At 39.1% G+C, this 72089-nt stretch overlaps 2 protein-coding genes, 1 long non-coding RNA gene, 1 other non-coding gene and 1 pseudogene across 4 annotated transcripts; 2 read left to right on the top strand and 3 right to left on the bottom strand.

The window, feature by feature from the left end:
- Positions 1–27768: 27768 nt before the first annotated feature.
- Positions 27769–36880, bottom strand: LOC130461721 (uncharacterized). Its single transcript, XM_056829902.1, has 8 exons — positions 36838–36880; positions 30556–30563; positions 29955–30443; positions 29625–29846; positions 29439–29516; positions 29085–29165; positions 27874–28017; positions 27769–27804 (listed from the first exon to the last, which is right to left on the bottom strand). The coding sequence occupies exons 1-8, from the start codon at positions 36878–36880 to the stop codon at positions 27769–27771; spliced, it is 1101 nt and encodes a 366-aa protein (XP_056685880.1).
- Positions 36881–39389: 2509 nt separating this feature from the next.
- On the bottom strand, positions 39390–47210 carry LOC130461720 (uncharacterized; the record flags this gene model as incomplete). Its single annotated transcript, XM_056829901.1, has 3 exons — positions 46170–47210; positions 40755–41054; positions 39390–40661 (listed from the first exon to the last, which is right to left on the bottom strand). Coding segments are annotated over exons 1-3 (2613 nt in total), but the record flags the coding sequence as incomplete, so codon positions are not given.
- On the top strand, positions 42979–43085 carry LOC130462342 (small nucleolar RNA R71). Its single transcript, XR_008922438.1, has one exon. It is a non-coding gene; the product is annotated as a small nucleolar RNA R71 (small nucleolar RNA).
- A 3118-nt stretch (positions 47211–50328) lies between the features above and the next one.
- LOC130462186 (uncharacterized) lies at positions 50329–50428 on the top strand (annotated as a pseudogene).
- A 2136-nt stretch (positions 50429–52564) lies between these two features.
- On the bottom strand, positions 52565–54123 carry LOC130462070 (uncharacterized). Its single transcript, XR_008922202.1, has 3 exons — positions 53973–54123; positions 53752–53852; positions 52565–53072 (listed from the first exon to the last, which is right to left on the bottom strand). It is a non-coding gene; the product is annotated as an uncharacterized lncRNA (long non-coding RNA).
- Between the last annotated feature and the right edge of the window lie 17966 nt (positions 54124–72089).

Raw genomic sequence — 72089 nt, 5'->3', positions numbered from 1 at the left:
TCATGTTGCCAAGTCTTAAGTTTTGAATCTAAGTCCAACCTAAACTTTTCACAAGTCCGATTCGTACAAAACAAAATTTTCTTCATTCACTCCAGTCAGAACAGAATTTCCTTTACTCCAGTCAAAACAAAGTCAAACCGCAATTTATTGGATCAAATTTTACAAGTCCACCTCTCAATATATACCCTAAAGATTAAGTTAAACATCAATTAAAAAAATAGATCCATTAAGGATACAAGGTGGTTAATTTATTAGGTTTTATTCATAGCCCAAGTCGAAACTCTCAATTGACACTTATTTTAGACTAGCTAAGTTGTGGCTTCAGTAACACAACAAGACAGTGTTGCCTAATTCATTCACATATATCGTACTTCGTGCATGACTACCTGTACATCAAAACTACTATTTAGACACTACATTCAATGAGCAATGAGAAAAAATAGAAGTATAAACCTTCAGGAGCCAAATAAATGCGCAGAATTTCATCATAGGGAGATAGAGTTTGACGGAGTTTCAAAGGGTCCATTTTAGGGGAATCCTGCTCGAAGAACACACACCCCTTTTATCTCCTTTTCAGCTTCCTTCATCAAACTCTAAAACCAAATCAGATTGCATTGTAACACCCTAATAATTCCTTGCTTTTTATAAAACATTTTTCGACTTAAAACTCAGGAATTACCAAGATATTACCGCCACCGTGATAACAGCTAAGGCTATTTACCAGAATTACGCAGCGGAATTAACTAACTTTCAAAACATATTAAATTAAATAGTTAATGGTAATTAAAACAAGTTGGAACCGTTGAGGCCCAAACTAAAACAAACCGTTTGAAATCCATTAACTGAAAATAGCAGTAGTCATGACTATAAATAAAAATAGAGTTTAAGTATTACGGAAGAATAAACTCTCAACTCGAATCCCATGACAACTTCTCCCGCAAGTTATCTCTACAAACCTGATTTATTAAAATTCTACTCCCCAACAACGCAAATGCATTTGATGGATCATCATAGGGTCATTAAGGCGAAGGCCATGACCAGAAGACATGAAGCACGAAATCAGCAAAAGCTGAGTACGAACAAGCTAGAATAACATTCTATCCTAACATGCTTCACTCGACAAATTAAATAATCAACATGGAAAAGCCATATAATAAACAAGTAAACATGGAGACAAGACTCGACACGTGACACGACCCTTGACTCACAGTTTAATAAAAAGTAGCTTCGAACGGGTAAAGTAAAGTATCCTCAAAAGGAAAGAAAGGGTGATGGGAGCCAACCATACACCAAAATAAGTCGGGCTACTACCGACAGTAGGGCCATACCGACAGGAATTCCAATGCACAACGGCATAAAAGAGAATGAAACAACGTCTTGTATCATTCTAGGAGTACAAGTTTTCCGGCAAGACTCCCCCCATTGTTCATACTCAAGGTATATACGTTCCAAGAGTTTTGAAGCTCTTTGGGTTACATTTTACGTTAATTAGTATATTATGTTCAAGGCGACTCAAGACACAATCATACAACGAATGAACAATTAAACAATTCAACAATGACACTTCATTATTTTACTTCGTTTAGGACTTGTGATCAAACATGGACTCAAGTGAAATTACTCCCATTGTTCCTTCTCAAAAACACTGTTTGAGATAACCCGACATTGCCTATTAACAAGCGGGGTGTGCCCTTAGCACGAATTGTCCTTAATTCAATTCACATAGACTCTCGAACATATTCTACCCCTTTGGTAGAATATATATTGCTCACTGGCAATATTCGACTGGCTCAATAATTATGCTAGACATCCTGTACTATAGCATAACAATAATAACAACTTGCATGCGCACTACTCATACATGCAAATCACTTGAACAACATGCTTAACATAATTCAACGATTATAAAGTCCATAACATGATAGTTCAACATAATCTATAAAGCATAATTCAATTCATAACATGCTCGTTCACATAAATTCAATAATAATAATAACATGCTTGTCTACACATCAAACATGAATCCATAATAACATATTCATTCTCAATCATCAAACATGAATTCCCAACATATAATTCACATGATTCACATTCAATATACTTCACAAAGTCCTCAAGGGATGGGTGGTCACCCTAGTCATGTACGTACCTGGAATACCTAAGTACGGGGGCCACTGTGCGAATCACGACTCACTAGAAAATCAACTCCTATAAAACAAAATAAGAGAACTAAATTATTATCCATGTTTACTAAATTTCCAGCAACTATTTAAGAAACTAAAATCCTTAGTTTAATTAAAATTCATTCATTAATTGGTAATTTAATAGTCTCAAATAGTCAACTCTGAAGGAAATAATGCCCTTGGTCCAAGTATGCATTCTATGTTAAGTCTAATAAATGCGGTTCAGTATTAATTAACAAGTTAATAATTCAGTGAGATCAAGTGAGCTGAATGCCTAGCTAGAGGCCGCTTCAGTTCAAGTGGAATTAATGATATTAATCCACAGCTTACTCTTGACTGAACCCGTAGGGTCACACAAATAGTACGTAAACGGATCAAGTATTTAATGGCATTAAATACGCCATCTATGGATATTCGGAATCGACGGATCTTGGTTTCAGTGGGAGCTGAGATCGTCACAGGCAAGAAATGAATACTCCGGAAACGATGATATTGCCGAAAACGGAAATATGGATCGTATCGGAAATATAAATATTATCCAAGTCATAGATTTTGCCGGAAACGGAAACATGGTACGTATCGGAAAATATTATCGGAAATGGAAATATTGCCGGAATCGGAAATATTGCCGGAAACGGAAATATTGTCAGAATCGGAAATATTATCGGAATCGGAAAATAATTCCGGAAACGGAAATATTAAATATTTTTCGAAACGGAAATTAATTCCGGAATCGGAAATATTAAATGTTGTTCGTATCGGAAATGAATTCCGGAATCGGGAATTTAATCGGAAGCGTATCGTACGAATTAGCATCGGACGAGGCCCGCTAGACGAAGGCCCAGCACGAAGCCAGGCCATCGCCCAGTGAGCCGCACGCAGCAACGCACGCCTCGACCAGGCCCAGCGCAAGGCCAGGCCCAGCCAAGGCCGCGCGCGCGCGCAGCACCGCACATGGGCTGTGCGCTTGTCGTGGGCCGCAAGGCCTGCGCGGGTGCACGGCTTGTACGATGCGTGTGCGGGAAATCCTAATTCTATTAGGATTCGTGCGAAGATTAAAGTCCTAATCCTATTAGATTTGCTTTGTTATTTAGAGTCCTAATAAAGTTCTAAATTAACAAATCCACATCCTAGTAGGATTACAATTCCTTTTCCATACCTCTATAAATAAGGGCCTAGGGTCATTATTTGTATACACAATTCAAGTATTCAAAGTGATTTTTGAGAGCGAAAATTCAGTCATACAATTGCCTACAATAGCCGAAAATTCTAAGTACCTTAAGGGCGATCCTAGTTGGTCAAGCTTAAGGCGGATCCGGACGTGCTGTGGACTATCTACGGAGGGACGACATTTGGAGTCCTAAAGACTTGTTCTTGTTCGGTTCGGGCGCAGCTAGGGAAGGCACGCAACAAAGTGTATGCATCTAAACTATGCTAAATGATTATGTGTAAATAATATGCTTTCCTGGCTTTATGGTTTTTCCGCATGATTTATGTATTGTCATATGTATCATAACCTAACAGTGGTATCAGAGCCTCTTATTATTTTCATAATCTAAATTGCATGAACATGGTTAAATACTACAAATTTGCAAGAATTAAAAGGGGTGATTAATTTTCGTAATTGTTAATTAATTGCAAATTGCGTTTATTTAATTATACGTACGCAGTTTTTCGGCAGTTTCTTCGTTACTCATTCAAATCGAGTGATTTTTGTGTCAATTCCGCATGTAAAAGGCTTTCTAAAATTTTGACAAATATAGTACTTTACGGCCGAACCTTGAATTCTCAAATTCGAAGCCTAACTATGACTTTTCGGAGGTTTTAGTTTTTCGAATGCAAAATTTCGTAAATTTAAGATGTTAAATTAAATATTTGCGATTCTTGTTGATAAATCTTGAATTTTTGATTGACCTACTGTATATGTTTAACAAGTTTGAATGCCTAGCCTTGTTAATTATGCAATCTAATTTGTAATTATGATTAATTTGTTGCAAATTGGAATAATTTAGAATTAATTTGATTTTCATAATTAGTTATAATTTAATTAGAAACCTATGATTAAAAACCACCATAAAAATTATAAATTTATGTTAAATTTTAAATTTTTATGACCTAGCCTTGAATCCATGTTAATCGGAAATCAATTAAATAATAAATTTTCGATTTTTCGCCCTAAAATTATGAAATTAATATTATTTATTAATTTGTCATTAATTTTGAATATAAATTTTTAATTTTTATGCGATTCGCTCATATAACTTGCACGCACAAAGCAATGGACGCTACGTGTTACCCTTAAGGGGTGTTGTATAGTGCGGGCATGCGACGACGAGCAAGGGAGCTCGTCGCCCATGCGGTACGTATGCAGCTAGCAAGGGCATGGTGCACGAGCACAAGGCAGCAGCCCTGCCTTGTGTCGTGGGCTGTTTGCTATGGGCGCATGGGCAAGGGCGAAAGCAAGGCACGAGCAGTCGCGTGTGGGCAGCAAGCGAGCTGCGCCACAGCGCGCACTGCCTCGCGCAAGCGTGCGGAGCCTCGTGAGCAGCGAGCGCAAGCTCGCGTGCCATGAGCGCTACGCCCAGCGTCGATCGCTCGCGCGCAGCGAGCACCTGCTCGCATGCCGTTGCCTCGTGCGATGAGCGCAAGCTCGCGTGCGAGAAAGGCAGGCGCGCAGCGAGCGATGGCTCGCATGGATCGAGCGCTGGCAAGTGAGCGCAGCGAGCGATGGCTCGCATGAATCGAGCGCTTGGGCGCGCAGCGAGCGATGGCTCGCGTGCATCGAGCGCTGGCGCGCGCAGCGAGCACCAGCTCGCGTGTTCGATTGATGCCTTGCGATGGTGAGCAGCAGCGATGCGCAAAGCGCATGGGCTGCGCGCACATGGCCAGCGATGGCTGTGTGCGTGTGGCCCATGGGCGTGTGTTGCGTGGGGTTGTTGCGTTGCGATTAGATCGTTTTGAAATTTTAATTTGAAATTTTCAGTTTACGTAATTTTAATTAATTTTAAAATTAATAATTTAAATTATTTTCTTTGATTTTAATTTTGAATATTGTAATTATAATAAATTTATTTATTCTAATTATTTTACTAAAATTAAAATCATGAATAAATTTAAATACGACTGAAATTAAATTAAATTTATGGATTCAATTATAAATTTATATGAGCTTTAAATTTTAATTAAATTTGTATGTTTCCGGTTAGACTAGAAATACATTTTTATGTTTAAAATTAGTAAAGCATATGAATTTATTGGTTTAAGTGGGAGCCCTTTTAGTCATAAACTCTTGATTAGGTCTACAAATCCTTAAGGTTAAAACAACTTGATTAGAATTAATAAGGACTGAATAATTGGTAGATTATTGGTGCCCTTGATTAATTGCTGCAAATATTTACGTGATGCATAATGTGTTTTACTAACCAGCAATGTGGGCCATTCATGATAATGAATGGGTGAATGGTATATATTGTATATGTACTGTTTTGCAGGTTATGAAGTGACTAGTATGGCCCAAATAGGATAGAAAATATGGTCTGCGTACCATTAATTTGAATGTAATTGGTCTAAAGTACCAAAGTTGTTTTTCAATTCAAATATGGTCTGCGTACCATCAAATAGTTGTAATTAGTTTTATTATAGCTTATCCTATTTGAAGAAAATGGTGCCTCCCACGGAGATTTTCAAGACGGACTTTGAAGTTAAAGCTTCAAGATGAAGTCGGACCATACTAGATCACATTTATCTTATGCATGTTTTAAGTTATTTATTGCTTTTAAATATGTCTTAAAATGCATGAGATCAAAGCTTGATTATGTTGCATGATTAAGGATTTTAGTTCACTTAAAATCTAACCAACATAGTAAGAGCCTTAAGTTTCAAACTTAAAAATTGAGTTAAAAGGTGCCATACCAAAATATACACTTGCTTGGATATCCTTTACATCAATCTAGTAATAGTTTTCGCTCAGCGAGGTGTTACTTATTGGTCCTAAAGGGGCAAGGTACACAAATAATTGTGAGTACATGTTAGTTTTGGTGAGACTCAACGATATAAGTAAGGAGTCCTTTTATGTCGTGGCAAAATCGATAGGTTTACCTAATAAGTTCTTAGACGTGCCTATCAACCAAGAATAGTTTCTAGACTATTAGCAAAAGGTTTTTGCTTACCTAAGATGTTTTAGGATTGAGTCGACAAACTGTGCTTAATTCTTCAATGATTTTAGGGTCTTGGAATCATTTTATTCACACCTGCCGGAACAACAAATTCGAATAAAATGCTAATAACTTGTTTAAATTGCATAATTGCTTTTCAAGTTATTACTCATGATAAATGTTTAGACTTTGCATGCTTCAATGTATGTTTTAATTATTGTTTATAATTAAATATCTTGCACTGCAATAAATCCTTTTAGAAAGGTAACAGTAAATTTCCTCGATTCGTAGTGAATCCAAGAACGATTCACGGAAATGAGAGAAAATGAGAAATTTAAAATGTACATTTCTTATATCGACTTTTATGGTTGTTTTCGAATATCAAAATCGAATGGCAAACCAATTGGTGCTTGTGAATTCAAAATACAATGTAGTTGAGATCATAAAGCATTGAGTTTAAACGCTCAGCCTTACCAATGGTTAACAACCTAATATCTTTGTCCATTTATTTCTCGAATGAGTCTAGTCCCTAGACATTCGAATAGATTGATGCTTAGAGAACTTTAGAAGCTTCTGGTAAGATCATCTAGTTAAAACAGAATATTCAACATAAATAAAATGGTAAGAACTCTGTTGGAATGACATCGGACATGTCTAACAAAGTATAAAAGTCAACACTATAGAATTCAATTCTTAAGACTATAAGAAAGGGTACAAGAAATAGGAAAACAAGGAACAAATGAAAGGAATTTACGATTCCGTTTCTACCTATAAGTTTATGTTTAAAGAGAAGTGACCTAGCAATCAAACTTCCTTGGTATCATATACCGCTTGAGGTTCTTACTTCGGTAATAACTCAAACAATGGAAGCTAGGCTACACTAATGACCTACAAGTGGGAAATGAAGCATGGCAATGCTACATTAGCTGTAGGGTCATCTAGGTTGTTTTAAGTCCTTTCAAGGCTGGAACTAAATGGCTATTTTGTTCCATAATCAACATATCTAAATTTCTGCTTCAAACACAGAAAGACTCACATTCAGAAGAACAAAAACAATTCTTGTTTTTTTGTTTATTTGAATGAAATGGTCATTTACGGGTTGAGTCAATTTGCTTGATTAAAACAAACAACTCTTTAACAATAAAAACTTTACTAGGTTCAAATCAAACCCTTGATTTGAGTTCCACTAATCTTTGACATTGTTGCTTAGACCATGTCAACAAGTTAACATTCACAAGCTCTATTTTAATGGACTTTTGAAAGTTGGTTGATTTCTAGATCAACTTAAGACAAGCTAGTCTTACTTGTTGAAAGTAACAAAGAATATGAACTATTGTTAGAACGCCTAGACAATAGAGTTCAAAGCTAAAGAAAGATTTTATGACTTTATTATTTCACATGGATTTGAGTGAATATAGGTTTATTTACTCAAATGTGATATAAGTTGAATCTGTTTGGCTAGTTCAAAGATTCAGAAGTATAAAATCCACTTGGCAAGAAATCATAAAGATCTAGGTTAGATCATGTTGATGATTACTTGAGACCAAATATGATCATCAATGATTGTGTGTTGTAATTTCACAATTTAACTCCATAAGATATGGCATATCTACGTTGGAATGATCGAAGTCAATTAGTACTTGATTCGATCAATGAAGAATCATAAAGACTTTTCCTATAATTTCTAAAACAAAATGCTCAACTACCACCAAACTAAACCAAATTCGTCAAAGCTATTGAAAAGTAATTTTCAGAATAACTTTTCATAAAATATATCTAGAGAGTTGCAAAACTCAGTAGGAGCTTAGTGTTTGTCATTCGACAAACTAAGGCCCAAGTATAGATATATGTTTCATTGTGATTTATTCAAATGAGACACAAGGGTATTGTTTCTACCACGAATTTTTGAGAACATAATGTTTGTTTGCTCGAAATAATGTCCTTTTGGAGATTCGTTTCCAAAATGACAAGTGGGAGAAAATAGACCTCGAAAGTTTTCGAGGCGAACAACAAACATAAACGGACATTCCGGAGGCTTTTCGAAGTGCTTCAGAAAACCCGAACTTATTCTTTAAGGACTTTAGAAGTGGCTTTAAAGAATAGACATCTCTTAGAAGACTTTACAAGTGCTTCAAAGAGAATAGAATATTCAAAGGACTCTCAAAGTGCCTGTTGATATTCTATTGTTTGATGTTCTATACCCAAGTAGGCATAGAGTTCAAGTTACTGGAACTATGAGATTCTTCTATTAGATAGTAAAGAAACATAGAGCTCTGGTCAATGAAACTATGAGATTCTTCTATTAGATAGTGAAGAAACCTACAACTTGCAGTCAAACTATTATCATGTAGATTTATGAGTTTGTGACTTGTAAGAAAGCTATGACGAAACCTAGATTCCCTAAAATGGTTAGAGGCCATATATAGACTCAAATGTTTTAAATGGTTAGAGGCCATAAAACATACTCAATGTTTTGATGACAAAATTGAAATTTTGTTGATTTGCAAGAATAGGTTCACACCTATTGGTTGCAAGTTTGTTTTAAGGATAAAAACCATCAAACATGAAATTGTGTTCACACACAAAGCGAGATTAGTTGCTAAAGGTTACAAGCAAATTCATGGTGTGAATTGTGTTGAAACCTCACGCATAATCGTAATGCTCAAGTCTATAATTCAAGCAATGATTGCATATTGGTACATATAGCAATTGGATGACAAAACGTATTCCTCAATCAAATGTTGGAATAAACTATGTACATGGTATGTCATAGGATTTGTGGATCCAAATAATGCTTGAAATGAATGTTAGCTTATGAAATCTAAGTATAGATTTAAGCAAGCAATTGGGAATTGGAATTGTATTTTAGTGAAACTAATAAGTATTTTAGTTTCATAAAATGTACATGATTCTTATAGATATATAAGAAGTTTAGTGGGAGTACATAAAAACTTGATTGGTCCTATGTGTATCACACACATATCTCTCTATTGTAAAATAACATTCAAATGCTAATGACTTAGATTTGAGATTATTCATCAATGATGGACCATGGCGAAACTTAGTACATACTGGGTATTAAGATCTATTTACAAAGATCTTATGATATTGTTTTGGATTAAGTAATGGCATTTACTAAATCAAACACGAAAGTCTCCATTGGAGATATTCGACCCATGTGAATAAATCTTAGTAAAGGATGTTTGAACTATGTATAAGAATTTACTAAGTTAAACATCAAAGAGTCTAAATGAGATTCTTAACCTATATTATATGTCAAAGAATTTAGCTGAATTTAGTATCTACTGAAACTAGATAAGCTAAAGTTACATGAATAGAATTCAATTGGGAATTATTCTGCAAAAGAATTTATCATGTATGATATAATATGAGGATCGCCAAAAACGTATCGTAAGACTTTAGGCATAACGAACATATACCAATCTCTATTGATCTAAGTGAAGATCAACTAGATTGAGATCAAGAATACTTATGGTACTTGAAAAGGTACATAGGAATAGTTCTTGATTCAAGGAAATAAAGATATGCTAAATATTGATGCTACACGCATAAACACTGGCAAAGGATCAAGCAAGACCCTTTGGAGTTAACCATTGGTAAGGACGAGCTATAGAGCATCGTGTTTTGAAATGGCAACATGGATTGGAGACCATGAGTTGTTGCGTGGGATATTAAAATATTAATTTCTATGTTCTAAGATACAGCTGGAAAGTATTCCACATATCTGTGAACTGCTTGGATAAGTAATTCCAAACAAAGCATCACTAGCAACCTATACAGTTGAAGTAAAAGTAATTATTGCCTAAGAAGCAATAAAATAGAGTTGTTTATATGAGTTCTTCATTGAACTTGGGAAAATCACATGTCTGTTGACTTAATGGTTCTTCATTGCAAAATGCGTAGAACCACTAATGTAGCAAGAAAGACTAGATCACAAAATAAACATACTCAAAAGTTCTTATCATCATATCTCGAAGAACATTCGATGAAAAGGATGTTAAGATTGGCAAAGCGTGATAACTAAACCTATGCAACAAGTGAGAAGCAACACTCACGTTGTAGCACTGGAAATCAAGCATAGCTTTGAATTCCATGAACTGTTTTAAAGATGGGTTTGAGGCCCATGGTTGTAAAACAATGGGGTTGAACATTTATCATATATGAAATGTATTTTCATATTCCATTTAATCTTGGTTTAGTATTAAATGATGAGTCCCTTCAATTTGACGATATATTCAAGATAGACTGTCAGGACCAGTCCTGTGACTAAGAAATGTCTATCAAGTGAACTTGAATGTCAAAGGTTGAAAATGGTCCCTAGTCGGAGTTTTCTATAAAATTGGACGCATAGAAAACGTTAGACGATTAGAATGCAAGATGACTAGTAGTTCTGTTTCTTGAACTATGTGGACATGGCAATGTCATAATCATTTGCATAGATACTTACTTTGGGAAGACTAGTATCGGACAAGACCTATGAAACTTTACTGTAAGAGATGAAAATCTGTCATAAGTAAATTTCATTAAAATTATTAGACACTGAATCCTCAATACCTGAGTGATTTGAGATTACTTGTTTGAGAACTGGTTGCTTTGACGTTTTCCAACCGTCGCACCGTAAAAGGAGGCTATAAAGGCAACGCTCAGGTAATCACCTATCAAACGAAGTCTAATCTCAAGATCGCAAGATTGGGATTGTCCTCCCATAAATTGGGATGAGATGCTTAAAAGTTGTACAAGGCCACTCGGAGAGCTAGAAACTGTGAAATGCATGGCCGTGCTCGGATGAATCATAGGCTATGATTATCTGTTTATTTGATCAGTTGAACTCTGAAACCGAGAAACACCTCTGGACATAATAAGGATGACAATTCTTACCTTATGTTCAAGAGCAAGCATCAAGCGACAAAGGAATTAGGAAATGCACACTTGTCCCTAAGGACAAGTGGGAGACTGAAGGAAATAATGCCCTTGGTCCAAGTATGCATTCTATGTTAAGTCTAATAAATGCGGTTCAGTATTAATTAACAAGTTAATAATTCAGTGAGATCAAGTGAGCTGAATGCCTAGCTAGAGGCCGCTTCAGTTCAAGTGGAATTAATGATATTAATCCACAACTTACTCTTGACTGAACCCGTAGGGTCACACAAATAGTACGTAAACGGATCAAGTATTTAATGGCATTAAATACTCCATCTATGGATATTCGGAATCGACGGATCTTGGTTTCAGTGGGAGCTGAGATCGTCACAGGCAAGAAATGAATACTCCGGAAACGATGATATTGCCGGAAACGGAAATATGGATCGTATCGGAAATATAAATATTATCCAACTCGTAGATGTTGCCGGAAACGGAAACATGGTACGTATCGGAAAATATTATCGGAAATGGAAATATTGCCGGAATCGGAAATATTGCCGGAAACGGAAATATTGTCAGAATCGGAAATATTATCGGAATCGGAAAATAATTCCGGAAACGGAAATATTAAATATTTGTTCGAAACGGAAATTAATTCCGGAATCGGAAATATTAAATGTTGTTCGTATCGGAAATGAATTCCGGAATCGGGAATTTAATCGGAAGCGTATCGTACGAATTAGCATCGGACGAGGCCCGCTAGACGAAGGCCCAGCACGAAGCCAGACCATCGCCCAGCGAGCCGCACGCAGCAACGCACGCCTCGACCAGGCCCAGCGCAAGGCCAGGCCCAGCCAAGGGCGCGCGCGCGCGCAGCACCGCACATGGGCTGTGCTCTTGTCGTGGGCCGCAAGGCCTGCGCGGGTGCACGGCTTGTACGATGCGTGTGCGGGAAATCCTAATTCTATTAGGATTCGTGCGAAGATTAAAGTCCTAATCCTATTAGATTTGCTTTGTTATTTAGAGTCCTAATAAAGTTCTAAATTAACAAATCCACATCCTAGTAGGATTACAATTCCTTTTCCATACCTCTATAAATAAGGGCCTAGGGTCATTATTTGTATACACAATTCAAGTATTCAAAGTGATTTTTGAGAGCAAAAATTCAGTCATACAATTGCCTACAATAGCCGAAAATTCTAAGTACCTTAAGGGCGATCCTAGTTGGTTAAGCTTAAGGCGGATCCGGACGTGCTGTGGACTATCTACGGAGGGACGACATTTGGAGTCCTAAAGACTTGTTCTTGTTCGGTTCGGGCGCAGCTAGGGAAGGCACGCAACAAAGTGTATGCATCTAAACTATGCTAAATGATTATGTGTAAATAATATGCTTTCCTGGCTTTATGGTTCTTCCGCATGATTTATGTATTGTCATATGTATCATAACCTAACAAACTCAAGTCCTAGGATAAAAACATTGACTTTTTAGCTTTAAAACCCTTAAAAACCAACCTTTTAAAGCGTATAAACATTCTGAAAATTTAGATTGATTCCCATAATTTAAATTGTCATTAAATTATGTAAATCAATTGCTCAATCAATTTGAAACCAAAACCCTAGCAATAGTTTAATCCGAAAACATGTTTTGACTTCAAAAATCCACACTTTATAAACATATATAATCTGAAAATTATAATTTCAAACATCAAAACCAATTTCTTTGATTAAAACATACTACTAACCCAATACGGTGTTCATAACCGTTTTAATTAATCTAAACAATCCAATAATTAAACTAATCACAATAATTAAATCGATTTAAAACTGAAAATTAATATTTTTGAAACCAAAATTTGATTAAGCAATTGATCAACACACACACACACAACGATTAATTAATCGTGTGTGTGTGTGTGCCGACCAACACACACGACAACAACGATAATAGCAGCAGCGATGCAACGCACCACAGCAAGGGTGCGCACGCGCGCGAGGGGCGGGGCAGGCGACGAGGGCGCTGGGCACAGCAAGACACACGCACGCACACAGCGTGCGCGCAAGGGACAGGCGAGAGGCGCTGGGCACATGCGGGACACAGCGCGCGCGCACACAACACTGCTGTTGTGCTGCGACGCGGGACGAGTGGGCGAGCAGCAAGGCACCACCGCACAGCACGCAGGCACAATGTGCTACGCTGCGGCTGCGAGAAGGCGAGAGGGAGAGACGGGCGAGATTCCTTGCGCCGCAAGCAAGGGAGACGAAGGAGAGAGGCGTGAGGGTTGAGTGTGCCGCAAGGAGAGGGGAAGAGGAGAGAGAGAGATTTCTGAATTTTTGGTTGTGAGGGTTGACATGGGGTCTTATTTATAGGTTCCTCTCCTTTGTGGGCTAGGTTAGGGTACTTTTGAGTTGGGCTTGCTTTCGGGCTTAGTTCATTAATTCCCTTGCAAGCTTTGTTGGGTTTAATTAAAACAAAACGACCGGGCTTTAAGTTTATTAAATTCGTTTTTGAAATACGACCCAACAATTCCCGACTAAATAAATTCCTTGAATTTATTTAATAAAATACGGTTTTCAAAATAATTAATATTTAAATTAATTAAAAATAAACGCGCATTTAATTCTCATTAAATGAAATTAATTTGTAAAAATACAACGAAATGCTTTATAAATATAATAAAATATATTTATAATTATAGAAAAATACGAGGTATTACATGCATGACTACATAAAATTAACCAAATTAATCCACATTTACATAATTCCAAAAAATGTAGAACTACAGCATATTCCATGGTATCAATACAAGTAGAAAATTACAATTAGTTTAGTACATACCTTGAAGTTGCAAGAAAACAACGAAAGATAAATTGCCCTATAGAAATCAGAAATTAATTAACAAGAATTAAATTTCTAGTCCTAAATTGCCCTAAATTCAATCAAACAACAAATTAAACCTAAAATTTCTAACCAAAAACCCTAAGACATACGACCCGACAAGTAAAGAGTAATGAATTTTCTCCCAATAAAACCAGAAATTTTCATCCAAAAACCCTAACATTAAACGAATCCGCACCATACCTGTTGCTATAAACATACGATTTGATGACGAAGAACTAATTTGCAGCAAATGGTGACGCACTGGAAACCCGAGTTTTACTGCTTCGAGACGTGACGGCGGAATCTAGGAGTTTACCTCTTCTCGAGCTTGATTTTTCCGAGAAAATAGACAAATAGGGATAGGATGGTTAGAGGAGATTTCAAATCTAGGAGAGATGAAGAGAGGTTGATGTCTCAACAATGGAGATCTGGAGAGAGGAAGATGAGAGAGGAAGAGAGGGTAGGCAGAGAAATTGTGATGGAGAGGTTCCGCGTAAACCCAACGGAGTATCCTAGATTAGGAGCTATTCGTCGCAGGTTAACAAGGTGTGACGCAAATGAGAGGTACATTGCGTCGTAGATTAATTTATCTACGACGCAGATGACAAAAAATCCTTGTATTTGGTACATTTGCGTCATAGTTTATTAAAACAGTGACGCAAGTCATATTTTAAAAGTTAGATTAGTATTTTTGCTTCACACATTACAATGAGCAAGGCAATTTAATTTTGTCCTGCCATTTAATGAATTTTTTCGCAATTTTTCAATGCATGCAGTTGTTAGGTTATGATACATATGAATAAACATAAATCATGCGGAAAAACCATAAAGCCAGGAAACATATTATTAACACATAATCATTTAGCATAATTCAGATGCATACACTTTGTAGCGTGCCCTCCCTAGCTGCGCCCAAACCGAACAAGAACAAGTCATTAGGACTCTAAGTGTCGTCCCTCCGTAGATAGTCCACAGCACTTCCGGATCCGCCTTAAGCTTGACCAACTAGAATCGCCCTTAAGGTTCCTTAGATTTTCGGCTATTTGGGTGCAAGTGTTTGGCTGATTTTTGCTTAAAAATCTTACCTTGAATACTTCAATAATCGTCTGTTAAATATGTGACCCTAGGCCTATATTTATAGAGTTTATGGAAAGGAATTATAATCCTACTAGGATATGGATTTATTAATTAGAATCCTATTTAAACTCTAATTAATAAATTTAATCTATTAGGATTAGGATTTAATCATTGCACGAATTCCGATAGGATTAGGATTTAATCATTGCACGAATTCCGATAGGATTAGGAATTAATAATTGCACGAATTCCGATAGGATTAGGATTCGTTACGAACACGAGTGTCGCACGACCACGAGGGACACACGCACCCGCGCAGGCCTTGCGGCCCACACGAGTGGGCGCTGCCTCGCAGCCCACGAGCACACGCTCCAGCGCGCGCGCCTACGGCCTTGCTGGGCCTGGCCTTGCGCTGGGCCTGGCCTTGCACTGGGCCTGGCGAGGCTGAGGACTTCGTGTTGGGCGCTTGGCTTGCTGGGCGCGGGCCTGGCTTCGTGCTGGGCCTTCGTCTGGCAAGCCTCGTCCGATGCTAATTCGTACGATGCGCTTCCGATTAAATTCCCGGTTCCGGAATTCATTTCCGATACGACCAATATTTAATATTTCCGATTCCGGAATTAATTTCCGTTTCGAACAAATATTTAATATTTCCGTTTCCGGGATTATTTTCCGATTCCGATAATATTTCCGATTCTGACAAGATTTCCGTTTCCGGCAATATTTCCGATTCCGGCAATATTTCCATTTCCATTTCCATTAATATTTTCCGATACGTACCATGTTTCCGTTTCCGGCAAAATCTACGACTTGGATAATATTCATATTTCCGATACGATCCATATTTCCGTTTCCGGCAATATCATCGTTTCCGGAGTATTCATTTCTTGCTTATGACGATCTTAGCTCCCACTAAAACCAAGATCCGTCGATTTCGAATATCCATAGATGGAGTATTTAATGCCATTAAATACTTGATCCGTTTACGCACTATTTGTGTGACCCTACGGGTTCAGTCAAGAGTAATCTGTCGATTAATATCATTAATTCCACTTGAACTGAAGCGGCCTCTAGCTAGGCATTCATCTCACTTGATCTCACTGAATTATTAACTTGTCAATTAATACTGAATCGCATTTATTAGACTTAATATTAAATGCATACTTGGACGAAGGGCATTATTTCCTTCAGTCTCCCACTTGTCCTTAGGGACAAGTGTGCATTTCCTAATTCCTTTGTCGCTCGATGCTTGCTCTTGAACATAAGGTAAGAGTTGTCATCCTTATTATGTCCAGAGATGTTTCTTGGTTTCAGAGTTCAACTGATCAAATAAAACAGATAATCATAGCCTATGATTCATCTGAGCACGGCCATGCATTTTACAGTTTCTAGCTCTCCGAGTGGCCTTGTACAACTTTTAAGCATCTCATCCCGATTTATGGAAGGACAATCCCAATCTTGTGATCTTGAGATTAGACTTTGTTTGGTAGGTGATTACCTGAGCGTTGCCTTTATAGCCTCCTTTTACGGTGCGACGGTTGGTCAACGTCAAAGTAACCAGTTCTCAAACAAGTAATCTCAAATCACTCAGGTATTGAGGATTTAGTGTCTAATAATTTTAGTGAAATTTACTTATGACAGATTTTCATCTCTTACAGTAAAGTTTCATAGGTCTGTCGATACTAGTCTTCCCAAAGTAAATATCTATGAAAATGATTACGACATTGCCATGTCCACATAGTTCAAGAAACAGAACTACTAGTCATCTTGCATTCTAGTCGTCTAACGTTTTCTATGCGTCCATCTTTATAAAAAACTCCGACCAGGGACCATTTTAAACTTTTGACATTCAAGTTCACTTGATAGACATTTCTTAGTCACAGGACTGGTCTTGACAGTCTATCTTGAATATATCGTCAAATTGAAGGGACTCATCATTTAATACTAAACCAAAATTAAATGGAATATGAAAATACATTTCATATATGATAAATGTTCAACCCCAATGTTTTACAACCATGGGCCTCAAACCCATCTTTAAAACAGTTCGTGGAATTCAAAGCTACGCTTGATTTCCAGTGCCACAATGTGAGTGTTGTTTCTCACTTGTTGCATAGGTTTAGTTATCATGCTTTGCCAATCTTAATATCCTTTTCATCGAATGTTTTTCGAGATAGGATGATAAGATCTTTTGAGTTTGTTTATTATGTGATCTAGTCTTTCATACTACATTAGTGGTTCTACGCATTTTGCAATGAAGAACCATTAAGTCAACAGACATGTGATCTTCCCAAGTTCAATGAAGAACTCATTAATATAAACAACTCTGTTTTATTGCTTCTTAGGAAATAAGTACTTTTACTTTAACTGTTTAGGTTGCTAGTGATGCTTTGTTTGGATTTACTTATCCAAGCAGTTCATAGATATGCGGAAAACTTTCCAACTATATCTTAGAACATAGAAATTAATATTTAATTTCCCACGCAACAACCCATGGTCTCCAATCCATGTTGCCATTTCAAAACACGATGCTCTTTAGCTCGTCTTTGTCAATGGTTAACTCCTAAGGAACCTTGCTTGATCCTTTGCCAGTGTTTATGCGTGTAGCATCAATATTTAGCATATCTTTATTTCCTTGAATCAAGAACTATTCCTATGTACCTTTTCAAGTACCATAAGTTTTCCTTGATCTCAATCTAGTTGATCTTTACATAGATCAATAGAGATTGGTATATGTTCGTCATGCCTAAAGTCATACGATACGTTTTTGGCGATCATTATATTATATCATACATGATAAATTCTTTTGCAGAATAATTCCCAATTGAATTCTATTCATGTAACTTTAGCTCATCTAGTTTTAGTAGATACTAATTCCAGCTAAATTATTTGACATATAATATAGGTTAAGAATCTCATTTAGACTCTTTGATGTTTAACTTAGTAAATGCTTATACATAGTTCAAACATTCATTACTTAGATTTATTCATATGGATCGAATATCTCCAATGGAGTCTTTCGTGTTTAATTTAGTAAATGCCATTACTTAATCCAAAACAATATCATAAGATCTTTGTAAATAGATCTTAATACCCAGTATGTACTAAGTTTCGCCTTGGTCCATCATTGATGAATAATTTCAAACCTAACTTATTAGAATTTGAATGTTATTTCACAATAGAGAGATATGTGTGTGATACACATAGGACCAATTAAGTTTTATGTACTCTCACTAAACTTCTTATATATCTATAAGAATCATGTACGTTTTATGAAACTAAAATACTTATTAGCTTCACTAAAATACAATTCTAATTCCCAATTGCTTGCTTAAATCTGTACTTAGATTTCATAAGCTAGCATTCATTTCAAGCATTATTTGGATCCACAAATCCTATGACATGTTATGTACATAGTTTTCTTCCAACATTTGATTGAGGAGTACGTTTTGTCATCCAATTGCCATATGTACCAATATGCAATCATTGCTTGAATTATAGACTTAAGCATTACGATTTTGCATGAGGCTTCAACACAATCCATGCCGTGAATTTGCTTGTAACCTTTAGCAACTAATTTAGCTTTGTGTGTGAACACAATTCAATGTTTGCTGGTTTTTATCCTTAAAACAAACTTGCAACCAATAGGTGTGAAACTATTCTTGCAAATCAACAAATTTTCAATTTTGTCATCAAAACATTTAGTATGTTTTATGGCCTCTAACCATTTAAAACATTTGAGTCTATATATGGCCTCTAACCATTTTAGGGAATCTGGGTTTCGTCATAGCTTTCTTACAGGTCACAAACTCATTAATCTATATGATAATAATTTGATTGCAAGTTGTAGGTTTCTTCACTATCTAATAGAAGAATCTCATAGTTTCATTGACCTGATCTCTATGTTTCTTCACTATCTAATAGAAGAATCTCATAGTTTCAGTGACTTGAACTCTTATGCCTACTTGGGTATAGAACATCAAACAATAGAATATCAACAGCCACTTTAGAGTCCTTTGAATATTATGTTCTCCTTGAAGCACTTGTAAAGTATTCTAAGAGATGTCCATTCTTTAAAAGCCACTTCTAAAGTCCTTAAAGAATACGTGTTTGGATTTTCTAAAGAACTTCGAAAAGCCTCCGGAATGTCCGTTTATGTTTGTTGTTCGCCTCGAAGACTTTCGAGGTCTATTTTCTCCCACTTGTCATTTTGGAAACGAATTTCCAAAAGGACATTATTTCGAGCAAACAAACATTATGTGCTCAAAAATTCGTGGTAGAAACAATACCTTTGTGTCTCGTTTGAATAAATCACAATGAAACATATATCTATACTTGGGCCTTAGTTTGTTGAATAACAAACACTAAGCTCCCACTGAGTTTAGGAACTCTTTAGATATATTATGAAAAGATATTCTGAAATTACTTTTCAATAGCTTTGACGAATTTGGTTTAGTTTTGTGGTAGTTGAGCATTTTGTTTTAGAAATTATAGGAAAAGTCTTTATGATCCATCATTGATCGAATCAAGTACTAATCGACTTTGATCATTCCAACTTAGATATGCCATATCTTATGGAGCTAGATTGTGAATTTTACTACACACAATCATTGATGATCATTCTTGACTTAAGTAATCATGATCTAACCTAGATCTTTATGATTTCTTGCCAAGTGGATTTTATACTTCTGAATCTTTGAACTAGCCAAACAGATTCAAACTTATATCACATTGAGTAAATAAACCAATATTAACTCAAATCTAGGTGAAATAATAAAGTCATAAAATCTCTTTCTTTAGCTTTGAACTCTATTGTCTAGGCGTTCTAACAATAGTTCATATCTTTTGTTACTTTCAACAAGTAAGACTAGCTTGTCTTGAATTGATCTAGAAATCAACCAACTTTCAAAAGTCCATTTAAAATAGAGCTTTAGAATGTTAACTTGTTGATATGGTCAAAGCAACAATGCCAAAGATTAGTGGAACTCAAATCAAGGGTTTGATTTGAAACTAGTAAAGTTCTTATTGTTAAAGAGTTGTTTGTTTTAATCAAGCATATTGACTCAACCCATAATTGACCATTTCATTCAAATAAACAAACAAACATTGTTTTTGTTTTTCTTGAATGTGAGTCTTTCTGTGTTTGAAGCAGAAATTTAGGTATGCTGATTATGGAACAAAATAGCCATTAAGTTCTAGCCTTTGAAAGGACTTAAAACAAACTAGATGACCCTACAACTAATGTAGCATTTCCATGCTTCATTTCCCACTTGTAGGTCATTAGTGTAGCCTAGCTTCCATTGTTTGAGTTATTACTGAAGTAAGAACCTCAAGCGGTATATGATACCAAGGAAGTTTGATTGCTAAGTCACTTTTCTTTAAACATAAAATTACATGTAGATACGGAATTGTAAATTCCTTTCCTCTGTTCCTTTGTTTTCCTATTTCTTGTACCCTTTCTTATAGCCTTAAGAATTGAATTCTCTAGTTTTGACTTTTATACTTTGTTTAGACATGTCCAATGTCACTCCAACAAAGTTCTTACCATTTATGTTGAATATTAAGTTTCAACTAGATGATCTTACCAGAAGCTTCTAAAGTTCTCTAAGCATCGATCTATTCGAATGTCTAGGGACTAGACTCATTCGAGAATTTAATGGACAAAGATATTAGGTTGTTAACCATTGGTAAAGCTGAGCGTTTTAAACTCAATGCTTTATGATCTCAAAACTACAGTGTATTTTGAATTCACAAGCACCAATTGGTTTGCCATTCGATTTTGATATTCGATAACAACCATAAAAGTCGATATAAGAAACGTACATTTTAAATTGCTCACTTTCTCTCATTTCCGTGAATCGTTCTTGGATTCACTACCAATTGAGGAAATTTACTGTTACCTTTCTAAAAGGATTTATTGCAGTGCAAGATATTTAATTATAAATAATAATTAAAACATAAATTGAAGCATGCAAAGTCTAAACATTTATCATGAGTAATAACTTGAAAATTAAAGCAATCATGCAATTTAAACAAGTTATTAGCATTTTATTCGATTTTATTGTTCCCGCAGGTGTGAATAAAATGATTCCAAGACCCTAAAAACCATTGAAGAATTAAGCACATTATGTATTTAGACTCAATTCTAAAATCTTTTAGGTAAGCAAAAAGCCTTTTGCTAATAGTCTAGAAACTACTCTTGGTTGATAGGTACGTCTAAGAACTTATTAGGTAAACCTATCGATTTTGCCACGACATAAAAGGACTCCTTACTTATATCATTGAGTTTCACCAAAACTAACATGTACTCACAATTATTTGTGTACCTTACCCCTTTAGTATCGATAAGTAACACCTCGCTATGGCGGCAAACTATTACTAAGATCGAAGAAAAAAGGATATCCAAGTAAGTGTTATTTTGGCATGGCACCTTTTAACTCAATTTTTAAGTTTTGGAAGTTAGGGCTCTTACTATGTTGGTTAGATTTTAAGTGAACTAAAATCCTTAATCATGCAACATAATCAAGCCACAATCTCAAGCACAATTAAGACATATTTAAAACAATAAACAACTTAAAGCATCCATAAGATAAATGTGATCTAGTATGGCCCGACTTCATCTTGAAGCTTCAACTTCAAAGTCCGTCATGAAAATGGATTGAAAACTCCGTCTTGAAGTTCACCGTGGGAGGCGCCATTTTCTTCAAATAGGATAAGCTATAATTAAACTAATTACAACTATTTGATGGTACGCAGACCATATTTAAATTGAAAAACAAATTTGGTGCATTAGACCAATTACATTCAAATTAATGGTGCGCAGACCATATTTTCTATCCTATTTGGGCCATACTAGTCACTCCATAACCTGCAAAACAGTACATATACAATATATACCATTCACCCATTCATTATCATGAATGGCCCACATAGCTGGTTAGTAAAACACGTTATGCATCACATAAATATTTGCAGCAATTAATTAAGGGCACCAATAATCTAGCAATTATTCAGTCCATATTAATTCTAATCAAGTTGTTTAACCTTAAAGGATTTGTAGACCTAATCAAGAGTTTATGACTAAAAATGCTCCCACTTAAACCAATAAATTCATATGCTTTACTAATTTTAAACATAAAAATGTATTTCTAGTCTAACCGGAAACATACAAATTTAATTAGAATTTAAAGCTCATATATATAAATTTATAATCGAAGCCATTAATTTAATTTATTTCAGTTGAATTAAACGAATTTAAATTAATTCAAGATTTAATTTTAGTAAAATAATTAGTATAAATAAAATTTATAATATTTATAATATTCAAAATTAAAATCCAAAAAAACAATTTAAATTACGAATTTTAAAATTAATTAAAATCGTTTTCGAACTAAAAATTAAAAATTTAATTCAAAGCGCATCAATCGGGTCAAGACGAGGCCATGGGCTTGCGCCCATGCCCCGTCAAGTCCATGAGGCAGCATCGCCCCTCACGAGTGATCGCACAGCAAGGCATGAGCAGCTGCCACGCGCAAACGCAGCAAGCCGAGCCACACTTGCGCGCAGCATCGCTCGCTGCTTCGTAGCGCATCAGTTGCTTAGCGAGGCTGGGCGAGGCAGCACTCGTGCTGCGAGGCACCCCTCGCTGCCCGCGCGCGCGCGCGCGCCTGCCTTTACTCGCTCGCCTTGCTTCTTCGCCCATCCGCCCATGCATCATCGCAGCACTCGACGCAAGGCAGGGCTGGTGCCTTGTGCTCGCGTGCTACTCGCCTTGCTTGCTGCATTCGTACCGCATGGGCAACGAGCTCCCTTGCTCGTCGTCGCATGCCCGCACTATACAACACCCCTTAAGGAAAACACGTAGCATCCATTGCTTTGTGCGTGCAAGTTTTATGAGCGAATTACATAAAAATTAAAACTTTTATTTCCAAAATTAATGACAAATTAATAAATCATATTAATTTCATAATTTTAGGGCGAAAAATCGAAAATTTATTAATCAATTAATTTCCGATTAACATGGATTCAAATCTAGGTCATAAAAATTTAAAATTTAACACAAATTAACAATTTTTATGGTGGTTTTTAATCATTGGTACCTAATTAAATTATTAATTAATTATGAAAATCAAATTAATTCTAAATTATTCGAATTTCAACAAATTAATCATAATTACAAATTAGGTTGTCTAATTAACAAGGCTAGGCATTCAAACTTTTTAAACATATACTGTAGGTCAATCAAAAATTCAAGATTTATCAACAAGAATCGCAAATATTTAATTTAACATCTTAAATTTACAAACTTTTGCGTTCGAAAAACTAAAACCTCCGAAAAGTCATAGTTAGGCTTCGAAATTGGGAATTCTGGGTTTCGGCAAAAATTCAAGATTTATCAACAAGAATCGCAAATATTTAATTTAACATCTTAAATTTACAAACTTTTGCGTTCGAAAAACTAAAACCTCCGAAAAGTCATAGTTAGGCTTCGAAATTGGGAATTCTGGGTTTCGGCAAAAAAGATTATTTTTGTCAAAATTTTAGAATGCCTTTTACATGCGGAATTGACACAAAAATCACTCGATTTGGTTGAGTAACGAACATTCTGCCGAAAAACTGGGTACATATAATTAAATAAACGCAATTTGCAATTAATTAACAATTACGAAAATTAATCACCCCTTTTAATTCCTTGCAAATTTGTAATATTTAACCATGTTTATGCAATTTAGATTATGAAAATAATAAGAGGCTCGTGATACCACTGTTAGGTTATGATACATATGAATAAACATAAATCATGCGGAAAAACCATAAAGCCAGGAAACATATTATTAACACATAATCATTTAGCATAATTCAGATGCATACACTTTGTAGCGTGCCCTCCCTAGCTACGTCCAAACCGAACAAGAACAAATCTTTAGGACTCCAAGTGTCGTCCCTCCGTAGATAGCCCACAGCACGTCCGGATCCGCCTTAAGCTTGACCAACTAGAATCGCCCTTAAGGTTCCTTAGATTTTCGGCTATTTGGGTGCAAGTGTTTGGCTGATTTTTGCTTAAAAATCTTACCTTGAATACTTCAATAATCGTCTGTTAAATATGTGACCCTATGCCTATATTTATAGAGTTTATGGAAAGGAATTATAATCCTACTAGGATATGGATTTATTAATTAGAATCCTATTTAAACTCTAATTAATAAATTTAATCTATTAGGATTAGGATTTAATCATTGCACGAATTCCGATAGGATTAGGATTCGTTACGAACACGAGTGTCGCACGACCACGAGGGACGCACGCACCCGCGCAGGCCTTGCGGCCCACACGAGTGGGCGCTGCCTCGCAGCCCACGAGCACACGCTCCAGCGCGCGCGCCTACGGCCTTGGTGGGCCTGGCCTTGCGCTGGGCCTGGCGAGGCTGAGGCCTTCGTGTTGGGCGCTTGGCTTGCTGGGCGCGGGCCTGGCTTCGTGCTGGGCCTTCGTCTGGCAAGCCTCGTTCGATGCTAATTCGTACGATGCGCTTCCGATTAAATTCCCGGTTCCGGAATTCATTTCCGATACGACCAATATTTAATATTTCCGATTCCGGAATTAATTTCCGTTTCGAACAAATATTTAATATTTCCGTTTCCGGAATTATTTTCCGATTCCGATAATATTTCCGATTCTGACAATATTTCCGTTTCCGGCAATATTTCCGATTCCGGCAATATTTCCATTTCCATTAATATTTTCCGATACGTACCATGTTTCCGTTTCCGGCAACATCTACGACTTCGATAATATTCATATTTTCGATACGATCCATATTTCCGTTTCCGGCAATATCATCGTTTCCGGAGTATTCATTTCTTGCTTATGACGATCTCAGCTCCCACTGAAACCAAGATCCGTCGATTCCGAATATCCATAGATGGAGTATTTAATTCCATTAAATACTTGATCCGTTTACGTACTATTTGTGTGACCCTACGGGTTCAGTCAAGAGTAAGCTGTGGATTAATATCATTAATTCCACTTGAACTGAAGCGGCCTCTAGCTAGGCATTCAGCTCACTTGATCCCACTGAATTATTAACTTGTCAATTAATACTGAACCGCATTTATTAGACTTAATATTAAATGCATACTTGGACCAAGGGCATTATTTCCTTCAGCAGTTTGTTTGCTTATGTTTTGCTATTTCCTGGGTTATGATTACTTCAGTGATGCTTCAATTTTGGTTCACTTTTCTAGATCTTTCTCAATGTATGTTGTGTTGTGATTGCTTTTCGTATGTGCCCGTTGTTCTTCTTAAGTTCACTCACTGCCCCTATAAATACTCCCTAGTCCTTCTTAGTCTTTGCACCGTCATCCTAAATCCCAATTTGATCAATTGCCCGGTCTTTGCCTTCCCTTCTAGGCTTTTCATCTCTGTTTTCTCTCTTAATCAGCTGCCTGAATTTTCACCTCTGTAGCTCTCAATTAATGTCAAACAACCCAGAAATCTCTAGCTATGTCTCACTTCTTAAGAAGAACCCACCTTCACTTCCCAATGAACCTGGACTTACCAGCTTACCTGGTAATTCATGTTCTTCCTTCATCTTCAGTAGCTCCACCTCTAGCTGATATGAGTTTAAAAACTCGTTGTATGAGTAAGGATAGTTGATTAACAAGCTAGACCTATAGCTCCTCAAACGTGACTGAAAGGCAAGACCTATTGACTCACAATCGGCTCTTTGAGTAGGAAACACGTCCAAAACAAAGAAAAGGTTGAATTATAATCAATAATTCAAAGTAAACTGAAAAGAAGTGCTTATTCTTCAAAATTGGTTGTATTATTCCATTAAACAAGCTGGCTATAAATAGCCTAAACACTCAGCTAAAAACCGGTGGTTACAAGAGCTTTAAACAGCCAATTAAGAGCCTTTAAACTGGTGGTTACAAAGCTCTAAAAGCCTCCTAATTCAGTCACCAATTTGGAGGTTACAAAGGCTTAAAATCCTCCTTACAAACAACAATATTTAAAGTTAAGTACAAGACTGAATTTAAATGGAATTAAAAAAATTGTCCCCTTATTAAACTGAATTAGACGAAAATAAATAAAGATAAGCTTAAACGGACCATCAAACGCACTTGATTAAACGGGCCATCAAACACACTTGATTAAACGACTCACTCAATCCAAGTCACCATGCACAAAAAATAAGCCATCGAACCTAAATCAGCTTTGGTTCTAATTGTTAGCATAAGACTGTCATCTTGACCATCACCTTCATCCATGACCGTATCATCCCCTCCCCCTTTAAAAGGAATTGACCTCAATTCAGCAAGGCCATCATCATCAAGATAGGGTGAGAGGTCACCTACGTTGAAAGTAGCATGGACACCATAATCTCCCGGAAGCTCGATCTTGTAAGCATTATCATTCACACGTGAAACCACCTTGTAAGGTCAGCCCTAGGCATAAGCTTGTTCTTGCGTTTGCTTGGAAAACGCTCTTTCCTCAAATGAACCCAAACCAAATCACCTTCGACAAACACCCGAGGCTTGCGATTCTTTTTTTATTTCCGTTTATAAGAGGCAATGATAGCTTCAATACGGTCACGAACTTGTTGGTGCAATTTCATTATAAATTTCAACTTGGCATCGACATCTTTGTGAACCAACTCATGTTTTGGCAATGGAATCAGATCCAATGGCAAATATGGATTAATCCCATATACCACTTCAAATGGAGAATGACCAGTAGCATAAGTAGGAGAACGATTATAAGCAAATTCAGCGTGAGCAAGCTTGACATCCCAATCCTTTTGCGTCTTACTTACCAACCCTCGTAACAACGTTCCCAAGGTTCGATTTGTAACCTCCGTTTGCCCATCAGTTTGAGGGTGATGTGAAGTGCTAAACAACAATTTGGTTCCCACCTTTCTCCACAATGTATTCCAAAAGTAACTCAAAAACTTGGAATCACGATCCAAAACAATAGTCTTGGGAATTCCATGCAAACGAACAATCTCTTTATAATACAAACCAGCCACATTACAAGCATCATCCGTTTTGTGACAAGCAACAAAGTGAGCCATCTTGGAAAATCTATCAACAACGACCATGATAGCATCCTTACCTCTTTGGGTACGAGGCAAACCCACTATAAAATCCATAGAAACATCTTCCCAAGGACGAACCGGAACTGGTAATGGTGACACTAGTAGAAAAAATGTCATTTGCAGCGCGCATAAAAGGGGCTTTTTACAGCGTCTTTTAGCGCTATAATTGGGATGGCTGCAAATAGTAGACTTTTATTCGCAGCGAACACAAACGCTGCAAAAAGTCATTAATTACAGCGCATGGGATTTCACACGCGCTGCAAAAAGTCTATTTTTACAGCCTTTTGCAATACGTTAGGCGCTGCAAAAAGAGAATTCAAAGCCATATTTCTGAAACTATTAGCAACATTCGCTTGACAGTGCGTGCTGCAAATAGTATATTTATTTTACAAAAAAAAAAATCACTACAATAATAATGTATTTTTTTTTTTTTGGTAAATTAGCAAAATTTATTACCAAAAGGTAGGAACCAAGAATCCAAACAAGAAACACCATAAAAGGTTAAAGGAGTACAGACAACTCCTTAACAACCAAACACTACAAAAGCGAAAAGCAATATATCAGGCCTAACTGTACACAACAGCAGAACAACCCATTCCTGCATACCTGACTGCACACACCCCAGCCCACTCCCTGTAGAACAGACTGCAGATCAGGAGTACAACCCACACCCAACACTCCTGCAGCAGCAATTGTAGAAGCTGAGTAGGCTACAACCAACACCAAAACGGCCTCAACAGCAGCCAAAAACTACAGGAAACAAGCAGACGCAGCACCAACAACATCAACCAGTAACACACAGCAGAAAGCAAAAATAGACGAAGTAAAAATAACAGGCACCAGCAACAATCCCTAAGGAACAAAACTAACCCTAAATATTATCTCCACATTAAACAACACAAAAAATTCTTATTTGTTAATGTTTTTAATTATGGAATAACTGGAGTTCTATGGATTTCTTTTATATAATACAATTATCTATGTTCAGTTTGCTAAGCCTGATTAAGCTATTATTGATCGAAATTGATTTTTATCGACTAAAACTGATTTTTAACGTTTAAAAGTGACTTTAATAAGTTGAAGAGATAGTGCCATAGAGGACTTACAAGATATGCCCTGAAAGCAGATTAAATATCTTTATGACATCCAAGTTTTGAATAGCTCTCCGTAATTTCATAACGAAGATATCAGGGCTGCTTCCACGGCAGCCTCAGCAGTCGCGGCAGTAGCCCAACAACATTCAATGCAGACGTTCTCTGTTCTTCTTTGGCTTCACTTAGTGACTTTTCTTTTAACGAATATGTGGTTGATGTCGCAGGGAGCCTTAACCTATCAAATATCCAACTCAACTCGTTGTTTTTCCTTGCAAAAATTAGCAATTTAATTAATTACCATAACGATAATATGACAATGGAATTCGTGATATGCAACTACAATGTTCAAGGAATTGTCAAGTTTAATTAAGACTTGTTTCTTTAACCATCTCAAGCAATATACAGAAATCCAATTACCAGAGCATCAGTTGAATCATACAGAGTAGTTTCTAGAGTAAACAATTAAACAGGTTTGAACATTGAAGAATCTAAGCACAAAAATTCAAGACTTAGACATGTCCAACCAGTACATCAGAACCGTCATAATATCAACTTTTTTGCACCCAAACAACAACACAATATTTTTTCTATGAGAATGGGCCGATTATGGACTAGAATAAGCTTCAACATAAATTACGTTAAGTCTCTAACCTTGCACCAGTCACTTTTTTCTATTACATCAGATGTACCTTCTTAAATGTAGATAGAAAAACGTTCACTGACAGTAATCGTACCAGTAACAAATATGACAAGCAGTAGCGCAAAAACAATGCTTTCTCCATCATACCATCCTTCCTTTGGACCCTGCATCGAAAAATAAGAGTCGGAGTCTCAGAATTGGAGAGGGGAGATTTATTAGAAGGGGAAAACAATAAAACACTCAATGACTTCCGTGCACAATAACCTCATGACAAATTGAAGAACTGGAAATGATACAATCTTGTGGAAGCCGGATACTAGAAGCCAATAGTCACTCAACAGGCTTTTCCGAAGTCCTTCAAGTACTCTCTAATGTCTCTATAGTCTATACATATATGTAAGATGTTGCAAGGACCTAACTCACAATAAGAAAACTACCTTACCTAAATTGTTTTCATAAGGATCACCACTCAAACGCAACCCAGTGATATCAAGCTGGGGCTGCTCGTCTTCCTCCTGACAATGACATTTACAGGGAGGCAGGTTAAAAAAAACTTACCCTACAACATAATCATTCTGAAACCTAGAGATTTGGGATTGGAAATAGAAGGTGAAAGAAATAACCTTAAAGACAATTGCACAAGAGGAACCACGAACATTAGGTAAGTGCAAGAATTCAGCAAAAGTTTTCCATGTTAGACGATTAACAACACGCAACATCTGATCATAACTTCCAATGGCAAGAAATTGACCACACGGAGACCATGAAACACTCTTGACACCCAAACCACTTTCATATGCCTGATACTTCAATAAACACCGTCCACCAGGGGTGTAAATCAGGACCTGTACAAAGTGATTTACATTATAAAGAACTCAATGTGAAAAAAAGTGGATAGTTTGACACGGCTTACAATCATCAGAAGTAGAGTATGAAATACAGTATCCAAGTACCTTGTATTCAAGAAGTGAATCCCATACAATGATAGAACTATCATCAGGTGACCACTCTACATCAGCCAAATCCAATGTGTCAACAGCAAAAACACCCATTATCTCCCAAGAATCGCAAGACAACAGATTAATGTAGTCCTTGCAATCACGTCTTGTGCATACTGCAGCAAACTTGCCATCTCGGGTGAATGAAACCCCCTTGAAAGGATGCTTTGGCCATCTTACGTGTACACAAGCAGTGTTCAGTAATGACCAAACTGTCAATCTTAATTGGAAGTCTGACGTAGTGAGTATGTGACGACTATCAGGACTCCACCTAGCATAAGCAATACCAGCTGGACCTTCATCTATTTTACAGGTCCATTCAGGTTGAGTTATTGACCATACTTGTATAGTCGGTTTTTTATATAGACCACATAGTATGTATTCAGAATCCAAGGCCCACTGAATGTAGCTTATCTTATCTAAGCATGCAAATAACTGCACCACCTGTATAGAAAGAGAAATACACATTCTATATTCAGTTGATAGCAGAGAGTATGAAAGTATGAGAAACAGATAGGAAAACTAACAGAAATCTAAGCTTAGAATTCACTCTTACCCTGTAGGCTACAGTAAGTAATAAAATTTCAATATATAAATGATAGGCTAAATTGCACTCCTATGAAAGATAAACCTAACGTTCACCAACTAAAAATATAGCAAGGGAAGCAGGGATCGTATCCACAGGGAAACAACGTTCTTCTACTATTAATTAACTAATCTAGACTACTGGTAACAAAGAGTTGGATTGGTTTGTATATTAAGCTAAGGAAAATAATCAAATCGGAAAATAACAATATTAAAAGAATCTAGGGTAGTGGTTCACCATAAACACGGACCGGGATTGGACAACGGACAATAACAATCAATTAACAATCATAACTAGAAAATCATGCATCTCTCGAATCTTATGAATTCCTTAGAATAGAACAACTAGCGGGCTCTCGCTACGTACTAGAAATTATTCCTATCTAATAGCCACAGACCAAAAAACATCAGATTCCTCTCGGCGCATAATCTAAGGTTAATCAAACTCAAATCAAAATAGTCCGGCCGAACAGAATTGACGAGCAATAATAATAATCTATAGAAATTATAATCAATCAACCAAATATCATGTCCACATATAATCCCAATCATGCATTCATGGATCCCCTAAACCCTAGAAATTAAACTACTCACTCATGATAATAAATAACAATGTAATTAACATAATAGAAAACATGATTAAAGCAATAAACTAAATTAGAACAAGAAACAATACCTAATTAAAGAACAATGGATAATGAAAGCTTGAATTTTTGATTGAAAATAAAACTAAGTGTTGGAACAAATTTGAGAGAATAATAAGCTAAGGAAAATAAACTAAGGTTCAAAACTTAAAATAAAAGGTGTCCCTAAAAATATAAGAGCTAAGCTTATATAGTTTGCCTAAATTAATCCTAAAAGACGGAAATGAAACTCGCGAAGAAGCTGATCGGGCGACGCTTCGCCCGATCGGGCGAAGTGCTCGATAGTCGGCACGATCGGGCCAAATTCCGCCCGATCGGGCGGTTTGCGAAGTGTCCATATTGCCTTCTGATGGGCTCCCGATCCGGACCGGGCGAGATGCGCCCGATCGGGCGCGTGTAGATAGCTTCAAAAGTCTTTTAATTCCGCCCGATGGTCGCATTTCGCCCTCAGCTCACAGGGCGATTTGCAATCTTCAACATCCTTCGCCCATATCACCGAGTCTAACTCTCGGGGCTCAACCATAAGCATCTAAGGCTCCCGAAAGTCGACGATAAAGGTCCCGAACTTCCTCGGGCTCGAGTAGTGGCCTAAATCAACATGAAACGGGTCTTAAAAAGACCAATTTCTCATAATCAAAACCTGAAACTCAAGGCACACTCAATAAAGCATATTAGTACTAGGAACGGCTCCTAAGAGCTCATTTGACGCATAAAAGTACTAAGGGACGGGGGTGAAACACTATATAAAACGCACATATCAAACTCCCCCAAGCTAGATCCTTGCTTGTCCCTAAGCAAGGAAATCATCGATGAATACAAGACCAACTTCACCCCCAACATATTTCAAAATGAAAAATATAATTCAAGGCAAAATCCAACGAGCATGCATCAATGTCAACTAATCAAATCCATCCAACCGCTAATCCACCTTAACAATCGTCACGCAAAGCGAACCACAAATGCACAATGGAATTCAAGACTAGTGCTCACACACTCATCACTCATTTATGTGGTGGGTAAAAGATGTACCCGTTCGCTCACCTCCCAACATATAAGTGTACAATGCCCTTCCAAACTCACAACACTCGTGTGTCTAGAAAAATATACACTCAACCTAGTAGTCGACTCGAAATGTGTCATGTCATAACTTGCATTGATAAACAACTACTTTCATATTAGTACGACTCTATGCACAAAGGTCGGAAGGTCTTCAAAGCTTGTAATGTTAGGCTTAGGTAAGGGTGCGATAAATTTGGGTATAATGTGAGCTTTAAAGCCTTGGCTTTGGGGAGCATGAATCCTAAATAACCATGATCAACCACAAGATGATGACCATAAACCTCCCACTCAACACATGATGAAACAACAAACACCAATGACAGGCTAAATCGCACTCCTATCAAAGATAAACCTAACGTTCACCAACTAATAATATAGCAAGGGAAGAAGGGATCGTATCCACAGGGAAACAATGTTCTTTCTACTATTAATTAACTAATCTAGACTACTGGTAACAAAGAATTGGATTGGTTTGTATATTAAGCTAAGGCAAATAATCAAACTGGAATATAACAATATTAAGGGAATCTAGGGCAGCGGTTCACCATAAATGCAGACCGGGATTGGACAACGGACAATAACAATTAATTAACAATCATAACTAGGAAAACATGCATCTCTCGAATCTTATGAATTCCTTAGGATAGAACAACTAGCGGGCTCTCGCTACGTACTAGAAATAATTCCTATCTAATAGCCACAGACCAAAAACATCAGATTTATACCTCTCGGCGCATAATCTAAGGTTAATCAAACTCAAATCAAAATAGTCCGGCCGAACAGAATTGACGAGCAATAATAATAAGCTATAGAAATTATAATCAATCAATCAAATAATCAAGTCCACATATAATCCCAATCATGCATTCATGGATCCCCTAAACCCTAGAAATTAAACTACTCACTCATGATAACTAATAACAAAGCGATTAACATAATGGAAAACATGATCAAAGCAATAGAATAAATTAAAGTAAGAAGCAGTACCTAATTCTCGAACAATGGAAATTGAAAGCTTGTGTTTTTATATAAATCGAACTAAGTGTTTGAATTAATGTAGAGAGGAAATAAAACTTAGAAAAATAAACTAAGGGTTTAGTGCTGGAAAATAAGATGATCCTAAAAAATAAAACAAGTTTGCTTATATAGTTTTGCCAAAATAAGGCCTAAAAACGGAATTAAAAACGCGAAAAACTGCTGGAGGTTGGCGTCGCCCGATCGGGCGACACTTAGCCCGATCGGGCGAATCACTCGATAGTCGGCCCGATCGGGCCAAAATCCGCCCGATCGGGCGGATTGCGAAATCTCCACAAAGCCTCCAGATTGACCGCCCGATCCGGATCGAGCGAGCTGCGCCTGATCGGGCGCGCGTTGATGAACTTGGCTTGCTTATAATTCCGCCCGATGGTTGCATTTCGCCCTCAGCTTCCAGGGCGATTTGCAATCTTCAATGTATCTCGCCCGTATCACCAAGTCTAACTCCCGGGGCTCAACCATAAGCATCTAAGGCTCCCGAAAGTCGACGATGGAAGTCCCGAATTTCTCGGACTCATATAGTGGCCTTGATCAACAATGAAACAGATCTAAAACGACCAATTTCTCATAATCAAACCTGAAACTCAAGGCACACTCAATAACACATATTAGTACTAGAAACGGCTCCTAAGAGCACGTTTGATACATAAAAGTACTAAGGGACGGGGGTAAAAACTCTATATAAAACGCATATATCAAACTCCCCCAAGCTAGATCTTTGCTTGCCCCTAAGCAAAGAAATCATCGATGAATACATAAATCAACTTCACCCCAAACACATCTTAAAACAATGGATACGATTCAAGGCAAAATCCAACAAGCATGCATCAATGTCAACCAATCAAATTCATTCAACCGCCAATCCACCTCAACAATCGTCACGCAAAGCGAACTACAAGTGTACAATGGAATTCAAGACTAGTGCTCACACACTCGTCACTCATTTATGTGGCGGATAAAAAATGTACCCGTTCGCTCCCCTCCCAACATATATGAGTACAATTCCCTCCCAAACTCACAACACTCGTGTGTCTAGAAAAACATGCACTCAACCTAGTAGTCGACTCGGAATGTGTCATGTCATAACGTGCATTGATAAACAACTACTTTCACATTAATATGACTCTATGCACAAAGGTCGGAAGGTCTTCAAAGCTTGTAATGATAGGCTTAGGTAGAGGTGCGGTAAATTTGGGTAAAACGTGAGCTTAAAGCCTTGGCTTTGGGGAGCATAAATCCTAGCAAAACCATGGTCAACCACAAATGATGACCACAACCACAACTTCCCACTCAACACATGATGAAACAACAAACAAACCACACTATACTTTCTTGCCTTTCTTTCACAATTAAAATCAATCACTTATAAAGATAAGAAATTACAATACTTGAGTGAAACAATGCTTTGAATTTTCTTGAGAATAACGATTTTTCCTTCTTATTTTTTTTCTTTCTTGCTCAATCTCATTTTTTTTTCTTTCCTTTTTTTTTTTTTTTTGGAACCTTCACACGATTTTTTTTTTTTTATTCTCCTCATCTCATTCATTTTTCATTTCATTTTTTTCAACAACAATCATGATAAGAAGAATTTCCCTTTTCAATACTCAATATGCTCAAAATGTACCACACTACAACTCCCTCACCTCACTACTATTAGCTCCCCCAAGCTAGGCTTGGGACTAGTAACCAATGGGGAATTTACGGGCTTGTAATGTGGTTAGTCACCGAATAAATGGCACAGGCACAACATGGGTAGAAAAAAGAGGGAACAAACGTATCTAATTTCATCTGAAGGCTACCTAAATAGAAAAATGTCTTCGTCCTCCACAATGTGCATGTATATGAGTCATAAAACATTACTAATAGTTGCAAACCAATACTCAAAATCAATGGCACACCAGGAAGCTATCACACATCCTAACCAAGTCAACTAGTCAAGCACCAAGTCCACAAGTAGTTAGTCGGAGTTGACTCATGTTTAGGCATCAAAACAATCGAACATCAAATCATGGCTAACACATCTACATTGCCCATCATCAAACACCAAGAATCAAAACAATTTTCAATCAAAGGGGCACAGGGAAGCATGATTTTTCATTCATCGGAACGTATTTTTGTATATTTATTTTTTTTTTTATTTTTTTTTATTTTTTTTTTAAAGCAATAAACTAATCTAGAAAGCATTAAACACACCAAAATAAAGAAATGCGAAAAGAAAAGAAAAACATACCTACAATGTACAAGTAATGTGAAACCCCCCCCAAACCAAATCAGACAATGTCCTCATTGGCTCAAGGGTATCGAACCAACTCGATCTCATCTCCATCATTGACGGCCATTGCCGCCATCATCATCATCATCACCATCATCTCGGCCAGCATGCCCACTAGGACCCGCTCCCCACCTTCCGTACTGGGTGGGTGTGAAGGTGCCCATAGAACCCGGAGCTCCATATCCCTCCGCGGGATAGGTAAACCAGGTAGGGTGCTCGTAATCTGGGGCAATATAGCCCTGCTTGGCATACTGATCATAAAATGGGAACATGGTCCTCTGGTGATCAGCTGCGAACTCCCGGAACCCGAGCTCAAGTCTGCTCAACCTCTCATCAATGGACCCCTGATCCTCATGAACTACCGGGCCACTCTGGGGCCTCCCCGTGTCTCGACGCCCCCTCCTGAAGTAGGTGCGAGGCTCTGGCTGGTACTGATGGGGCTCTGGCTGAGGGTCAGGCTGAGGCTGGGGGTCAGGCTGAGGCTCTTGCTCAAATCCAACAAATAGATAATGAGCCTGACCGGGTCTGAAACTAGTGCGGCCCTGAGGGTCGGGCAAGGTGAAAAGCATGTTTCCCTCGAACATCCAGTACATGGCTCCCAGCCTAAATAACCCATGCTCCCCCTGTAGCCTATGGAGTCCAGCAAAATAAGCCAAATCAAGCAAGTTGCTACCTAGAACTAGAATCTGGTTAGCCTCAGTAAAATTGGCCGTGGCCATGGCTATGTGGGTGATCAACCCACCAATGATAATCTTGGTAGTATGTGTGGAGGTGGCTATGGAGTAAAATTGAGAGGCCATGTGATGTGCAAGGTTCATTTTGTAGCTCTCCTCTCCGTCGGAAACGTAGCCACCTTGGATCTCTAGCTCCGTACTCCTAATGTTCTGGGTCTCATCCCTACCAAAGATTGTAAATCCTAAGAACCTGTAAAAGACAATGGGTACCGGGTGTTGTATCTTGGAAGCATGCAAATGTTGCATACTCCCGGGATTATCATTGCCCGTAAGCTTTCCCCACATGGTGCAGTTGTTATGGGTCTCCTTAGGTTTCCTACTATATGTGGTAGATAATCCAAAAATCCTACCAAAATCAGATAAGCTCATGGTGTAGGTTCTATTCATCACACGAAATTGAACCGATGACACGGTTCGATAGCCATCCCTACGCACATTAAAACTACTCAAGAATTCTAGAGTCAACCGTCTAAATGTGAGACGGAGCATACTATACATGTTACTCATACCAACACCAACAAAAACACGTTTTACATCACGCTCAATCCCCATTTCATGCAAGGATTTCTGACATATAAAGCGAGTAGGGATTACCTCCCTCAATTTGAGGTGCATGAATCGTGCTCGTTGCTCCTCCGTAATAAAGATGACATCCGGAAAATCCGTGTCGGACTCGAATTGCGGTGGTGGAGGTGGTGGTGTTGGTTCCCGAGCTCGGCTTGTGGAAGCCTCATGTTGATTCCTTGGTACCCTCGTGCATTTTCTTTGTGTTCTATTTGCCATTGATGAAAAATCTGAATTTTTGAGTTTTTTTTTTTGAGCTTTTTGGGTGAATTTGGGGATTTTGTGGGGATGAGAGAAAACTTAAATCGGTTAGGTGTAGGTTGTAGAGGATGATGAGAGGATGATTTTGATGAAAGAATTGTTGAATTTGGTGGAGATTTGAGGGAGATATGGTGGTTTGAAGTTTTTTGGAAGTTGGGGTTTAATGGAGGAAGTGAGAGAAATTTAGGTTGAAGATGAAGAGGAAGTGAAGAAATAAAGGTCGAATCGTTGGGTTATTGCTGAAAACGCATCGCGCCCGATCGGGCGACATTTCGCCCGGAAATGCGATCCTTTTCTTTTCATCCGTGCGCGCCCGATCGGGCGCACCTCGCCCGATCCGGATCGGGCGTTTTGCGAATGCTCATTTTCTTGACTTTTTCCTGCCCAGAATCATCCTTGACTTTTCCTCGAAAATTTCATCAACCGCCCGATCGGGCAGAATAATTTCGCCCGATCGGGCCTTCCACTCGTCTTTTGCGCTCGATCGGGCAAACTAACGCCCGACTCGGGCGTTCCACTCGCAAAAGCGCCCGATAGGGCGAAATTATTTCGCCCGATCGAGCATTCCACTCGCTGGACCGCCCGATCGGGCTTGCTGCGCCCGATCGGGCGGAAATAAACTACAAGAAACTCATCCGTGCGCGCCCGATCGGGCGCACCTCGCCCGATTCGAATCGGGCGGTTTGCAGGGTGCTTGGCCTTGTGCGTAATTTCACTTTCTCGAACTTGGAGCTTTAGGCCTGCACATTATTAAACACCCAAACAGCGTAATGCCCTCTTCTCGCCTCACTAACACCAAAAACAATACTTAAACACACTTAGGTATGGAAATACTAACTAAACACACAAAAATAGAATGAAAACCAAAAAAATCAAACTTATACTACTTAAAGCGATAAAATACGGGTTGCCTCCCGCAAAGCGCTGGTTTATTTCTAGGTCCCGCTCGACCTTGTTACCTTGAATATGCAGTTGATGAGGCGGAGGGATTGAGGTGATGGACCTCAACCACTCCTACAGTAGCCCCATCATGGTACAACTTCAGACGTTGCCCGTTGACCTTGAATCGTTCACCATTCCCATTCTCTACTTCAACAGACCCAAACTTGCTTACCATAGTCACAGTGAACGGCCCAGACCACCTAGATTTAAGTTTTCCAGGAAATAACTTAAGCCTAGAGTTAAAAAGTAGAACCTTGTCGCCCACCGCGAACTCTCTATGCAAAATGTGATTGTCGTGCCACTTCTTGGTCTTTTCCTTGTAAATCCGGGCACTATCATAGGCTTGTAGTCGGAATTCATCGAGCTCACCTAATTGAAGTAACCGCTTTTCACCGGCTAGCTTTGCATCTATGTTGAGTTGTTTGATTGCCCAATAAGCCTTGTACTCCATTTCTACTGGTAAGTGACACGCCTTGCCATACACCAACCGATACGGGGAGGTACCAATAGGTGTCTTAAAGGCAGTTCTGTATGCCCATAGAGTATCATCTAGCTTATCGCTCCAATCCTTCCTAGACTTTGCCACCACTTTCTCAAGGATAGATTTGATCTCTCGGTTGGAGACCTCAACTTGACCACTCGTCTGAGGGTGGTAGGCTAGCCCAGTGCGGTGATAAACTCCATACTTGCGCAGGAGCGCATCCAGATGCTTCTCATGGAAGTGTGACCCTCCATCACTGATCAAAGCGCGCGGAACCCCAAATCTAGGAAAAATGATCTTCTTGAACAGGGAGATGACTGTCTTAGCATCGTTAGTAGGTGAGGCAACGGCTTCCACCCACTTTGACACATAATCTACAGCAACAAGGATATACAAGTTACCCTTGGACGATGGGAATGGTCCCATATAATCAATTCCCCACACATCGAAAATCTCAACCTCAAGGATCCCGTTCTGTGGCATCTCATACCTCCTCGAAATAGTGTCGGCCCTCTGGCACGCATCACAAGCCATAATAAAAGCCTGTGCATCTTTGAACATAGTAGGCCAGTAAAAACCACATTGTGACAGCTTAGCGTTTGTTTTCGACGATCCATGGTGGCCACCATAAGGTGAAGAATGACACCTACTGATAACACCTTGAACTTCCCATTCTGGAATACAACGCTTGTATAACCCTTCAGCAGTCTCACGAAACAAATAAGGATCGTCCCAAAAGTAGAACCGGACATCATGTAGGAATTTCTTCTTCTGTTGATATGAAAGATCGGCCGGAAGAATTCTACCTACAATGTAGTTAGCAAAATCTGCGAACCATGGTGACTGACTGGCAAGTGCAAGTAAATGATCATCCGGAAATGAATCATCAATCGGTGTAGATCCCTTACCATCGTCATACCTCAATCTAGACAAGTGATCTGCAACCACATTCTCAGCCCCTTTCTTGTCGCGGATCTCTAGATCGAACTCCTGTAGCAGTAGTATCCATCGAATAAGCCTAGGCTTGGCTTCCTTCTTAGAGAGCAGATACTTAAGGGCCGCATGGTCAGTATAGACTATCACCTTGGATCCAATCAGATAGGTGCGGAATTTATCCAAGGCATAGACTATAGCTAGAAGCTCCTTCTCAGTAGTTGCATAATTAACTTGAGCTTCATCCAAGGTCTTACTTGCATAATAGATGGCATGTAAAACCTTCTCCTTTCTCTGACCCAGCACTGCCCCAACTGCATAATCACTTGCATCACACATTATCTCAAACGGAATATCCCATTCGGGAGAACGGATGGTGGGAGCCGAAATCAGTGCCTGTTTAATCCTGTCAAAGGCTTCAAGACAAGCATCAGTAAACACAAACGGGGCATCCTTGAGAAGGAGCTGGGTAAGTGGTTTAACAATTTTAGAGAAATCCTTGATAAAGCGGCGATAAAACCCCGCATGACCAAGAAAACTTCTAACACCCTTCACATTAACTGGAGGGGGTAATTGTTCAATCACTTGGACCTTAGCTCGATCCACCTGAATGCCCTTATTAGATATCAAATGTCCCAAAACTACCCCTTCAGTAACCATGAAATGACACTTTTCCCAGTTCAAGACTAAATTGCACTCTTCACATCTTTTCAAAACTTTAGTCAGATTTAGCAAGCAAGAATCAAAAGAAGTACCATAGACGCTAAAATCATCCATAAACACTTCCATGATAGACTCAATAAAATCAGAAAAGATACTCATCATGCAACGTTGGAAAGTAGCAGGTGCATTACACAGACCAAAAGGCATCCTACGATATGCAAAGGTACCATAGGGGCAGGTGAAGGTGGTCTTTTCCTGGTCGTCTGGATGTATGGGAATTTGAAAGAAACCAGAATAACCATCCAGATAACAGAAAAACTTGTGACAGGCTAGCCTTTCTAACATTTGATCAATGAAGGGAAGGGGAAAATGGTCCTTTTTAGTAGCAACATTAAGACGCCTATAATCAATGCACATGCGCCAACCTGTGACTACCCTAGTTGGTATCAACTCATTTTTTTCATTTCTCACCACAGTTGTCCCCCCTTTCTTAGGCACTACCTGAACGGGACTCACCCACTTAGAATCAGACACAGCATACACTATACCCGCATCAAGCAATTTCATAACTTCAGCTTTTACAACATCTTGCATGACAGGGTTCAAACGACGCTGGGGTTGAATGCATGGTTTATGATTTTCATCTAGATGTATCCTATGCATACAAAAGTCGGGGCTAATACCCTTTAAATCATCAATACTGTACCCAATGGCCTTTTTGTGCCTTTTCAACACAATAAGAAGTTGGGATAACTGGCCTGCATCAAGTGCAGTACTGACGATCACAGGGCAAAGTTGTTCATTATCTAAAAACGCATACTTAAGGTTAGCAGGAAGAGGTTTAAGTTCGGGTTTCTTTACCTCTTTAACAGAACAAACCGGCCGAACTAACCTCTTCAATTTGGTGCTCTCCGGCTCAGATTCTCCACCATTAAGAGCCAACTCCAGAGCATCCACTTCAGCACTCCAAGAACTGCTATCACCTGCAGAAGACTCACAACAAAGCACTGCCTCCAAAGGGTCTCTTTCGAGAACTTGGGAGACGTTATCACGAGTAATAAAATCGACTACATCTATGCGATAGCATTGTTCCTCCTCTAGCATGGGACTTTTTAAGGCACTATTCAGATTAAAAGTCACCTTATCATCCCCAACAGACAATGTCAATTTCCCACTTTTAACATCAATTACCGCCCCCGCCGTATGAAGGAAGGGTCTACCTAAGATTATGGGAATTTGAGAATCCTCCTGCATGTCTAATACTACAAAGTCCACAGGTATATAGAATTTACCTACTCTAACAGGGACGTCCTCTAAAACACCTAAGGGGTATTTGACAGAACGGTCGGCCATTTGTAGAGTGATATTGGTAACCTTAAGCTCACCCATATTCAGTTTAGTACAGACAGACAAAGGCATGACAGACACACTAGCACCTAGATCACATAAAGCTTTATCAATAAATACGGTGCCAATGTTACATGGGATGGAAAAACTCCCGGGGTCCTTAAGTTTAGGTGGAGACTTGTTTTGCAAATAAGCACTACATTCCTCAGTGAAAGCTACAGTCTCTACCTCACAAAAAGCACGTTTTCTGGTCAAAATATCCTTCATGAATTTAGCATAAGCAGGAACTTGTAAAATTAATTCAGTAAAAGGAACCGTTACCTGCAAATTTTTGACCACTTCCAAGAATCTGCCAAACTGCTTGTCTAGCTTATTCTTGAGTTGTCGGTTTGGGAAGGGGAGTGCAATAGGTGGTACTTGTATATCCGCCCCCTTCTTAACCGCAGTTGTAGCCTCATTCTCATTGACTATCTTTTCAGCTAGTTCCTTTTCACCCATAACTATCTTCGGGATTTCCTCACTGACCAGATCACTAGCAGACACCCCGGAATCAACCTCAACCGGCATAGAAGGACCATCATAATCCCTACCACTCCTCAATGTAATTGCATTAGCAGACTCCCTATTTTTGGGCTGTGAAGGAAGTTGGCCTGGTGGCCTCCCTGCAATAGTAGTAGCCATCTGTGCCAACTGTGTATCAATGATCTTGTTATGAGCAGTAAGAGCATCGATTTTTGCATCCTTTTCACTTAGAGATTTTTGCATTTGTAGCATCATGTTTCTCATCTCTACTAGCATAGGGTCAGGCTGTGTGGCTTGAGGTTGTGGTTGTGGGGGTGATGTGTGTTGTCTAGAGAACCCAGGTGGCCCACTAGACTGTTGGTTGTAGTTGTTTCGGGGTTGGTAAGATTGTTGGTGTGGGGGTTGATATGGTTGTGGTGGTGGATGTTGAACTTGGTGAGGGTTTTGGATGTTGTTGCTACTGTAGGAAAGCAGAGGGTTATTTTTGTAGCCCTCATTGTAAGAGTTGGAGAATGGGTTGTTTTGTTTGTAGGATTGAAAAGCATTACATTGTTCAATAGAGCTTCTACATTCCTGTGCATAATGACCAGACATTCCACAACTTTCACAAATAGTAGTAGGTTGGGCACTCATAGCAGCTACACTAACAGGTTGGGCAGATTGAGCATTGGCCGCTTGCATATTATCGAATTTATAATGTAAAGCAGTCAATTGGGCAGTTAATTGTTCAATAGAATTTAAATCATGCTTACCACCCCTGTTAGATAGACCTCTAGGATTTCCATACTGGGCATTGTGAATGGCTATCTCCTCAATCACCTCCATAGCTCTAGGCACCTCAAGTTGCATGAACCTCCCACTGGCAGCTGAATCCAACAAACATCTAGACTCATTGCCCAGACCATTATAAAACTGCTGAATCAAGAACCAATCTTCCAAACCATGGTGCGGGCATTCTCTTTGCAAATCCTTGAATCTCTCCCAAACCTCGAACAAACTCTCATCCGCTTGTTGTGAGATACCTAATATCTGACCCCTCAGACAAGCCGTTTTCTCAGGTGGAAAATATTTAACATAAAAAGCAAGAGCCAAGGATTCCCAATTATTGATTTTCAAAGCCGCCCGATTCAACCCATTAATCCACAGTTTAGCTTTCCCAATCAAAGAGAACGGGAAAAGTATCTCCATAGTCTGCTCCGGAGTCAATCCCTTTTGCTTGATGGTGGAGCAATATTGGATAAAGGACTGAATGTGAAGATTCGGATCTTCACCTGGTTCCCCACCGTACTGGCGTCTCTCGATCATGTTAATCAATGCGGGCTCAATCTTGAAGGTCTCAGCTGCAATAGAAGGCATGATCGCCTTTGGCAGCACGGACAGACTTGGCTTAGAATAGTCCGTAAGCCGTGGGGTAGGTGGCGGTATCAGATTTTCATCACCCATCTCTATGTGAGATCCGGTCTCAAGGAACGTGAGTTCCTTGAGTAGTAACAAACAATAATCTAGGATAATCAATCAACAACAGAAAATAAAACCGTTTCCCCGGCAACGGCGCCAAAATTTGACAGGCTAAATCGCACTCCTATCAAAGATAAACCTAACGTTCACCAACTAATAATATAGAAAGGGAAGCAGGGATCGTATCCACAGGGAAACAATGTTCTTTCTACTATTAATTAACTAATCTAGACTACTGGTAACAAAGAATTGGATTGGTTTGTATATTAAGCTAAGGCAAATAATCAAACTGGAATATAACAATATTAAGGGAATCTAGGGCAGCGGTTCACCATAAATGCAGACCGGGATTGGACAACGGACAATAACAATTAATTAACAATCATAACTAGGAAAACATGCATCTCTCGAATCTTATGAATTCCTTAGGATAGAACAACTAGCGGGCTCTCGCTACGTACTAGAAATAATTCCTATCTAATAGCCACAGACCAAAAACATCAGATTTATACCTCTCGGCGCATAATCTAAGGTTAATCAAACTCAAATCAACATAGTCCGGCCGAACAGAATTGATGAGCAATAATAATAAGCTATAGAAATTATAATCAATCAATCAAATAATCAAGTCCACATATAATCCCAATCATGCATTCATGGATCCCCTAAACCCTAGAAATTAAACTACTCACTCATGATAACTAATAACAAAGCGATTAACATAATAGAAAACATGATCAAAGCAATAGAATAAATTAAAGTAAGAAGCAGTACCTAATTCTCGAACAATGGAAATTGAAAGCTTGTGTTTTTATATAAATCGAACAAAGTGTTTGAATTAATGTAGAGAGGAAATAAAACTTAGAAAAATAAACTAAGGGTTTAGTGCTGGAAAATAAGATGATCCTAAAAAATAAAACAACTTTGCTTATATAGTTTTGCCAAAATAAGGCCTAAAAACGGAATTAAAAACGCGAAAAACTGCTGGAGGTTGGCGTCGCCCGATCGGGCGACACTTCGCCCAATCAGGCGAATCACTCGATAGTCGGCCCGATCGGGCCAAAATCCGCCCAATCGGGCGGATTGCGAAATCTCCACAAAGCCTCCAAATTGACCGCCCGATCCGGATCGGGCGAGCTGCGCCCGATCGGGCGCGCGTTGATGAACTTGGCTTGCTTATAATTACGCCCGATGGTTGCATTTCGCCCTCAGCTTCCAGGGCGATTTGCAATCTTCAATGTATCTCGCCCATATCACCAAGTCTAACTCCCAGGGCTCAACCATAAGCATCTAAGGCTCCCGAAAGTCGACGATGGAGGTCCCGAATTTCTCGGACTCATATAGTGGCCTTGATTAACAATGAAACGGATCTAAAACGACCAATTTCTCATAATCAAACCTGAAACTCAAGGCACACTCAATAACACACATTAGTACTAGAAACGGCTCCTAAGAGCACGTTTGATACATAAAAGTACTAAGGGACGGGGGTAAAAACTCTATATAAAACGCATATATCAACCAACACCATACTTTCTTGCCTTTTTCACAATTATAACCAATCACTCCTAAGAATAATGAATTTGCAAAACTTGATTGAAACAATGCTTTGAACTCTTTATGGGAGTAATAGATTTCTTTCTCTTTCTTTTCTTTTTCAATCTCTCTTTTTTTTTTTTTTCTTTTAGAAACCTTCACATTTATTTTGTTCTTTCATCTCTTCCATTTTCAACTCATTTTCAACAAAAACCATGATGAGACGAACTCCTTTTTCCACACTCAAAATGCTCAAAAAATACACCACACTACAACTCCATCACCTCACTACTATAAGCTCCCCCAAGCTAGGCTCGGGACCAGTAACCAATGGGGAATTCATGGGTTTGTAATGTGGTTAGTCACCGAATAAAAGGCACAAGCACAACATGGGTAGAAAAAGAGGGAAAAAATGTATCTATATTCATCTGAAGGCTACCTAAATAGAAAAAATGCCTTCGTCCTCCACAATGTGCATGTATATGAGTCATAAAACACTACTAACAGTTGCAAACCAATACTCAAAATCAATGACACACCAGGAAGCTATCACACATCCTAACCAAGTCAACTAGTCGAGCACCAACTCCACAAATAGTTAGTCGAAGTTGACTCATGTTAAGGTATCAAAGCAATCAAATATCAAATCATGGCTAACACATCTACATTGCCCATCATCAAATACCAAGAATCAAAACAATTTTCGTTCAAGGGGCACAGGGAAGCATGATATTGTATTCATCGGAACGTATTTTTGTATTTTTTTTTCAAAGCAATAAACTACTCTAGTAAACATTAAACACACCAAAATAAGAACACAAAAATAAGTAAATGCAAAAATAAAAGGAAAAACATACCTAATATGTACAAGTGAGTGAAACACCCCCCCGAGCTAAATCAAACAATGTCCTCATTGGCTCAAAGGGTATCGAACCATCTCGATCCTCCTCAGCATCACTGATGGCCTTGGCCATCATCACCTCCCCGACCGCCAAAACCGCTAGTGCCTGCTCCAAACCCACCGTAGTGGGTGGGTGTGAAAGTACCCATGGCACCGGGAGCTCCATATCCCTCCGCATGATAGGTAAACCAGGAAGGGTGCTGAGCATCTGGGGCAATGTAGCCCTGCCTGACATACTGATCATAGAAAGGGAACATGGTCCTCTGGTGATAAGCCGCGAACTCATGGAAACCGAGCTCAAGTCTGCCCAACCTCTCATGAATGGACCCCTGCTCCTCCTCTAGTGCAGGCCTATCCTGTGGCCTCCCCTCATCCCGTCGACGTCCCCTCCTAAAGTAGGTGCGAGGCTCAGGCTCGGACTGGTGGGGCTCTGGCTGTGGGTCAGGCTGGGGCTGCGGGTTAGGCTGCGGCTCATCCTCAAATCTAGTATATAAATAATGAGCTTGGCCGGCTCTGAAATGGGTGCGGCCCTGAGGGTCAGGTAAAGTAAAAAGCCTGTTACCCTCGAACACCCACCACATGGCACCCGGCCTAAACAACCCATGCTCCCCCTGTAGGCGACGAAGTCCAGCAAAGTAGGCCAAATCAAGTAAGTTGCTACCCAAAACCGGGGTTTGGTTAGCCTCAACAAAGTTAACTGTGGCCATGGCAATGTGGGTGATCAACCCACCAACGGTAATGCGAGTAGTGTGCGTACTAGTGGCTATAGAAAAGAGTTGGGAGGCCATATGATGTGCTAGGTTCATTTTATACCTCTCTTCCCCTTCTAAAACATAGCCACCTAAAATTTCTAGCTCAGTACTCCTAACATTTTGGTTCTCCTCTCTACCAAAAATTGTGAACCCCAGAAACCGGTAGAAAACAATAGGGACGGGGTGTTGTATTTTGGAAGCATGCAAGTGTTGCATACTACCGGGATTATCATTACCCGTCAGCTTTCCCCACATTGTACAGTTGTTATGTGCACTACCAGGTTTCCTACTATAGGCGGTGGACAAACCAAAAATCCCACCGAAATCAGCTATACTCATGGTAACATTACGGTTCATCAAGCGAAACTGAACCGCCGACACAGTTCTATAACCATCTCTACGCAAAGCCAACGAACTCAGAAATTCCAAAGTTATACGCCTAAAGGTGAGACGCAACATACTATACATATCCTTCATATCGACACCATGAAAAAGACGTTTTACATCACTCTCAATACCCATTGCATGCAAAGACCTTTGACAAATAAAACGAGTGGGTATTACCTCCCTCTTCTTGAGGTGGATGAATCTGTCTCGTTGCCACTCCGTAGCAAAGATGACATCCGGGAAGTCCTCATCGGCTTCGAATTGGGGAGGTGGAGGTGGTGGTGTCGGCTCCCGAGCTCGGCTTGTGGAAGCCTCATGTTGGTTCCTTGGTTGTGTGGTGCAACTCCTCCTTGGTCGGTTAGCCATGGTGAAAATCTGAATTTTTGGTGGTGTTTTGAGTTTTTTGGTTGAATTTGGGGGTTTGGTGGAGAGTGGAGTAAACTTAAATTTGTTGGGTATAGGTTGTAGAGGATGATGAGGAAAAGATTTTGATGTAAAGAGTGTTGAATTTGGTGGAGATTTGAGGGAGATATGAGGGATTGAAGTTTGTGAGAGTTGGGGTTTAATGGAGGAAGAGAGAGAAAATAAGGTTGAAGATGAAGAAAAGAATGAGGAAGGTGAGCAGCCCGTGCTTCTTAATCGCTGAAATCGCATTTCGCCCGATCGGGCAACAGCTCGCCCGATCGGGCGGTTTTTGATTAATTTCCTTGAATCTGTGCGCGCCCGATCGGGCGCACCTCGCCCGATGCGGGTCGGGCGATTCGCGAAACCCATTTATTTCGACTTTTTCCAGCCTAGCATCCTTCCCTATCCTTGGAATGACGTCATCACCAACCGCCCGATCGGGCGGAAGTTCGCCCGATCGGGCATTTCACTCGCTTTTTGTGTCGATCGGGCCACTTTCGCCCGGTCGGGCGATTTCCCAAATTTTCCTTTGAATCGACACGCGCCCGATCGGGCGCTCCTCGCCCGATGCTGATCGGGCGAAACTCAGGCTGCTCCGTTTCAGCTTAAATTCAACTTTTTCGAGCTTGGAGCCTTAGACCTGCATAACATTAAACACCAAAACCGTAAAATACCCTCATCTCGCGTCTCCAACACCAAAGACTACACTGAATCACACACTTGATCAAAAATTATACTAAAACACACAAAACGAAAGCATAAAGTACACTACGGAAAGCAATAAATGGATAGTTAAGTACTCATCCCCTATTAGATTGGTGTAATGTCCCCATTACACAATCTCAGTTTATGCACAGACAACGAAAGGAAGGGGATGAGAGCCACGACAACTCATCGAATGGGGGCACCAAAGATGGTGCCATCTGGTGTCAAATCAATTGCCTTGGATGAGCTATGTGGCGCGGGAAGTGATAGACCACGACCTCGATCATGAATGCGGTGCCCACCGTTCTCCGAGCTTTCGACCTTTCGGGTCTCACCATCATCAAATCGTGCTTCCCTTCGAACCCATGCCGAAAAGTTCATACTCCGATTACCTCCACCTGCAAAACAATTTGAAACATGCTCTTTTTCCGAAGGATTGTTGGAGTTAGTATGAGTCAATTTAGTATTAAAATGATCACTAGAAACATTGACTCCCAAACATGACTCCTCTACCATAGGGCTCTTAGCAACATGGGTTAAATTGAAAGTAACCTTGTCATCCCCCACATTTAAGGTCAGCTTGCCATTCTTGACATCTATGATTGCCCCTGCAGTGTGTAGGAAAGGTCGACCTAGAATAATAGGAATCTGCCTGTCCTCTTCCATGTACAACACAACAAAATCAACAGGGATAAAAAATTTACCTACTCTAACAGGCACATCTTCTAGAACACCTAGGGGGTATTTTACAGATCTATCAGCCATTTGCAGAGTTATGTTGGTAACTTTTAAATCACCCATGTTCAACTTAGTACATACAGACAGGGGCATGACACTAACACTGGCACCTAAATCACATAAGGCTTTGTCAATAAAGAGGTTGCCAATATTACACGGGATAAAGAAACTCCCAGGGTCCTTCAACTTGGGTGGAGACTTATTCTGTAGTAAGGCACTACATTCTTTAGTAAATGCAACAGTCTCCACCTCACTGAATGCTCTCTTCCTAGTCAAGATGTCTTTCATGTATTTAGCATATGCAGGTACTTGAGTAATTAATTCAGTGAAGGGGACTGTTACCTGCAGATTCTTTACCACTTCTAAGAACTTACCAAACTGCTTGTCTAGCTTGTTCTTTAGCTGACGGTGAGGGAAGGGAAGTTTGATAGGTGGAACTTGTATCTCAACTTTCTTCTCAACCCTTGTGTCAGCTTCCTTCTCCTTGACCACCTTTTCACTTTCTCTTGGCACAGTACCACTGACAGATACTTCAACCTCTTCTTCAATGGTCATAGGCGGGCCATCATACTCATATCCACTCCGCAAAGTGACAGCATTTACAGACTCTCTAGTCACAGGATGTGAAGGGAGTTGACCTTTGGATCTTTCTGCAAGAGTAGTAGCCATTTGTGCTAACTGTTTATCCATGATCTTGTTATGAGCAGTGAGGGCATCGATTTTGGCATCCTTTTCGCTCAGAGATCTCTGCAATTCCAACATCATATTCCTCATCTCTACAAGCATGGGATCAGGTTGTGTGGGTTGAGGTTGTGGAGGAAAACCAGGTGGTCCACTAGGCTGCGGGTTGTAGTTACTCCGCGGTTGGTACTATTGTTGTGGTGGTGTAGGGTGTTGAATCTGATGGGGGTTCTGGACATTAGTACTCCTATATGATAGTAGGGGGTTGTTTTTATACCCCTTGTTGTAAGAGTTGGAGTACGGATTGTTCTGCTTGTAGGATTGGAATGCATTGCATTGTTTGATAGAGCTCTGGCATTCTTGTGCATAATGGCCTTGCATCCCACAACTATTACAGACATTGACAGATTGGGCACTCATTGCAGCGACACTAGCATGTTGGGTGGATTGGGAGGATGCGATCTGTATATTATCTAGCTTGTGATGTAGGGCAGTTAGCTGAGCAGTAAGCTGTTCAATAGAATTCATCTCATGCTTAACACCCCGATCGGCAAAACCTCTAGGATTCCCATATTGGGCACTATGTATGGACATCTCCTCAGTCACCTCTAAAGCTCTAGGCACCTCCAGTTGCATAAATCTCCCACTGGCAGCGGAATCCAAAAGACACCTAGACTCATTACCCAGACCATTATAGAACTGTTGAACCAGGAACCAGTCATCCAAACCATGGTGTGGGCACTCTCTTTGCAAGTCCTTTAATCTTTCCCAAACCTCGAACAAACTCTCATCTGCTTGTTGAGAGATACCTAATATCTGACCCCTTAGACGAGTTGTCTTCTCAGGTGGGAAATATTTAACATAGAATGCAAGGGCCAAAGAATTCCAATCGGTGATTTTCATAGCTGCGCGGTTGAGACTATTAATCCATAGCTTTGCCTTCCCACTCAATGAAAATGGAAAGAGAATCTCCATAGTCTGCTCCGGTGTTAAATGCTTCTGCTTAATGGTGGCACAATACTGAAGGAAAGACTGAATATGGAGATTAGGATCTTCACCCTTTTCCCCACCGAATTGGTGTCTCTCAATCATGTTTATCAGCTGGGGTTCGATCTTGAAATTCTCGACCGCAATGGAAGGCATGATTTCCTTGGGAAGCATAGGCAGACTTGGTTTAGAGTAGTCTATAAGCCTTGGCACAAGTGGGGGTGGCGGTGGTGGTGCTTGGTCACCCATCTCTGAATCTGTATGGAATAGATTGCTAATCAGATAGTCGGATTCAGAGTTAGAATAGTCTCTCAACTGTTCAACGAATCTACGCCGTCTACGAAAGGTCCATTCAGGTTCAGGATCGAACGAAGTCAGATCGCTGGTATGGACAGTCCTGGGCATAAACAAGCAAAAACTAGAAAACAGTCGTGAGATCCGGTCTCAAGGAACGGGAGTCCCTTGAGAAGTAACAAACAATAATCTAGGAAAAACAACTAATAACAGAAAATAAAATCGTTTCCCCGGCAACGGCGCAAAAAATTTGACAAGCTAAATCGCACTCCTATCAAAGATAAACCTAACGTTCACCAACTAAAAATATAGCAAGGGAAGCAGGGATCGTATCCACAGGGAAACAGCGTTCTTCTACTATTAATTAACTAATCTAGACTACTGGTAACAAAGAGTTGGATTGGTTTGTATATTAACCTAAGGCAAATAATCAAATCGGAAAATAACAATATTAAAAGAATCTAGGGCAGCGGTTCACCATAAACACAGACCGGGATTGGACAACGGACAATAACAATCAATTAACAATCATAACTAGAAAATCATGCATCTCTCGAATCTTATGAATTCCTTAGGATAGAACAACTAGCGGGCTCTCGCTACGTACTAGAAATAATTCCTATCTAATAGCCACAGACCAAAAAACATCAGATTTATACCTCTCGGCGCATAATCTAAGGTTAATCAAACTCAAATCAAAATAGTCCGGCCGAACAGAATTGACGAGCAATAATAATAAGCTATAGAAATTATAATCAATCAACCAAATATCATGTCCACATATAATCCCAATCATGCATTCATGGATCCCCTAAACCCTAGAAATTAAACTACTCACTCATGATAATAAATAACAAAGCAATTAACATAATAGAAAACATGATTAAAGCAATAAACTAAATTAGAACAAGAAACAATACCTAATTGAAGAACAATGGATAATGAAAGCTTGAATTTTTGATTGAAAATAAAACTAAGTGTTGGAACAAATTTGAGAGAATAATAAGCTAAGGAAAAAAAACTAAGGTTCAAAACTTAAAATAAAAGGTGTTCCTAAAAATATAAGAGCTAAGCTTATATAGTTTGCCTAAATTAATCCTAAAAGACGGAAATAAAACTCGCGAAGAAGCTGCAGAGGTTGGCGTCGCCCGATCGGGCGAAGTGCTCGATAGTCGGCCCGATCGGGCGGTTTGCGAAGTGTCCATATTGCTTCTGATGGGCGCCCGATCCGGACCGGGCGAGCTGCGCCCGATCGGGCGCGTGTAGATAGCTTCAAAAGTCTTTTAATTCCGCCCGATGGTCGCATTTCGCCCTCAGCTCACAGGGCGATTTGCAATCTTCAACATCCTTCGCCCATATCACCGAGTCTAACTCTCGGGGCTCAACCATAAGCATCTAAGGCTCCCGAAAGTCGACGATAAAGGTCCCGAACTTCGTCGGGCTCGAGTAGTGGCCTAAATCAACATGAAACGGGTCTTAAAAAGACCAATTTCTCATAATCAAAACCTGAAACTCAAGGCACACTCAATAAAGCATATTAGTACTAAAAACGGCTCCTAAGAGCTCATTTGACGCATAAAAGTACTAAGGGACGGGGGTGAAACACTATATAAAACGCACATATCAATAAATAGATAATATTTTATAAACAAAGGTATACAGGGTCCAACTGCTATAAGTGCATGAACTTAGGCTTGTACGTGGTCCAAATTCTCCTCTTAATTTATGGGAGAGTCTTGTAACCCAATCTATTTTCATATCTTCTCAAATGTTAACATAGATTAAGTGGAAGACTGTAATTATACACCCATACAAGTAAGCACCAGTAACAAAAATGATACTTTATAAAGTCATAAACGTTCCCAAGTTCTAACTTCTCAATATCCTTACAATTTGTTTAACCTTTAATGAAGAAGTACAAAGTGATCAGAACTTAGAATAGAGCCAAAGAAACAGTTTGCGGGAACGAGAAACTAACATTCCAGTACATAAGTCTAGAAATAGTAAGTAGAAAATGAAAAAAATAGCAAATTGACAACTATAGCACCTTAAATGACCGAGCGTCTCGAATCACCAGACGATAATCAACTGCAGCAGCAATGTAGCGAGCATTGGGAGAAAAACAGCAGGGCCCAGTCTGCTTATAAGCATCCGTGAACTCCATTCTTCTGAATATTCAATAACAATCTGCACACAAAAATCACTTGCAAGATTCCCAAATGAGCATATCAACAATCCAAGAGAATTAACCTGTAATTCTCTTTGATTTGGAACTATACCAAAAATTTAGCCTTTAAATGTGGTAATGCAGAGTTGCAGACATGAATAAGAAAGCAAAGAAAAAAGGGTCACCTGCTAGGTTTCAAATCCATCATTACAGCGACTAGAACAGTGAATCACACCAGGCTCCACCCAGGTTCCTTCCCATGAAAAAATGTCTCGGTAAAAATGTTGTAGGAATACTTCATAAGATTAGACGGAATATTTCTCTTGCAGATTTGGGTAAATTTTTTGAACAATTTGAGACTCATTGCACTCAATTATTTGATAGCAAGTTAAATCATAAACATATACAAAATGCTTGCATCATGACAAATTTCCGTAGGAAAATCAAACAACTAAACATATTGTGAATTCCAAATAATCTGAACCAATTTGACTCCAAATCAATAAATTCGACTGAAACATTTAAAAAAAACTAACCCCTAAATTACCAGATCCAGTCTCTCAATTAACAAACCCCTTTACATCAAATTAACAACTAAAAAGAACAATAAATCCCCAAAAGTTAACAAATCAAATCAGCCAAACATCATAAATCACTTAAAATCGAAGAAAACAAAGAGTTTAAGAATTGAAACCCTACCACAATTGACGAAGTGAAGGTAGAACTTCAAGAAAAGTACGAGTTCGACGTCCTCTCTCTCATCCGCCATCTCTTTATCTCTCTGTAGATCGGGGTTGAAACTTTAACACAAAATCGAAAGAGATGAACCCATTACATTATTTCAAAATAATCGACTAACATATCCAACAAATGAGAAAGAAAAGCAAAAAAAATGGTGAGATTTAGAGATAGAAATATACTTTGGCACGAGGGGAGTTGGAAGGAACCAGATCAAAGCTTCTTTTTCGAAATCCCATTGAACGATTTGGACGAAACAAAGAGATAGAATTCTAGGGTTTGAAATGGAAGGAGAGTTCTAGGGGGAGGAAGGAGAGTTCTAGGGAGAGGAAGTAGAAAAGTCACACAGCGCGTACATTGGGAGGAGGTTGCAATTACACGCCTTTTTCTTAGCGTACACTCACTTGCTGCGCTGCGAGTATTTTTTTAATTTTTTTTTTCAAAAAAATCGCAGCGTTTACTGTTCAAAAACGGTGAAATAAAATCATTAAATCCTTGACCCGCGTTGACCAATGACTTTTCGTAGCATTCACACAATGTGTGAGTTGCAAAAAGGGAGTTGCAAATGACGTTTTCTCTACTAGTGTGAGTACAAACCATGCTTGAAAGAACTCTTGGCCATATGACAAGTCACGCACTTACCCACAATGTTCGTTACATCGCCCAACATTTTAGGCCAAAAGAAATGCTCCCTCAATATCTCCAAGGTCTTAGCTATGCCAAAGTGACCTGCCAACTCTCCACCACGAGCCTCACGAACTAGTAGCTCACAAATTGAGTGTTTGGGAATACAAAGACGATTGCCTTTGAAAAGAAACCCATCTTGCAACATGTACTCTCCATAGGCACCAACTGCACATTTCTCAAATGCAACTCCAAAGTCACCATCATCACGATAGTAGTCTTTCAAGGTCACAAACCCCAATAGACGAACATCAAGTATAGCAAGAAAAGCATATCTCCGTGATAATGCATCAGCCACCACATTTCTCTTACCATCTTTGTACTTCGAAGAAAAATGAAAGGATTGCAAGAACTGAACCCATTTAGCATGCCTTGGAATCAATTTTTGTTGCCCATTAATATACTTCAAAGATTCATGATCAGAATGCAAGATAAAGTGACTCGAAAGCAAATAATGACTCCAATGATCCAAAGATCTAACAATGGCATAGAACTCTTTATCATAAGTGCAATAATTCAAACGAGCACTCCCTAACTTTTCCGAAAAATAAGCTTTGGGACGCTTACCTTGGACCAAAACAGCACCAATTCCCACACCACTAGCATCACACTCGACCTCGAAAGGTTGAGAAAAATCCGACAATGCCAAAATAGGAGCATCATACAAATTCTCCTTAATTACATCAAATTCCTTTTGAGCATCCTCTCCCCATACAAATGCACCTTTCTTCAAACAACTAGTAATAGGACTAGTAATGGTACTAAAATCACGAATAAAACGTATATAAAATGAAGCAAGACCATGAAATGAACGCACCTCACTTATAGTTTTAGGACTACGCCATGATTTGATAGCCTCGATCTTGGACTGATCCACGGACACCCCATCCTTGGAAACCACATAGCCCAAGAATACCACATTATCAACAAGGAATGAACACTTCTCTAGCTTCCCATGTAGTTTTTGAGTTCTAAGGGTTTCAAAAACATCCCTCAAATGAATCAGATGCTCCTCTTCGTTCTTACTATATACCAAGATGTCATCGAGATATACCACAACAAATCTGCCCAAAAATGATTTAAGCACTTCCTTCATTAGCCTCATAAACGTACTAGGAGCATTAGCGAGACCAAATTGCATGACGGTCCATTCATACAAACCATGTTTTGTCTTGAAAGCCGTTTTCCACTCGTCTCCTTCACGCATCCGAGTCTGATGATAACCACTCCGCAAATCAATTTTTGAGAACAACTTCGAACCATGGAGCTCATCTAACATATCATCAAGTCTCGGAATTGAAAAACGATACTTGATGGTAATGTTATTCACAGCCCTACTATCAACACACATACGCCATGTCCCATCTTTCTTAGGCACAAGCAACACCGGAACATCACATGGACTCAAGCTTTCTCTAACATAGCCTCGACTCACAAGTTCATCAATTTGTTTTTGCTACTCCTTTGTTTCCTCCGGATTGCAACGATAAGCAGCCTTATTAGGCAAAGAAGTTCCTGGAACAAGATCAATTTGATGTTCAATACCACGAATAGGAGGTAAACCTGGTGGTAATTCGTCGGAAAATACATCCTTGAACTCAAAAAGCAACTCGGCAATGGGACTGCCTTCTTTCCAATTTTGGCCTTTGATTGAACTTTCCTTAGCCACGAGCAAATACACCAACTCTCCATGATCTAGAGCTTGCTCAATCTCTCGTTCACTAGCCAACATGGTGAGATTCAGCTTCTTTTTTTTCTTTACACTCATGGATCGAACCGCTTGTGATGACATAGGATTTAGCACAATTTTCTTGCCTTTGTCTCTCGATTCATACTCGTTGCTTCTACCCTTGTGAACCACGTCCCTATCAAATTGCCAAGGACGACCCAACAAAATATGATAAGCATCCATAGGAATAACATCACAAAGAATCTCATCCACATACGAACCCATAGTCAAACCAACCCTTACTTGTTTCGACACCTTCACACTATTACCATCATCGAGTCAATGGAGTGCGTATGGCCTAGGATGGGCTGTAGTGATTAAGCCTAATTTCGAAACCATCTCACTAGAAGAAACATTGGTACAACTCCCCCCCATCAACAATCACACTACACCACTTATCTTTCACTAGACATTTAGTATGAAACAACTAATCTCGTTGGTCCGAATCAATAGATGCAATTTGGCTTTGTAGAGCTCTAAGAACCAGATTTGTGTCATAAACTGGAGCCTCATACCCCTCCTCCTCCTCTTCATCGCCACTCTCATCAAATACAAACATGTCCCCCAACCTCTTCTCCTCTTCGAACAACTCCTCACGGCATTCAACAGCTTCTCTCAAGGTCACTACCCGTTTATTTGGACACGCATTTTGATAATTTCCAAACCCTTGACACTTAAAACAACACACCTTGGACATACTTGTTTCTTTGGTTGAGTTAACTAATTTTGGGGCAGCCGTAGAATTACTTGAACCTACGGTACTAGGTGATGTGTTTGGTTTCAAGATAGGTTCGGAATTAGACCAAGACTTGGCCTTACCATCTATACTTGACCCTACCCCATATTTTGCCTTCCCTTGGTTTTCCAATTTTAAACAAAGTCCATAAAGAGTATCAAAATCAGAATATGGATAAAGGTCTACGGTATTGGCAATATTGTAGTTTAAACCCCTTAAAAATCTAGACAGTTTTTGTTCCTCAATCTCCTCAATTTCTCCCATTAAGGACAACTTTTCAAACTCATCAATATATTCAGCCACACTCATTTTCCCTTGCCTCAATTCAGCAATTTTACGATAAGTCGTTATTCTATGAGTTGTTGGCACTCCCAAGAGGTGATTTTCTCCTTCCCGTCACGAATTCTCTTGGATTTCAGTCCTTCGAACCACAATGAAGTTCCTCGTCCTAGCTTCAATATGGCATACTTACAACGCTTCTCATCATCAATGTCCTTGACATCGAACATTCGCTCTATCTTGCGCTCCCATTCCAAATAAGCTTCCGGATCTGTTCCACAAACAAATTCAGGAAATTCCGTGACTTCGAATTTATCCAAAACCCGTAGTGGATCACGTCTAGGATGCCTTCGAAATCCCCCATCTCGAACGTTCTTCAAGGCTTCTTGGAGATGTTGTAGAAAGTCAGGATCGTCAAAATCCATTTTAGCTCGTAAGAATCACGAACAGCAGCTCTGATACCACAAATGATACAAGTTTTAAAACTTGTTGTATGAGTAAGGATAGTTTATTAACAAGCTAGACCTATAGCTCGTTAAACGTGATTGAAAGGCAAGACCTATTGACTCACAATTGGCTCTTTGAGTAGGAAACACGTCCAAAACAAAGAAAAGGTTGAATTATAATCAATAATTCAAAGTAAACTTAAAACAAGTGTTTATTCTTAAAAATTGGTTGTTTTATTCCATTCAACAAGCTGGCTATAAATAGCCTAAACACTCAGCTAAAAATCGGTGATTACAAGAGCTTTAAACAGCCATTTAAAAGCCAATTAAGAGCCTTTAAAATTGGTGGTTACAAAGCTCTAAAAGCCTCCTAATTCAGTCACCAATTTGGAGGTTACAAAGGCTTAAAACCCTCCTTACAAACAACAATATTTAAAGCTAAGTACAAGACTGAATTTAAAGGGGATTAAAACAAATGTCCCCTTATTAAACTGAATTAGACGAAAACAAATAAAGATAAGCTTTAAAGGACCATCAAATGCACTTGATTAAACGGACCATCAAACGCACTTGATTAAACGGGCCATCAAACGACTCACTCAATCCAATTCACCATGCACACAAAATGAGCCATCGAACCTAAATCAGCTTTGGTTCCAATTGTTAGCATAAGACCGTCATCTTGACCATCACCTTCATCCATGATCGTATCACTAGCACCATTCTCATGGAAAGTAGCTATGCTAATCATGATACCAATCCCTCACCTAAGGACAGTTCACACAATACTCCACAACAGATTCCTAGTACGAATAACGCCACCATCACTGTAGATGCCCCTAAGTTAGACCAAGAACAAGTTCATATGATGGAAGCAACGTGCCTTTTTGGGAAGGCATGGGGGGAGTTTGTCCCTCAGACTGATTTCATTGCTAGAATCAAGAGAGACTGGAGCTTCTTGCGTGGGGAGGTGAGCTTTAGGTTCATAGGGAATGGGTGGTTTCTTATCAAGTTCTCTAATCCTCTAGCCAAAGATATGGTTTGGAGCAACCGTCCATGGTTTGTCCAGGGTCTGAATTTTGTCTTACTCCCTTGGAAAACTTCCTTCAAAGCTCAGTACAGCTCTATCACTCATGTTGATCAATGGGTGAAAATTCCTTTCTTACCCACTGAATACTGGACCTGGCATTACCTTAACCAAATTTCTAGTTGTCTTGGGAAGCCTATTAAGCTTGATAACTTCACCTCTGAGAAGGGTCAGTTTGCAAGGGTCTGTCTTAATCTGAACATTACTAAACATGTCCCTAGGTCAATCACATTGAACTTTGGGTATGATATCCAGGAATTCTTGTTGTCATATGTCGGAGTTTGGGAGGTTTGTCCTCTTTGTGGTGATCCTAAACACTTCCTCAATTCCTGCCCTAAACGCCCCCCACCTTGCTTGGAACTTGTGGTAGCTCAACTGGATGATGCTAATTTGTATGTGAATGTCTCTGGGGAATCTGAAGGTCATGATGCCCCTTCTGATTGGCTGGCTGTGGTGCCAAGAAGAAGAGCTAAACCTAGAGCTTCTGTGAAGAGAAACCCCCCAAAACCTTACCACCAAACCACTTTCAATCAAGCTAGACCTATATCCACTCCTAACCAGGGTTCTGGTTCTTGTTTACATGTCATCCCTTTAGCTAACAGCTTTCAGGGGTTACAGGACTTCTAGGTATCTAGTGGTGATACCATTACTCTGAATCCACCTGCAGTGCATCCCTATGAAGACATTCTGCCTGACTTTGACCCTCTTGACTTGGCCCCTCAAGGTGTAGAAAATGCTCAAGGTGATCATGATTTGGATATGGATTTGGAAATCTATGATGGGGATGGGTTTGATGAGAATGATCCAATGTTCTCATACTGTATCTCACCTCCTGATGCTAAAAAGACTAAAAGGAGGGAGAGATGATGGTGATCTCTCTCCCTCACCCTCTGCTGAATGATTATGTGTTCTAGGTTACACTTGCTTTTGGGTTGGTGGTGGTTTTTGGGAATCTATATAGCCAGTCTTAACTGGTTGTTTATGCCTTTACGGTTTTATAATTATATGCTTAGCTACCTGTTCTGGTACATGTCTATCTACAGGTTTTCTACTTATAGTTTTTGTAACTCTGTAGTTATGAATGCAGCTTGGTGTGTAATTAATGTAGTTTTTCTTCTTCATTGGAAGTACACAAGTGTAACCCTCCTCATCTTCAATATTAATGATAATTGGTTATGTTACTATATTACTTGTCCCACTTCTAGTATGAATTGGTGTGGTGTGCTCTTGGTCTCGGGTATCATGTATTAGCATCTGATGAACAGATTCTTGGCCTTGATCCGAGTTATGGTAGACCATTGGTGCCCCATCTGGCTCCCTCTAAAATGGAGGTACCTTATTTCTAGGATGCTCTTTGGGAGGTGGAAGCTGGCTATGTCTAAAGGAAGTACCCGGTCCATTTCCTATGATGTTGTAAGAAGCCATTTATGCTTCCTACCTGAGGATTCGTTTGCTACAACTCTCAGTGCTTGGTTTATCCCTTTAAATGCTTCTTCTCTGATCTCTTACAAGTATTTTCCTTTTATTAGTAAGCCTTAGACTTTGTTTGTATGCATGGTTATTATTAAGTACTGTACCCTCATGAATCAATTTTTTTTGTCTTTGTCTCTCATATACAGTTTTGGTTTACTCTTGGATATGCAGTACGTACTCAGTTTGGATCAAATCTTCCCTTTCAATTGGTTTTTCAAAGCTTGTACTACCCACACTTCAAGATATTTAAGTTTTTTTTCTTGTAATACTTTTTACTTGGATTGGGATGTACCTTTTTGTTTTAATCCTCGAACTTGTCCTTGAATATGTATTATGTCAATGGAACCGGACTTTGATCCGCAACGAACTTTTTGGGCTCATGGCCTCTTTTTTAAGTACATATTATTTATGAAGGATACTAACTTGGAATATTCAAGGAGGTAAGAAACTCCAAGCCATAGGAGATATTAACCACTATGTCACTACTTTTAAACCTGACATCTTACTTGTGCTAGAGACTATGACTTCTAATGCTACGAGCAAAACAGCCACTAAAGGCTTTCGGTTCCATAAAAACGTTAATTATAGACCCTATTAATCACAGTGGTGGTATATGGGTTTTCTAGAACAATGACTCGATTCACATCCAGAATTATACTCTTACTGATAGATGCGCTCACCTCAATGTGCTTTATAAACCAACCAGCGAACAAATCGTGGTTACCGGTGCTTACTTCCCAGCTCAGAATCAAAACAAAGATTCTTTTTGGGAAGAAATCACCATCTTCTATTAGAATATTAACATCCCATGGATCCTATTAGGATATTTCAACGAACTTCTACACCCAAATGGTAAAGTTAGGGGAAACCTAGTTTCAGCCAACAAATGTCAAAGGTTACCAAGGTTTCTCACACGTACTAACTCTATAAACATTGCTTGTCTGCAACAGTCCTTTTCATGGAAATCTAAGTCTCACCCTGGGTTGTATCAACGTTTGGATAGGGAAATCGCAAATAATGACTTCAATGATAAATTCCCCCACTCGACTGTTAAATATGGCACCTTCTCAAGCTCGGATCATGCCCCGATGTTCTTTGATACTAACTCAGGGGCACGACCCTCAAGCAAGCCCTTAAGATATCAAAATTCATGGACATTGGAGGAAGACACCAGTAAAATAGTCAAAGTGAAATGGAATAACAACATTCAGGGTACAAGATTTTTCAGGATTAAATCAAAATTGTCAGATATTAAAGTCCCCCTAAAAAATTGGGCTAAACAAAAGTACACCTTTAAAAATGCTCAATTAAAGGCAAATATCGAAAAGATTGAAGAGCTTGAAACAAAAATTTTAACACAACCTTTCAAACCGATCTGGCAGAACCACTTCACCAGAATGTTAAAACAGCGCGAAAAAATACTTCTATACAGACAACATACCTGGAAAAACACAGCAAAAAGCCATGGCTAACCCAAGGTGATAGAAACACAAGGTTCTTCCACCACATTATGAAACAAAGAGCAGCTAGAAACCATATTTACAGGCTAAAAAATAATCTAAACCAATGGGAGGAGGGCCAAGATAAATTTCAAAAATTCCTTTTTGACTCCTTCAGAGATAGATTCAAAACATCGGTCCAAGTTGGACGAAACCTTAATCTTGACTTCGGCCCCCAACTTGTGACATACACTGAAGATGAGAGCCTCATAGCCCCCTTTTCAGATGAGGAAATCAAAGAAAGATTTTTTAGTATGAACCCGCTTAAGGCACCAGGGTCTGATGGGTTTGGCCCCAAGTTCTACCAAGCCTACTGGATATTGTGGGAGCAGAAGTAACCTCAGCCGTTAGAAGCTTTTTCTTCCACGGAAAGCTTCCACCATTCTTAATCATACTCTAATTGCCTTAATCCCTAAAATGAGAACCCGAAAAGCCCAAATCACTTCAGACCAACTAGCCTATGTAACACCATCTATAAAGCTATCTCAAAATTGATAGTGTCTCGCCTAAGTCCTATTTTGCAACAACATATTAGCCCATTCCAAAATGCCTTCACCCGGGGAAGATCTATTCACGATAACCTCCTTTTGGTACAGGAAATCTTAAATGTTTTCAAAAAATCAAAATCAAAATCAAAAACAGGATGGTGCGCGCTTAAATTAGATATGGAAAAGGCGTATGACAGAATAGAATGGGACTTCCTTTGGGCTACTTTGGCCAAAATGGGATTCCCTAAAATTTTGATCAATTGGGTGAAAGCATGTGTAACCACAGTCTCCTATTCTATTAAAGTTAATGGTACATCAACAAAGTTTTTCTCCCCCTCTAGGGGACTTAGACAAGGGACCCCCTGTCCCCGTACCTGTTTATTATCTGCATGGAAGTTTTTATCATAATGTTAAGTAAAGTTAGTGCCAGACCTAATATGGGGTTGGGATTTAAAAAAGCTCCTCAAACGCAGAAAATTCCCTGTCTTATGTTTGCAGATGATAGCCTCCTGCTTTGCAAAGCTACGAACTCAGCATGTCATAACTTACTAAAGGTGATTTCAGATTTCTGCCGTCTTTCGGGACAACTTGTTAATTTCCATAAATCGTCTATAATTTTTTCAAAGAACATTACTCATAATAGGAAAAACTCATTTGATGGTATTTTTAATATGACTAAATCATCAGCGTTAGGCCGCTACTTAGGGGCACACTTCTCGGGTTTTACACCTAACAAAGCTGATTATGCGCGCATAATGCAAAAAAATGAAAACCGTATCAACTCTTGGCAAGCCAACTTCCTCTCTAAAGCAGAAAGAACGACCCTCATTCAGAGCAACCTTGAGGCTCTCTCTGCTTACATTTTCTCGTCCTTTCTTTTACCACGAAAAACTTGTCTTCAATTAGATGGTATTCATCGTTAATTCTTTTGGAACCAATCCAAGCTAGGTAAAGCCCTCCCCCTTATTGCCTGGAAAAAAATTCTGCCAACCTAAGGATCAAGGTGGTTTGGGGCATAGACGCACCTACCCTTTGAATAGAGCTTTCATTGCGAAATTAGGTTGGAAAATCATAACAGATGATAATAACCTTTGGGACAAAATAATGAGGAAAAAGTATCTTCAAAACAATGACACTTTTTTTTACCATTAAAAGTAAAACTCGAGACTCACTTGTGTGGAGGCAAATTCTGAGTCAAAGAGAAATCCTTCGTAAAGGTATTAGATGGAAATTGGGTAATGGCAATTTTATTAACTTTGGAAAGATAACTGGGTTGGTCAATACGCTTTAAAAGAGCTGCCAGGCATCGACCAAAATCTAGTGAATAATAATAGTACGGTAGCAGATTTCATTCATGAACTAAGATTTGGAATCTGGGAAAACTCGCCGATGTTCTTCCAGACACACTGGTCCAAAAGATCAGAGGTATCCCTATCCCCCTCGATGTGTTGTCTGAGAACCTAATTTGGGGTTGTACGAACTTAGGGGAGTTCTCTGTAAAATCTGCAACATGGCTAGCTCATGATTTACCTTTTTCTGAAGAGAAATGGAAATTTAAGTGGATTTGGAAGCTTAATATTTCCCCTAAGCTCAAAATCTATTTGTGGCAAGTATATCATAAGAGCATCCCAACAAAGGAAATACTCTTCAATAGGAAAATTATGAAGGAAATAACGCCCTTGGTCCAAGTATGCATTCAATGTTAAGTCTAATAAATGCGGTTCAATATTAATTGATTATACAAGTTAATAATTCAGTGAGATCAAGTGAACTGTGTTAGGTTATGATACATATAAATCATATATAAATCATGCGGAAAAACCATAAAGCCAGGAATCCAAATTAATTGCCACATAACCATTAGCATAATTCAGGATACATAAACTTTGTAGCGTGCCCTCCCTAGCTGCGCCCGAACCGAACAAGAACAAGTCTAGGACTCCAAATGACGTCCCTCCGTAGATAGTCCACAGCACGTTCGGATCCGCCTTAGATTTAATTAACTAGAATTGCACCTAAGGTTCTATGAATATGTTCGAATATTTTGGCAAATATTAGACTTAGTTTTAATCCTTAAAACTAGGTGAGTGATTGAAAATTATGTGTTCTTAAATTTGTGAATACCATCACATATTTATAGAGTAGGAACAATGGAATTGGAAGTCTACTGGGATTCAAGTATTCTAAATATATTAGAATTAGAGTTTACTTAAAACTAGTAACTTAGGAAATTTAATCTTTTAATCTAATCCTAATCGCTAAAGGATTCGATGCATGCACAAACTCCAACACGCACACGAGCACGGCCCACAAGCGAGCAGGCCATGCACGCGCGCGCGAGAAGCCCAACGCAGGCTCACAGCCCACACGCTGCCTTGCAGCCCACACGCTGCCTTGCAGCCCATGCGCTGCTTCGCAGCCCGCGTTTGCTCGCAGCCATGGCGCGCTGGGCCTGGCCTTGCGCTGGGCCTTGCGTGCCTTTGGCTTGCTGTATCGCTCATGCCTTGCGCGCTGGGCTTGCTAGGCGTGGGCCTGGCTTCGTGCTGGGCCTTCCTCTAGCAAGCTCGTCCGATGCTTATTTCGTACGACGCGCTTCCGTTTGATTTCTCGATTCCGGAATTCATTTCCGATTAGAACAATATTTAATATTTCCGATTCCGGAATTAATTTCCGTTTCGAACAAATATTTAATATTTCCGATTCCGGAATTATTTTCCGATTCCGATAATATTTCTGATTTTGACAATATTTCCGTTTCCGGCGATATTTCCGATTCTGGCAATATTTCCATTTCCGATAATATTTTCCGATACGTACCATGTTTCCTTTTCCGGCAACATCTACGACTTGGATAATATTTATATTTCCAATACGATCCATATTTCCGTTTCCGACAATATCATCATTTTTGGAGTATCCATAATTTGCCTTTGACGATTTCAGCTCCCACTGGAACCGAGATCAATCGATTCCGAATATTCATAAATGGAGTATTTAATTCCATTAAATACTTGATCCGTTCACGTACTATTTGTGTGACACTACGGGTTCAGTCAAGAGTAAGATGTGGATTAATATTATTAATTCCACTTGAACTGAAGCGGCCTCTAGCTAGGCATACAGTTCACTTGATCTCACTGAATTATTAACTTGTATAATTAATACTGAACCGCATTTATTAGACTTAGCATTGAATGCATACTTGGACCAAGGGCATTATTTCCTTCAGTCTCCCACTTGTCCTTAGGGACAAGTGTGCATTTCCTAATTCCTTTGTCGCTCGATGCTTGCTCTTGAACATAAGGTAAGAGTTGTCATCCTTATTATGTCCAGAGGTGTTTCTCGGTTTCAGAGTTTAACTGATCAAATAAACAGATAATCATAGCCTATGATTCATCTAAGCACGGCCATGCATTTTACAGTTTCTAGCTCTCCGAGTGGCCTTGTACAACTTTCAGCATCTCATCCCGATTTATGGGAGGATAATCCCAATCTTGTGATCTTGATATTAGACTTTGTTTGATAGGTGATTACCCGAGCGTTGCCTTTATAGCCTCCTTTTACGGTGCGACGGTTGACAACGTCAGAGTAACCAGTTCTCAAACAAGTAATCTCAAATCACTCAGGTATGGAGGATTAGTATCTAATAATTTTAATGAAATTTACTTATTACAGATTTTCATCTCTTACAATAAAGTTTCATAGGTCTTTCCGATACTAGTCTTCCCAAAGTAAGTATCTGTGCAAATGATTGCGACATTGCCATGTCCACATAGTTCAAGAAACATAACTACTATTCATCTTGCATTCTAGTCGTCTAACGTTTTCTATGCGTCCATCTTTATAGAAAACTCCGACCAGGGACCATTTTCAACTTTTGACATTCAAGTTCACTTGATAGACATTTCTTAGTCACAGGACTGGTCCTGACATTCTATCTTGAATATATCGTCAAATTGAAGGCACTCATCATTTAATAAATCACAAATTAAATGAAAAAATGAATTCTATTAATTAATATGAATGGTTAACCAATAATGTTTTACAAAGTATTTAAACTCTAAAACTTTAAAACATTAAATAAGGACATCAAAGCCATTCTCCAATATGCTTGATTCCCATAGCTGCAGTGTACGAGTTGTGCTTCGCCTACGGCAGAGGTTTAGTTAATGGATCTGAGATGTTGTCATCAGTTTCAATCTTGCTTATCTCGACTTCTTTTCTTTCAACGAACTCTCGTAGAAGGTGAAATCTACGAAGTACATGCTTGACTCTCTGGTGGTGTCTAGGCTCCTTTGCCTGTGCAATAGCTCCATTATTATCACAATACAGAGCTATTGGTCCTTTAATGGAGGGGACTACACCAAGTTCACCTATGAACTTCCTTAGCCAAATAGCTTCTTTTGCTGCTTCATGTGCAGCAATGTACTCCGCTTCAGTTGTAGAATCCGCAATGGTGCTTTGCTTAGCACTTTTCCAGCTTACTGCACCTCCGTTGAGGCAGAAGACAAACCCGGACTGTGATCTGTAATCATCTTTGTCGGTTTGGAAACTTGCGTCCGTATAGCCTTTAACAATTAATTCATCATCTCCACCATAGACCAGGAAATCATCTTTGTGCCTTTTCAGGTACTTCAGAATATTCTTGGCAGCAGTCCAATATGCCTCTCTTGGGTCTGACTGGTATCTGCTCGTAGCACTGAGTGCGTACGCAACATCCAGGCGTGTACATATCATAGCATACATTATTGAACCAATCAATGATGCATATGGAATCCCACTCATTCGTCTACGCTCATCTAGTGTTTTTGGGCACTGAGTCTTGCTTATAGTCATTCCATGAGACATGGGTAGGTAGCCTCGCTTGGAGTTTGCCATATTGAACCTTTCAAGCACCTTATTGATATAAGTGCTTTGACTGAGTCCAATCATCCTTTTAGATCTATCTCTGTAAATCTTGATGCCCTGTATGTACTGTGCTTCTCATAGATCCTTCATCGAAAAACATTTCCCAAGCCAAATCTTGACTGAGTTCAACATAGGTATGTCATTTCCGATAAGTAATATGCCGTCGACATAAAATACTAGAAAAGAAATTTTGCTCCCACTGACCTTCTTGTATACACAAGATTCGTCTGCGTTCTTGATGAAACCAAAGTCACTGACTGCTTCATCAAAATGTATATTCCAGCTCCTTGATGCTTGCTTCAATCCGTAGATTGATTTCTTAAGCTCGCATACCTTTTTAGCATTCTTTGGATCCTCAAAACCTTCAGGCTGTGTCATAAACACAGTTTCTGTTAAAATGCCATTTAAGAAAGCGAGTTTGACATCCATCTGCCATATTTCGTAATCGTAATATGCAGCGATTGCTAACATTATCTACACCGTGGACTTGCCTGTAACCTTTTGCAACCAATATAGCTTTGAAAACTTCTAGTTTTCCATCCTTGTATTTTTTCAGTTTGAAAACCCATTTGCTTTCTATGGCCTGGTAGCCATCTGGCAAATCGACCAAATCCCAAACTTGGTTTTCAGACATGGAGTCTAATTCAGATTGCATGGCTTCTTGCCATTGCTTGGAGCTAGGGCTCGTCATAGCTTGTTTCTAAGTCGCAGGTTCATCACTTTCAAGTAACAGAACTTCATAGCTCTCGTTCGTCAAAATACCTAAGTACCTTTCCGGTTGAGATCTATATCTTTGCGATCTACGCGGGGTTACATTTCTAGGTGGTCCTTGATTCTCACCAAATACTTCTAAAGATCTCTAAGTTTCATCCTGAATGTCATCTTGAGCATTCTCTAGAGTTTGTTGTTCGACTCTACTTTTCTCCCACTTGTCATTTTGGAAATGTGATCTCTTTCCAAAAAGATACCATCTCGAGCAACAAACACCTTGTTCTCATATGTATTGTAGAAATAATACCCCTTTGTTTCCTTTGGATAGCCCACAAGGATACATTTGTCAGATTTTGGTTGAAGTTTGTCTGAAATTAATCGGTTGACGTATACTTCACAACCCCAAATCTTAAGAAAAGACACTTTTGGAGGATTTCAAACCATAACTCATATGGAGTCTTTTCAACAGCTTTAGACGGAGCTCTATTTATAGTGAGTGCAGCTGTGTTTAGTGCATGTCCCCAAAATTCTATTGAAAGTTCGGCATGACCCATCATTGATCTAACCATGTCTAGAAAGGTTCTATTTCTCCGTTCCGACACACCGTTCCATTGAGGTGTTCTGGGAGAAGTCAATTCTGATAGAATTCCACATTCTTTCAGATGGTCATCAAATTCATAGCTCGGATATTCACCGCCTCTATCAGACCGTAGTGCCTTAATCTTCTTGCCTAATTGATTCTCTACTTCACTCTGAAATTCCTTGAATTTGTCAAAGGATTCAGACTTATGCTTCATTAGGTAGACATAACCATATCTACTGAAGTCATCAGTGAAAGTGAAAAAGTAGCTGAAACCACCTCTAGCATTTGTACTCATTGGTCCACATACATCTGTATGGATTAAACCCAATAGTTTAGTTTCTCTTTCTCCAACTTTAGAGAAAGGTTGCTTTGTCATTTTGCCAAGTAAACATGATTCGCACTTACCATTATCCTCTAAGTCAAATGGTTCTAGAATTCCTTCCTTTTGAAGTCTTTCTATGCGCTTTATGTTTATATGGCCTAATCGACAATGCCACAGATAGGTGAGATCTGAATCATTCTTTTTGGCCTTTTTGGTAGTTATGTTATAAACTTGTTTGTCGTGATCTAATAAATAAAGTCCAATGACTAATCTAGCAGATCCATAAAACATCTCTTTAAAATAAAACGAGCAACTATTGTCTTTTATTAAAAAGGGAAATCCCTTAGCATCTAAGCAAGAAACAGAAATGATGTTTTTAGTAAGACTTGGAACATGGAAACATTCTTCCAGTTCCAAAACTAGCCCAAAGGGCAACGGCAAATAATAAGTTCCTACAGCTAAAGCAGCAATCCGTGCTCCATTTCCCACTCGTAGGTCGGCTTCACCCTTGCTTAACCTTCTACTTCTTCTTAGTCCCTGTGAATTGGAACATAAGTGTGAGCCACAACCTGTATCTAATACCCAAGAAGTTGAATTAGCAAGTATACAATCTATAACGAAAATACCTGAAGATGGAACGATTGTTCCGTTCTTCTGATCTTCCTTAAGCTTTAGACATTCTCTCTTGTAATGGCCAATTCCATCACAATAAAGACAGCTTACTGTGGACTTGTCCTGCTTTGTCTTCTTCTTTCTTGACTCAGCATTGCCCTTGGACTTTCCACCTTTCTTGAAGGGTCTCCCTTTAGCCTTGAGTAAATCTTTGGCTTCACAGTCGAGTACTATCTCAGCCTTTCTGACAAGGTGAATAAACTCTGCAACTGTTTCTTCTCTTGGTTCACTTAGGTATAGTTGCTTAAAGCGACCAAATCCACTGTGCAGTGAATTGTGCAAGATAGAGACTGCTATCATTTCGCTTATTGGTGTTCCTAGCAGACTTAGGCGATCAAAATATGAAAGCATAAGCTATACATGGAACCTTAGTGGGACACCAATTCTTTGTTTAGTGCGAAGGAGCTGAACTTGTGTTTCTTGGACCTCCATCCTAAAACACCTGTTATGAGAACTAACCTTTAGACCAGACATTGATTCAATCGACTCATGGACATTTAGGTCCCTGTCCTCCGTGTTTCCACGACAGATATCCCTCAGATTCTTGATGAGCGTAAAAGGTTCGTAAGCTACAAACCTTCTAGCCCATTCATTAGGGATATTGTTCAGCATGAGACTCATAACCTTTTTGAGGTCCGCATCCCAGGCGGCATATCTTTCAAGGGTCATGTCTCTGGCATAGTAGCTTGGCATGGGATGGAACAGTACATACTCAAATCCATTGAGTCTGACTACTTCAACTAGCTTAGCTACCCATTCAAGAAAATTTGTTAGGTTCAGCTTGACCATAAGCTCAGAACCCATGATGATGTTTTGATTGTTGTTTGCCATAGTAAAAACTACAATTGAAAAAGAATAAACAAATAAATAACCATTCACAGTTTCTCTTAATAAATTCAAATTCTAGCAAACATGCATAATTTATCATTTATTAAGCATTTTATTCAAGTTATGTGTTCTGGCAGGTGTGAATAAAATGATTCCAATATCCTTAAATCATTGAAGAATTAAGCACATTATGTATTTAGACTCAATTCTAAAATATTTTAGGTAAGCAATGCCTTTGCTAATAGTCTAGAAACTACTCTTCGTTGATAGGTACGTCTAAGAACTTGTTAGGTAAACCTATCTCTTTTGCCACGACATAAAAGGACTCCTTACTTATATCGTTGAGTTTCACCAAAACTAACATGTACTCAAAATTATTTGTGTACCTTACCCCTTTAGGATCAATAAGTAACACCTCGCTTAGGCGGAAAACTAATACTAAGATTGATGTAAAGGTTTATCCAAGTAAGTGTCATTTTGGCATGGCACCTTTTAACTCAATTTTAAAGTTTGGAACTTAAGGCTCTTACTATGTTGGTTAGATTTTAAGTGAACTAAAATCCTTAATCATACAACATAATCAAGCCATAATCTCATGCATAATTAAGACATATTTAAAGCAATAAATAACTTAAAGCATGCATAAGATATAAATGTGATCTAGTATGGCCCGACTTCATCTTGAAGCTTCAACTTCAAACTCCGTCTTGAAAATGGATTGGAAACTTCGTCTTGAATTTCACCATGGGAGGCGCCATTTTCTTTAAATAGGATAAGCTATAATTTAAACTAATTACAACTATTTGATGGTACGCATACCATATTTAAAGCAATAAAATTTAGTACTTTAGACCAATATTACATTCAAATTAATGATACGCATACCATATTTTCTATCCTATTTGCGCCATACTAGTCACTTTCCATAACCTGCAAAACAGTAAATATACAATATATACCATTCACCCAATCATTTATCAATGAAAGGCCCACATAGCTGGTTAGTAGAACATATTATGCATCACATAAATATTTGCAGCAATTAATCAAGGCTTCCAATAATCTACCAATTATTCAATCCTTATTAATTCTAATCAAGTTGTTTTAACCTTAAAGGATTGTAGACATAATCAAGAGTTTATGACTAAAAGGCTCCCACTTAAACCAATAAATTCACATACTTTACTAATTTTAAACATAAAATTGTATTTCCTAGTCTAACCGGAAACATACAAATTTAATTAAAATTTAAAGCTCATATAAATTAATATTTGAATCCTTTAATTTATTTTCAGTTTATTAAATTAATAAATTTAAATTTATTCAAGGTTTTAATTTTAGTAAAATAATTAGTATAAATAAAATTTATAATAATTAGATTATTCAAAATTAAATTCCGTGAAAAAATTAAATTACGAATTTTGAAATTAATTAAAATTGTTTTCGAACTGAAAATTTAAAATTAAATTTAAAACGCAACAATCGGATCAAAACGAGGCCATGGGCTTGCGCCCATGCCCCGTCGAGTGCACGAGGCATTAGCGTCCCTCGACTGATCGCATTACAAGGCACGAGCAGGCCACACGCATACGCAGCCAGCCCAGCCCATGCGCGCAGCCTGCTTGCTCTACGCGTTCTGGTTTGCTCGCTGGGCGAGGCAGCGCGCGCTATGGCGCAGCATCACTCGCTGCCCACGCGCGCCCGCCTGCTCGATGTGCCTTGCCTCATCGCCCCATGGCTCGCAGCACACACGCCCAGGCAGCTCACTGCCTTGCGCGCATGCCACGGTCGTTGCTCGCTGCATTCGTACCGCATGGGCGACGAGCTCCCTTGCTCGTAGTCGCATGCCCGCAC

This window comes from Spinacia oleracea, chromosome 5, assembly GCF_020520425.1.
Source record: "Spinacia oleracea cultivar Varoflay chromosome 5, BTI_SOV_V1, whole genome shotgun sequence".
Classification (NCBI taxonomy): Eukaryota; Viridiplantae; Streptophyta; class Magnoliopsida; order Caryophyllales; family Amaranthaceae; genus Spinacia; species Spinacia oleracea.
Note: the sequence above shows the minus strand (reverse complement) of the source record. Positions and strands in the feature narration are given on the sequence as shown.

Coding starts and splice junctions, on each gene's coding strand:
- LOC130461721 (XM_056829902.1), bottom strand. CDS start 36,880: ATGGGGATTGAGCGTGATGTAAAACGTGTTTTTGTTGGTGTTG. Junction 29,847..29,954: donor ATTCACTTCTTGAATACAAG/GTACTTGGATAC, acceptor CACTTTGTACAG/GTCCTGATTTACACCCCTGG. Junction 27,805..27,873: donor GCTGGGGTGTGTGCAGTCAG/GTATGCAGGAAT, acceptor TCGCTTTTGTAG/TGTTTGGTTGTTAAGGAGTT.